Source organism: Lactuca serriola, chromosome 5, assembly GCF_051521515.1.
Source record: "Lactuca serriola cultivar US96UC23 chromosome 5, Lser_US96UC23_V15, whole genome shotgun sequence".
Classification (NCBI taxonomy): Eukaryota; Viridiplantae; Streptophyta; class Magnoliopsida; order Asterales; family Asteraceae; genus Lactuca; species Lactuca serriola.
Window position 1 is genome coordinate 250,650,557 of NC_136412.1, and position 72,089 is coordinate 250,722,645.

Below are 72,089 nucleotides of genomic sequence, written 5' to 3' on the forward strand. Positions count from 1 at the left end.
TAAACTCAGAATCATTACATTTTTCTTTGACTTTAGACATTGAAGCGACATCAGTGATAGACAACTTAGAACAATCAATAACTTTCTCCTCTTCAATTTCACTAATATTGTCAGAATCATCGTCAATATCAACGTAATTGTTTTGAAGATCAGTTTTTGAATTCTCAGTTCTTTTCATATTCCTAATTGGTGCATCTTTGGTCAAGGTTGTTAGGTTTTGTATACTACAACATCCTATGGTGCACATACAACCCTAAATACCATGGATCTATGTTTTCTCTAATTATACATGTAATAGTTTTCCAAAGCATTAAGCCTATAACTAGCATGCAAATAACATATGTATAATAAAACAAGTTTTATACATACATCTTCGTGTTGTTGATGTTGCTAAAAGACTTTGGCCTTTAAGAACTTAGTGCCCCAACTGTTGCACCTCAAATAGAATCACAACTCACCTAGGACAAAGGATGACATTTTGAGAGAGAATTCCATGTACCAAAATCATCCATCTTTCTCTAAGAATAGAAGCACACAATTTTTAGGTTATGGAGCATATATTTATATGTAGGATTCCAAGGGTCATGGGCATAACCCAAATACATACACATGGGTTTTATGATCCATGGTTCATGTGGCCCAAATCTATATGTATCCATACATAAACTTAGTCCAATATGGATCATAAGCCCAACACATATAAATATAACCAATTACCATAATTAGTCCCCACAGATTTAATTAGTCTGTTTTGATCACTAAATTAATTCCAAACTAATTCTTGATCAATACTAATTAAATCATATGATTTCATATTAATATATTAGAACTTATAATATATTAATAAATCATATATAATCTCTTCTCAAAAGTCCATCCTAACAAATTGTCCTGATGTTATGCAACCCAAATGGATCATGCTACTCTCGGGTCGAGTACAAACCAATAGTTATGAGCTTAGACATCTAATCCAACAGCCTCCCACTTAGATAAGTCTAAAACTATTATTGCAAATACGACTCCAAAATCTCGACTAGCAATCGTAGCTCTTAAAAGTCGTTGTCGAACTCTGACCTAGTCAATGATGTGTCCATTAGATAAGGGATCATATATTCATCCATTCTATATATCATATGGAATGAGACATGGATTATAACCATTCTCTTTGTCCATCTGTTGTTTCCTGATTTCTAATTTATGACGACCGACTAATTGAACAAATCAAATCAGTCTAGGCCCGACCGAGCACTTAAGGTTGTCATCACTAAATCATCGAGGGGCCCACATATATCGCTTTTATCCCTCCAAGGCTAAAAGGAATGGATAAAATTTTACCTAAATGTTCACTTGTACTCACTCATCAAATTACACACAACGATATGTTTTATAACATCCAAGTTACTGGTGCGTTTACATATGTCAATGTCCAACCGACTCGCAACTACAACTCACACGTCTCCGTTTGAAGAATATAATATATTATAGTCTCATGATCACTCGTGATAAAATCCATGAAGTGAGTCAAATGAGCGTGGGTTTAATCCAATACTCGAATCTTATTCCAGGAGCACTCATGCATAATGCAACTGTGTCTAAAACATCTAGACATACTCCAGACCCATTCATGACAGTCTTGGCTCAATACCTACGTCCAAAGTATGATCGACAGTAGACGATTTGAATAACCTAGTTATTCGGGAAGTCAAAACATGCAAAGTGAAACACAAGAATAATACTAATCCTATATGGCCCCAAAACTTTTGAGTCATATTGATTACTCATTATTCATTGTATAATGTTTTAAATAATCAACTTAATACTTGAACCAAAACAATAGTTGTCCATGCTACAAGCATGCACACTATGTTTACCTATGGTCCTTTCTTTGTGGAATAGATCAATTGAAAACATTTCAATGATGCTCATTTCACAATTCCAAATCCTTATGATAAATGTAAGAATACAAGATTCTTTGCCATGTATTGAAATATGTTAGATTCTAAACTTATATGCTATAATCCTCTTGTAATGACAATGCACAAAAGTCATAAAGACTCAGCAATAGACATTACAAAGTATTCCAATAGAGAGCAATTCCATGGAAATGAAGTCTCACATTCAAAGTACATTCCTTTGAACATCCTTCTTGCATTAAGTTTTGTAATCTTACACAGATATAATGAATAACTTCCACCTATGGAAACATTTCCATATTCTTATTTTGATTATCACTTATGAACAAGAGTTGCCTCTTTTCAGAATATGTCAATATGGTCCTTCCAAAATTTACACCATACTTCCAACTGTCCATGAGCAACCAATCTTTGGTAATCCTCAGATTGTCCTCGACAATTGCTTAATCATTTTAGTCATATACAGTTCTAGTCCTTTTCCCTCTTAATGACCTAGGTATTTGGAAAATTCAGAACACATAGAAATATTATAGCATATGTAATTGATCCTATACCCGAAGCATATGGGATACGATTCATAATGTCTCACATAAACACATGATCCTAGACCAGTCTTTTGCTATAATTTTTCCTATCAACCATGTTCTCAAAATTCAGACTATGAAGAGGGATGCCATAATCATAATCGAATATTGAGAACGTAATTAATATTTCCATATATAGAATTTCCTTATGTTGAACCATTCCAACATAACATTCATATATATACTTGACTAAATTTGATTAAAATCTCAATTTAAGCTCTTAGAATTGGAATGAATTATAATTTCATCTCACTTAATTGTAGAAAAACAAATTTTCAATCTCTGCAACTTTGCAAATTGAAACTTTTGTTTTCTATAATTAACATTGCTAACTTGAAACACTTAACATAATAATCATGCTCCTACTAACATGATAATTATATTGTCATCAACATAACACTTATGCTCCCACTAGCTTTGACATGTATCCAGAAATCAGCTGGACTTCTAGAAATCAATACTTTATTGACTTTCATTACCAAAGTTCATGATTCTAATACGAGATGCTTTGATAAGACTTTATCTAAGCTTCCTAAAATCATACAGTTTTCCTTAGATAGCTCACATGTGTGTCTAAACAATTCTTAGAACTATGAAAAAGGATGCCGTAATCATAGTATCAAGTTTTTAGACCTTTTCCATTGCTCACAATTCGAATTATGAAAAAGGGATGTTGTAATCATAATTGAATTTGAGAATGAAAATTTCACAATTTCTATTTCCTTAAAATCTACTTAGTGAAAGCGTTTCCTCACCATTACTATCATGAATCAAAGAGAAACCTTATGACACTTAGATTTTATGGTGTATGTGTTCCTATCCATGTGAATTTGTCAAAAACATAACCACAAGAGGAGGTTAGTGACAAATCCAAACTCATATGGACTGAACTTGTTCAATCTTAACTTCTTGCCACCTGGCAGCACAAGGGCCTACCATTGCTTCCAAGTAGTTATGCAAACAACTGAGAACTCATAGAACTCACATGCATAGTGAACTTTAACTGGAATAGGCACATAAGCAAGAATATGTCAACACAATAGGTTACAAACCTCAAGTCGTGTGCTTGTGACAAACAATAGGTTTTATTCTTGATTAGTTCTTGAAACTTTTCAAGATCTTTAAGACTCCCACTGACCTCTTGACATATAAAATTCACTTTGTCTAGTAACATTAGTTGACAAAAAAATATTCAAGAGTTAGTATGGATTCGTATCAATATAAACACTTCACACAATTGGCCTTAGTTGGTCTTTGTTTTATCCAAAACATCACAACTTACCAATTTCAAATGTACAAGAGTAAAAACATTTAACTCTACATATGATAATTGTTTTAAACCTTCTTAACATTATGTCACTCAAGGCTTGATCTATGGGTTTTTACCATTCTAACACTCCTATAGTGTACATGCAACCCTAGAAACCTTGGATCTATGTTTTCTCTATTATACATGCAAATTTGATTTTTCAAGATTCTCAACCTAACTAGCATGTTATGGGGTACTTGTAATATAAAACCCTTAGTAGAATAACATACCTTTTCTTGTGGTTGATTGCTTGGAGTTTTGAGATCCTATCACCAACAATGTGGATGCCTCAAGTGGAATCACAAATCACCACACAATTTGGAAAACCTTGAGAGAATAGTATGCACTTGTAAAAATCGGCCCACCTTTGTTCTCACACACACTAGTGCCATTTCATGTGCCAAAGACCTCTTTATATAGTATGGTGGATTAGGGTTACATCCATGTAAACCCTAATACCCATGACCTTTCATTTCCATAGGATCCATGGGTTAAAAACTCCATGGACTATCCATGCAAGCTTAGCCCATCCTAACTGAACATTGTCCCATTCTATATATATATATATATATATATATATATATATATATATATATATATATATATATATATATATATATATATATATATATATAAGAGTCCATATCTAATTAGTCTCTTTTGATTACTTAATTCCGAATTAATTCTTGATCAACACTAATCAAATAATATGATTGCATATTAATATATTATAACTTATAATATATTAATAAATCATAAATATACTATTCTCAAAAGATTATCCATACAAATTGTTTCGGTGAAGTGCAACCCAAATGGACCATGCCGGGTTATGTCAAGTACATACCAAATATAGTTATGTACTTATACACCTTATCCAACAGTCTCCCACTTGGATAAGTCTGATAACTGTAGTTGCCAGTATTACTTTAGGAACCGACCAACAATCGTAGCTCTTAAAACTCTGTTGAACTATGGAGTGCAATTTTAGATAAGTGATCACATAATCCTTTGTTCTAGATATCAGTCGGAAAAATACATGGAACAATGTCATACTTATTGTCTAGCAGTTTGTTTCCGGATTTCCGATTTGTTTGACATAGAACTAAACTGAACACATCAATTAGGTTCTGACCGGGCTCGACACATAGGTCAAAACAAAACCATCGAGGGGCCCAAATATCGCTTCTAATCCTCCAAGGATTAAAAGGAACATATAAACTTCGACTCATATGCTTGTACTAAGTACTTGTTGAATCATACACAAAGGCACGTTTTATAACATCAAGTTACTGATGCGTTTTCGTACAATCAATGCACAAACAACTCATAGTCAACAACTCATATCTCTAGGTTTGAAGACTTATATGATATTACCGTCTCATGATCACTCGATATAAATTCCATGAAGTGATAGAAGTGAGCGTGGGTTTAATCCAATACTCCAAACTTATGAGCACCCATGAATGTTGTAGCAACTTTTGCTATGTCTAACCTCCTTAGACATCTACAAGCCCAATTCATGACATTCTTGATTCATACCTACTTCCAAAGTACGACTGACTGTGGAGAGTTTGAATAAAGTAATTATTATGGAAGTCAAAAAACGAAAATTTGAAACAATAGTAAACGATTGACACAAGATAGCAACACCTTACTTATAAATAAACAACTTTTATTTAATCATAAAATGTCAATTACATTTTACAAGTTTCAGAAATACCTATCTAATCTGTAAAACTAATATTGTCCTTCAGCCCGATGCGCCTCGCATGTTGCAAATGCCTAACCCTAATCAGTCCCTTCGTAAGGGGATCTGTTGGGTTCTCTTCTGATGATACCCTTTATACCACGAGGAGTCCTTCTTCTATCTTGTGTCTTATGAAGTGATATTTTATGTCAATGTGTTTGGATCTGCCATGATCTCTCGGTTCCTTACCTAAGGCAACCGCACTATTTCTGTAACAAAAAATCTCCATAGGCTCCTTTATAGCTGGTACAACTCGAAGGTCTCCGATTAAGTTCCTCAGCCATATCGCCTCCTTCGCCGCTTCACTCGCTGCTATGTACTCTGATTCACACGTCAAATCAGCTACCGTCTTCAGGTTGGAACTTTTCCAAGTAATTGCTCCTCCATTCATGGTAAACACCCAACCCGACTGAGAGTGGAAATTATCCGTATCAGTCTAAAAACTAGAGTCACTATACCCCACTACTCTCAAGTCATCACTCCCACCAAGGGTAAGGACCCAGTCTTTAGTCCTCTGCAGGTACTTGAGAATGTTCTTCACCGTAGTCCAGTGAGCCTTGCCAGGATTCTCCTGATATCTGCTGACCATGCTCAAAGCAAAGGCCACATCAGGATGGGTACAAGTCATAGCATACATGATCGAGTCAACATCGTAAGCATATGGTAATTGACTCATCTTAGCTATCTTAGCCTGTGTACTCGGACTCTGAGCCTTGCTCAGTTTGACATTGCTTTGGATCGGTAAATCACCTTTCTTGGAATTCGGCATGTTGAAACCTCTTTAACACTTTGTCCAAGTAGGTACTCTGACTAAGTCCAATTAGTCTTCTACTCCTTTCACTCAATGTCCTTATCCCTACGATATAGGCACCTTCCTGAAGATCCTTCTGTTGGGTTTTGAGCATTCTAACACTCCTATGGTGTACATGCAACCCTATAAACCTTGGATCTATATTTTCTCTATTATACATGCAAATAAGAACATTCCAAAGGCTTAAATCCTAACTAGCATATTATGAAGTTCTTATACTACAAAGTACTAGTTAGATGACATACCTTTTGATGTAGCTTGATGTCTTCAAGCTTTAAGAGCTTAGCCCCAATAGTGTGGAAGCCTCAAGTGGAATCACAAATCACCAAAACACCTTGGAAGACTTTAGAGAATATGGATACTTGGTTCTCTCTAGTGAAATCGGCTAGCCCTTCTTAGTGTACCCACACTAGTGCCAATTTCACCAACCAATGACCTCTTTATATAGTATGGAGACTAGGGTTAAACCCATGACCTTTCATTTCATATGATCCATGGGTTAAACACTCCATGGACTATCCATGAAAGCTTAGCCCATCCTAAATGAACTTGGCCTATTCCATATATATAAGAGTCCATATTTACTTAGTTCATTTTGATCACTTAATTAATTCTAAATTAATTCTTGATCAATACTAATTAAATAATATGATTCCATATTAATATATTAGAACTTATAATATATTAATATTAATCATAAATATACTATTCTCAAAAGATTATCCATATAAATTGTGTCGGTGAAGTGCAACCCAAATGGACCATGTCGGGTCGGGTCAAGTACATACCAAATATAGTTATGGACTTAGACATTAATCCAACACCTTCATAGCGAAACACTTCCCAATCCAGGACTTAACCTTCTGCAAGGTTGGGATGTCATTTCCTATGAGTAGTATGGCATCCACATACAGTACCAAAAAGCTAACTATATTCCCACTAGCTCTGACATATACACAGGACTCATCTTTGCTTCTCGAAAAACCAAACTCTTTGACTTTCTCATCAAAACAATGATTCCAGCTGCAAGATGCTTGTTTCAATCCATAAATGGATTTCCCAAGCTTACACACTTTATTAGGGTACTCTACATTGACAAAACCCTCTGGCCGACTTATGTAAACATCCTCAACCAAATTTCCATTAAGGAAAGCGGTTTTGGCATCCATTTGCCATATTTCATAATCATGAAATGAAACAATGGGTAGCATAACCCTAATCGACTTAATCTTCGCTACTGGTGAGTAGGTTTCATCATAGTCAACTCTCTGAGTTTGGGTGAAGCCCTTCGCAACCAGTTGCGCCTTATAAGTGTGTATTTTCCCATCCATGTCGGTCTTCTTCTTAGATATCCATTTGCACCCGACTGTCTTACGACCTGGTACATTGTCAACCAAGTTCCAAACTTGATTGTCATACATGGACTGAATCTCGCTGTCGATAGCCTCTTTCCATTTAGCAGACTCACGTCTTGCCATGGCTTCCCTATAGCTATTAGGTTCATCAGAATTTACCAGTGTACTATTACTGATAAATGTATCACCTTCCGCAGTAATATGGAAACCATAGTAATGCTTACGTGCATTCTTAACTGTAGTGGAACGCCTCAGAGGTACAAATTTGTCAGTTGGTTTAATTGGAGTTTCATCCTCAGGTTGAATGCTAGGGTTTGAGGTTCCTTCACCACTTCACTCTTGAAGCTCTTCAAGGTCAATTTTCGTCCCACTGTTTTCTTGGCTTATGAATTCTCTCTCGCGAAAGACTCCTCTCCTTGCCACAAAGGCCAAATTATCATTGGATGTATAGAAGAGGTAACCAAATGATTTATGTGGGTAGCCGATGAAAATACATCGCTCACTTCTGGGTTCGAGCTTGTCGTGAGTCTTGCGCCTCACGAAAGCCTCGCAACCCCAAATCTTGATGTGGTCTAAATTGGGAACTTTCCCAGTCCACATCTCGTGAGGTGTTTTGGAAACCTTCTTGGTAGGGACTAGACTAAGGATATGGACGACAGTCTCTAAGGCATACCCCCAAAATGAGATTGGTAACGAAGTTCAACTCATCATGGAACAAACCATGTCCAACAAGGTTCGATTGCACCTCTCAGCCACACCATTAAGCTGTGTTGTCCTGGGAAGTGTCAATTGTGAAAAAAATCCAAATTCCTTAAGATAGTCAAGGAACTCTGTGCTAAGATACTCTCCACCCCGATTGGATCGAAGCATCTTAATGTTCCTGCCCAGCTGATTCTCGACTTCCTGTTTAAACTCCTTGAACTTTTCTAAGGTTTCTGACTTATGGTTGATTAAGTAGCAATAACCATATCTATTGTAATCATCAATAAAAGTCACATAGAAGCAGTTAGCCTTCCTTGTGGCGGTTCTGAAGGGCCCACACACATCGGTGTGTATGAGATCTAACAAACCTTCACCCCTAGCACAAGTACCAGTGAAGGGTGACTTAGTCATTTTTCCAAGTAAAAAATATTCGCAACTATCATCTGACCTTAATTCAAACGACTCCATGACTGCAGCCTTTTGGAGTTGGCCTATGCGCTTCTTGTTGACATGTCCAAGAAGACAAGGCCACAAGGATGCCTTATCCAAACTAGTGGAAGAATCAATATACAACACATTATTTCGTAAGTTGTCTACAACCGACACAATTTCATATACACCGTCACAAGGTAATGCTTTAAAATAAAGAACATTGTTATAAAAAGCATTAATACCACCACATTCATTATCAAATGAAAAAGTAAACCCTTGTTTGTACAAACCGTGAAAAGAAATAATATTTCTCGCCATTTCAGACGAGTAACAACACTTATTCAAATCTAACATTAACCCACTACTTAGCAACAAATAATAAACTCCAATCTTGGAGATAGGTGAAGCTTTCCTATTCCCCATGATCAAGTTTATCTTTCCGTGCTCCACATCCTCACTTTTTCTTAGGCCGTTCAAATCAGAACATATATGAATACCACAACCTGTATCAAGGACCCAAGAATTAGTATGCTGTTAGTTATTAGACAATATAGTATAAATACCTACATGGGTAGGTTTGACCTTCCCATCCTTAACATCTTGCAGGTACCTGGGGCAGTTTCAATTCCAGTGCCCCTTATCATGACAATAGAAGCATTCAGCTTCCTTTGGGTTGGAAGAAGGAGTGACAGAACCACCTTTGGTTCCACTCGAAGAGGAGCCATCAAGATACTTTCCCTTGGTACCCTTCAAAGAGGTCTTCCTCTTTTTCCCTCTATATTGCCCGATTCCCAGAATAGGGGCGGTGTTAGGAGTAGAAGTAGTAACAACCGATTTACCTTTTAGACCGCTTTCGGGGGTCTTCAAAAGTCCTTGAAGCTTGCTGAGTGTGACCTCCTCCTTGTTCATATGATAGGTTGTTTGGAATTGATCATAACATGGAGGTAAGGAGTGCATTACAATATCAATATCCAACTCCTCGGGGAAGTTTACATCCAACTTCAGCAAACGGTCCACAAACCTTTGCATTTTCTGCATGTGGCCCATGATGGGTTCACCATCCTTCATTCAGGTTATTATCATGGAGGAGATGATTTCATACCTCTCTTGACGAGCACTCTGATGGTATCTGTCCATCAGGTCCATGTGCATCTCAAAAGGGTAAAAGTCCTCATAGGACTTCTGGAGTTCAGTTGTCATTGTGGCTGTTGGGATTTGAGCATTCTAACACTCCTAAGTGTACATGCAACCCTAAATACCTTGGATCTATGTTTTCTCTATTATACATGCAAATATGAACTTTCCAAGGTATTCATCCTAACTAGGATAATAACATTGATTCAAATGAATATATCAAGTTAGAATTACATACCTCTTTGATGTAGATTATCTTCATGAGGCTTGAGTGCCTAGTGCCCCAAGTGTGACACCTCAAATGGTTCACACAACACCAAATACACTTGGAATAGATTGAGAGAACATACACACTCCATGAAATCGGCTAGCCCTTCATTCTCACATATAGTGCCCGATTTCTTGAGCCATGGGATTCTTTTATATGGTGGCTATTAGGGTTACACCATGTAACTCATAACTTTACCCATTCCTTATGCTCCATGGATTTTAACCTCCATGGAGTATCCATGGGTCACCCCATGGACTTAGTCCAACATAAGGAATCTTGGATCACAAGCCCACATATATAAGAACGAATGATTTACACAATCAACCCATATATTTAATTAGTCTTCTTTTGATCACTTAATTAAACCTAGATTAATTCTTAATCAATACTAATTAAATAATGTTATTAATATATTAGAACTTATAATATATTAACCAACCATAAGTTTTATTTCTCTCATTATAGTCTATCCAAATGCATGATGCCATGCAACCCAAATGGACCATGCCAGGTCGGGTCAAGTCTTACCAATTATAGTTATGGACTTAGACATTAATCCAACAGTCTCCTACTTGGATAAGTCTAAAACTATTATTGCGTATGACTTCAAGAACCGATTGGCAATCGTAGCTCTCAAAAGCTTCTGTCGAACTCTGACCTTGTAGATGAACTCTGACCTTTGTCAATGACTTGTCCATTAGATAAGGGATCATATATTCCTCCATTATATATATCATATGGACTGAGACATGGATTATAATCATTCTCTATATCCATTTGTTGTTTCCCGATTTCAGATTTATGACGAGTGACTAATTGAACAAATCAAATCAGTCCTGGCCCGGCCGAGCACTTACACTTGTCATCACCAAATCATCGAGGGGCCCATAGATATCCCTTTTATCTTGAAGGTAAAAGGAATGGATAAACTTCGATTCATATGGCTTGTTCTACTACTTGTTGAATCATACACAAAGGCACGTTTTATAACATCGAGTTACCGAATGCGTTTTCGTGCAATCAATGTACAACCAACTCATAGTAACAACTCATATCTCTAGTTTTGAAGAATATAAGATATTATCGTCTCATGATCACTCGTGATAAAATCCATGAAGTGATTCCAATGAGCAAGGGTTGAATCCAATACTCAGAACTTATGAGCACTCATGAGTGCTGTAGCCCTTGGTCCAACATCTTAGACCTCTACAAGCCAACCCATGACAGTCTTAATTCATATCTACTTCCAACATATGACCGACTATGGATGGTTTGAATAACTTAGTCATCCAGAACAATGACCTAGTTATTCTGGAAGTTAAAACATGCAAAGTGAAACACAATAATAATTGAATCCTATATGGTATCAAAACCTATGAACATAAATAAAACACCTTTTATTTATCACCATATGATTACACATTATTCATTGTATACTGTTTCAGCTATCAACTTTATTCTTGAATTTAAAACAGTAGTTGTCCCATGCTCCGAGCATGTACACTATGTTTTCTAAACACTAGTCATGCCATACACCAAGTATGCATACTATGTTTTTCTATGATCTTTACTTTGCGAAATAGATCAATTGAACATAACTCCAATGATCCTCTTTTCATAGTCCCAAATCCTTACTTCAAATGCAAGAATTCAAAATTCATGCCATTTACTGAAATCTGTTAGATTCTAAACTTATATGCATTGATCCTCTTGTAATGATTATGCACAAAGTCAGAAAGACTTGACAACAAACATTACAGAGCATTCAAAAGGAGATCAGCTCCTTGGAAACATCGTTCTTGCATTAAGTTTCCTAATCTTACAGAGATTAAATAATTTCTAACTTTGAAACATTTCCAGATTCCATTTTGACTATCACTTCTGAACAAGAGCTGCCTCCTTACAGATTATGTTAATATGGTCCTTCCAGAATTATCACTATACTTCCAACTATCCTTGAGCAACCAATCTTTGGTAAACCTTAGATTGTCCTCGTAAATTGTTTAATCCTTTTAGTCATATCCAATTCTAGACCTTTTCCCTTCTTAATGCCCCAGGCATTTGGAAAATTTTAGAAAGGATGAATATAGCACATGTAATCGATCCTATATCCGAAGCATATGGGACACGATTCATGATGTCTCACATAAAGACTAAACCAGTCTTTTGCTATAACATTTCCATTTCTATTTGCCAAGCTCTTATAATTCAGATTATGAAAAGGGATGCCATAATCATAATCGAATTTTAGAACGCAAATAATGGACCCATATACAGAATTTCCTTATGTTAAGCCATTCCAACATGAAATTCATATATATATATATATATATATATATATATATATATATATATATATCCTTGACTAAATACGATTAAAACCTCAATCTAAGCTTTTAGATTTGAAATGAGGTATAATTTCTTCTCCCTTAATTATAGCAAAACAACTCTTTCCCAATTGAAACTTTTTGTTTTCTATAATTAACATTGCTAACTTGCAATACTTATCATAATTATCAAGCTCCCACTAACATGATGATTATTAGCATAACACTTATGCTCCCACTAGCTTTGACATATACTTATAAATCAGTTGGACTTCTAGAAATCAATACTTTATTGAATTTCTTACCAAAGTTCAGATTTCTGATACTAGATTGCTTTGATAAAACTTTATCATAATCATACACCTTATCTTAGATAGCTCACAGGTGTGTATAAACAATTTTAAGAACTATGAAAAGGGATGCCGTAATCATAGTCTTGATTGTTTAGACCTTTGCCACTTCTCACAAGTCCATGTTAGTGTGCCGGTAAACCACACACGCTCCACTAACGACTTTGAGAATGCAAATATCACAATTGCTATCTAGCTAAAATCTACTTAGTGAAAGTGTTTCCTCACCATTATTTTCATGAATCGGAGAGAAACCTTATGACACTTAGATTTAATGGTGTATGTGTTCTTATCCATGTGAATTGTCAAAACCATAGTCACAAGACAATGATAATGACAAATCCAAACTCATATGGACTGAACTCAATCTTAATTTCTTACCACCTGGCAGATCAAGGGCCTGTCATTGCTTCCAAGTTGTTGTGCAAACAATTGAAAACTATAAGAACTCATATGCAAAGCAACTCTAATTGGAATGGGCACAGAATATGTCAACACGATAGGTTATAAACCTCAAGTCGTGTGCTAGTGAAGAACTTCAGGTTTTATTCTTGATTAGTTCTTGAGACTTTCAAGACCTTTAAGACTCTCACTGTCCTCTTGACATATAAGACTTTCTTGTCAGATATTCAAGAGATAGTGTGGATTCTAATCAGGACAAACACTTCACACAATTGGCCTTAGTTGGTCTTTGTTTTATCCAAAACATCACAACTTACCAATTTCAAATGTACAAGAGTAGAAAACTTTTACTCTTACATTTGACATGTGTTTTAAACCTTCTCTAAGACATATCACTTAAGTTACAATCTTGGAGTATGACTCTAAGACTTGTATTGGAACGAAGTATGACTCATCTTCTTGATTTAACCATTTCAACAATTCAAGATTCCTTTTTTTAGTCATAAGAATGCACTAAGATTTCCTTAGAGAACTAATTGTGATATGGTTTCTTAATCATTAAGATGATCACAATAACTGATACTAAAATACTCTCCCATCTTTCCAGATTTGAGAAACTTTTATACTTCTGCCTAATTTGATTCTTCTTATTCGCTTTGTCATACATTGGAACCTTTTCCAATGTCTCAGAATTACACTTAAGCTTGTAAGTATAACCATATTTACTAAGTTTAGTAAATTATGACGAATAATCTTATCGAGCTTTTGTGGTGGACTTGACCAGTGCACAAGAATGTGTACTTGATCCCTTATTCCTTCACTTGACTCACATATACATGTGAACAAGGAACTAGTCTTAATTTTCCAAAGATGAAAAATTCTCATCCATCATGTTGTACAGCTTGCATGATTCCAAGTTCCGGTCCAATTGAAACTTGGGTGATGAGGATCTTTCCTTATTTGATAAATTTAGACATTACCATAAATGAAAGAATCAATTTCATATTTCCACTCTTGTTATTAATGGAATTGTATAAGCAACAATTTTTTTCCTCAAATGCCATTGTAAGGATATTTTAAAATAAATAAAATCATCATTTTTCCTTTTATTTTAAAAACTTTGCGGAAAAACTATCCTTACAATGCAAAAGAGCATGAAAACTTTGTTGTTATCTATTCCTAAGCAATATATCATAACTCCTAAGAAGTAGCTCAAGAATCCGGTATTCAAAGTATGCGATAGAAATCCATCTACGCGATCAGATTTAGCATATTCTTTCTTTAAGTTTCTTCACTTTTCTTTGATTCTTAAAACATCACCATCTGACCCAGTCACATCATGTATCAAGAATCTCAGAATAGAAACTTAGCAGAGTTAGATAGTGGACTTTACTTGAAGTAGAGTCAAACTTATTGACTTTAACACCCTTAGGTAAATTTGCAGCTTCACAACCAATGCCCCTTTCTTTGGCAATTTAACATATGGATGCTTTGGTAATGAAACATGGGACTATCATAGACTTAGCCTTTCTCTTTACCATTTGGTCAACCGAGTTGACTATGGCCGATCCCTTTCCATTAGGAAGAGAGAGCTTTACTGGATATCCAATGTCATTATTGTCAATGTCCACAAGTTCTAGAAAGTTGATCTTAGTAAATAGATAAGATCATTAAGGGTCTTGTCATAGTCTGTTTCATAGGAGTCCCAAAGGAACTCACTATGTGACTTAGAGAGTGATTAAACCACCAACTTTCTCAAGACTTTGACACCCAACTCTCCCGGCTTGTCAATATGTGACTACATCTCCAAGATGTGACCACACATAGACCTTTACTTGCCAATAAGGCTTGAGTGACCTTAAACTTTTCAAGAACTTGCGGGTTAGGGAGAATAATTGGAGGAGGTGAAAGAAGTATGATTTCCATGGGACATCATCTTCATTTAGGAAAGCTTGTTTCAAGAGATTTGGGAAGATCATAAATGTCTAAACTGGACATCTTTTTGGGAGATATTCAGGATAGTTGATTTAAAGTCCTTAATATAACACCCAATATGAAATATTAAGGCTAGGACCCAACACAATACTTTTATAACTTGGAAGAGGGATGACGTAATCCAAGCTATAAAATATTTGAAGGTAGGTGAATGACGATTCACCAATTTCCACCAAGATAAACAAAATGTATTATTAGGTTTTAACTGGTTTTGAAACTCCTAGATCTTTGAGATTCATTGAACTTTTCAATGACATGTTTCAATCTCGAGTGTGCCCTTCAGGTTTTGTGACAGGGATGCCGAGGATCACAAAACAAGGTGTGAAGTAACCATGCAAATATACTGGGTACCCTTAATATTTACCCCTTAATCGATATGTCGGTTAACCACACATGCTCCACCAATACTATGGTAAATATTATGTTACCCTTTTCCTACCTTGTTAAGTCCAGGTTAGTGTGCCGGTTAACCACACACGCTCCACTAACGACACAAGCAAAGTGCAAAGTGTAATTTCATGGGTTAGCACCTTATTCACTTTTTCCTAAGTAACTAAGATTGGGTATTTATAAAAGGTTTAGTTACTTAGTATTTATCATTAATACTTTTAATGAAGGGAGAATTATAGTCCTTGTCCTACCCGCTCGGCTAACGACCCTCACCAGTCAAGGAAGCGGTGGGTGAGAGTGGACACCCATTAAACTGTCATTTTATAGGCAGTAACCTTATACCCCCTTATAGACCGGCTTCATGAATGAGGCCTACTAACGGTAAGAGTGACTTTACTCTTATACATATATATATATATATATATATATATATATATATATATATATATATATATTATTAACATATAATATTATAAAGTATAAGGGTTGAATTTTAACTACTAAAATTCTAAGGGCTAACTTGGAATTAAAGTATTCATAAGTGAAAACTTTTCAAATTCCAAAAGTCGAGGGCAAGTTTTGAAACTATTCAAAACTAATTAATTCCATAACTTATGTGTTTAAAGTAGTTTTAAATAAAAGACTCTTCAAGTTCCATAACTTGAGGACAAGTTATGGAAGACTTTAAACTAATAAAAGAATGTACCTTTCTTTATTTTGTAACTTATGGAATTAATTAAGGTTACACATTTTATTACTTAATGAGGTGACTCTTGAACCTCCACAACTTGAGGACAAGACTCTTCATTTTTTTGTAACCATTGCCAACTTTTACGAGTTTTATGAAACTTAAATGTGACTTTTCATATAACATGAGGATAAGTTACAAAAACACATTTTAGAATCAACTCTTTGATTAAAATGGATTGAAAACACATAATCAATTAACTTTTCTATTAATCTAAGCAACTCGTAAGAACAAGATAATTCAAATCAAACTTTTTCATGTAATTAGCCTAATCACTAAACTAATACAACACATGAATCTATTGAAAATTATCTTTGAAATTGGATTAGCATGAACATTACCACATCAAAAACAAGTTTATAAGTCCAAAAACAGCTTAGGGTAATGTTCCTAGTTCATTTCTAGATAAAAAAAACTCGAAAATATGATGTCTGGGGCTCCTACTGGTCGAGTGTATCAACCTACTCGACGAATAGGATGAGTTTTGCCTTGGACTCGGCGAGTTCATCAGTGGACTCGGCGAGTCTAGTGCACAAAAAGCCAGAAAATCGATTTTTTTCAGCATTTTTCAGCAATTTGCATCAAGTATAAATGAAAACAAGCCTAGGCTCTGATACCATTGTTGGGTTTTGAGCATTCTAACACTCCTAAGTGTACATTCAACCCTAAATACCTTGGATCTATGTTTTCTCTATTATACATGCAAATATGAACTTTCCAAGGTATTCATCCTAACTAGCATAATAACATTGATTCAAATAAGTATATGAAGTTAGAATTACATACCTCTTTGATGTAGATTATCTTCATCAAGCTTGAGTGCCTAGTTCCCCTAGTGTGACACCTCAAATGGTTCACACAACACAAAATACACTTGGAATAGATTGAGAGAACATACACACTTCATGAAATCGGCTAGCCCTTCATTCTCACACATAGTGACCGATTTCTTGAGCCATGGGATTCTTTTATATGGTGGCTATTAGGGTTACACCATGTAACTCATAACTTTACCCATTCCTTATGCTCCATGGATTTTAACCTCCATGGAGTATCCATGGGTCACCCCATGGACTTAGTCCAACATAAGGAATCTTGGATCACAAGCCCACATATATAAGAATGAATGATTTACACAATCAACCCATATATTTAATTAGTCTTCTTTTGATCACTTAATTAATCCTAGATTAATTCTTGATCAATACTAATTAAATAATCTTATTAATATATTAGAACTTATAATATATTAACCAACCTTAAGTGTTATTTCTCTCATTATAGTCTATCCAAATGCATGATGTCATGCAACCCAAATGGACCATGTCGGGTCGGGTCAAGTCTTACCAATTATAGTTATGGACTTAGACATTAATCCAACAGTGGCCAACATGATACATGCCACCTTGGTGACATCTCTCTCATAAGTCTTGAATTCAGTGATCTCCTGTGGAGTAGCAGAAGAATCATCAATTTATTTCAGCTCCTTGTCAAGGACATATTCCTTGTCCTCGTAATGCGTGACCATCCTGATGTTCCTGATCCAATCATTAAAGTTTGAACCATCAAATATGACTCTCCTACAAAGGTTCGTGAGAGAGAAGGAGCATGTTGGGTTTGAGCTTGAAGCAACATTGTTGGAAGACATCTGAAAAAGAAGAAAGATAAGTTTTGATTAGATATAGAATCCTTAATAAGACACCCAAATGTAATATTAAGGCTAGGACCCAACACAATACTTTTTATCTTGGAAGAGGGATGCCGTAATCCAAGGTATAAAATTTTTGAAGGTAGGTGAATGATGATTCACCAATTTCCACCATGAAAAAAGAAATATGTATTAAGTTTTGATTGGATTGAAACTCCTAGATCTTTTGAGATTCATTGAACTTTTCAATGGCATGTTTAAATCTCGATTGTGCCCTGTCAACTTTGTGACTGGGATGCCCAAGGATCACAAACAAGGTGTGAATAACCATGCAAATTAACTTGGTACCCTTTACTTTATCACCTAATCGATGTGTCGGTTAACCACACGCGCTCCACCAATCTATGAAAAACATTAAGTCACCATTTGCCACACTTACAAGTCCATGTTAGTGTGTTGGTTAACCACACATGCTCCACTAACAACTTGGTAAGGTACAAAGTGTAATTTCATGGGTTAGCACCAAATTCACATTTTCCTAAAGTAACTAAGATAGGGAATTTATAAAAGATTTAGTTACTTTATCATAATCATTATACTTCTAATGAGAATTATAGTCCTTGTCCTACCCGTTCGGCTAACGACCCTCTACTAGTCAAGGAAGCGCTGGGTGAGAGTGGACACCCATTAAGCTGCCATTTTATAGGCAACAACCATATACCCCCCTTATAGATCAGCTTCGTGAATGAGGCCTACTAACGGTAAGACTGACTTGATCTTATACATACATATATATATATATACATATATATATATATATATATATATATATATATATATATATTGTTAACTTACAATACTATAAAGTATAAGGGTTGAATTTTAACTTTTAAAACTCTAGGGTTTGGAATTAAAGTGTGTGTGTGACTTTACAAATTCCAAGACTTGAGGGCAAGTTTTGAAACTATTCAAAACTTTTCATTTATATAACTTATGAGTTTTAATGGTTTTAAAGAAAAGACTTTTGGAATTCCATAATTTGAGGACAAGTTATGGAGTCCATTAATTGGCATTTAGATCAAGACACTACTAGAAAAACAGCCTTTTATGACGTGCAATGTGTGTCGTAAAACGCTCAGACGACGCGCAATTGCGTGTCAAGGAAGGCCCTGTCATAACGAGAGACGACACGCTTTTGCGCGTCGTCCATAAACGACGCACATTTATGACACACAATGCGTATCATTAAAACCCCTGTCAAGAAAGGCCATGTCAAAAATGAAGATGACACACATTTTTACGTATCGTAAATTTAAATGTTTAAAAAATATATATTTATATATTTATTAATTTTTAAATTAAATTTGCATTTAATGTCTCATAATAGAAATAAAATACCATATACAAAAAATAAAATCCATTGCATAAAATTTAATGTCATACAATTCTATTTCTTACAATATATAAATTTGCATTCATCTAATCTACTCTATGTTTCATACTAACAATTGAAATGAAGAATGCAACACTTGCATTTGCAGCATCTTATCTCTTTTAGGTTGAGCTTTCTTTTCCTCTTCTAACTCTAGAGCTATTCGCTTTCATCAACCCTGTAAAAACAACACAAAATCACTTGTCATTTTCATTCTACTTTTAAAATTATTTCTTATTATATTCCATCACTTGGATAGCTGAACAAAGTGAAGACTCCAAAGTTTCAATATCCACCTGTACAAATATAAAATTAAACTTCTATTCACTGAAATTACATTTTTGTCCTATTTAGTTTTCAAGAACCAACATACCATTGCACCTCTAGTTACAGGGACTCGAAGAGTGCTTGAATCTAGATCTTCATTAGCACCACACAAAGCAAGATTGTGCTCCTTTTCAATTGAAGCCCATTCATTGAGGTAAGTCATCTGATCCATAGATATCACAATATCAGATACAATCAAAAGAATACAAACAACAAGAAATAAATATGGAAATAATTAAAGAGTGTTATGGGAGAATGAATTACTTGTTGATTTAAAACTAAATAAAGCATTAGCTTCAGTCTCAACTGATTGAGCTCGATCCTTTTTGCTGCTACAGAATCATGGAGTTCTGAGGTACTTCTCCACACATTAAATAAAGATTTCTGCATCATGAAATATAATAAATTAACTATAATAAAGACATTAAATAAAAGTGCATTGCTATTTCTTTCATTTAATCCTTTTAGAAATAAAGAAATCAAACCTTAACAGTTTATTTTTGGGACTTGAAGCCAGCTTCTGAAGTGGCATTAATAAATCTCCACTGAATTTGCCTATTGTGAAGTAGTCTCAGATAATGAGTATCTTCTATCTGATCAACAACTCATTTTCTCTTTTTAATATCAGCAATAAATGTGAGAACAAAAGCTTTATTCGAGTTGTAGGGTTGTCTCAAAGGACTACAAGACCTTCTAGAAGGACTGACATTTTTCAAAGCCAAAATAGATGGCTTGTTTGGTGTAACAACAGGTAAATATTGAGACCTTGAAGAAACAAGATTTGACATTCTTAGTAGATTGTCATATTCCAACTTTCCTTTATCGGAAAATGACGATAATACCCTCGAAGGATGGGTTGTAGATTTTCCTAAAGGCTTAGATTTAGAACTTGTTCTGCTAGGCCACCAATGTTGTTCCACTAGTTTAGAATGTAAACTCTCTAAAGGATTGGAATTTTCCGATTGATCGATGACATTTTTACCCTTGAGTGGACTTCTTTTCCTCTCAGGGGTAGACTTTCTAGAAGGTTTAAGTGATACATTTGATGATGACTTTAGGGTTCGATCAGAAAGAGCTTGAGGAGGTGGCTTCTGTTTCTTACTAGTGGGCATGGAAAACAAATCAGATTGGAAAGAAACACTTAGGCTACGCATTGGTGAAGGAATTGCCTTTCTGGTTATCACTTCCTTTAGTCGAGTCCTTCCCTTTTGGACGTTTGTCCATACATACATACATATATATATATATATATATATATATATATATATATATATATATATATATATATATATATATACACACACACGTAATAAAAAGGGCAAATAAATAAGTAAAAACACACCGTTTATTTCACATATAAGTATAACTGACCTTGGCTAACCGGATTTTTCTTGTCAGTAAAACAATATTGAGCACTTTTGCTCACCAAATCAGCAAAATAAATCCCTTTTCCAAACTACAAACATAGAAAAAGATTACTTTCTTGATCAATATATAATAGATTAATGGATTGATTAATAGAGAGAAAAAGAGAGAGAGAGAGAGAGAGAGAGAGAGAGGAGGACCATGTAGCTGGTTGCAGAAGCTTTAGGGGGAGATATTCTCAATCCTTGGCTTCAAATACCAACATAGTTTCTCAAACGAGAACCTATTAAGAACAACAGATTTCATTAACATCTATGCAAAAGACATTAATTCCCTTCTCATCTTGCATGAATGATATAACTTAATAGAAAAGGTTTGAAGCTACAATACCATGCCAAAGGAGAATCTTGTTCTTGATTTTATTTTTATATGGAACAAACTTATCAAACTCTCATTGTCTTTCAACTATGAAAACTTCTTCCAGCTCAAGTGCCCAATCCTACATTTTACAAAGTACAAACAAGGCCTCCTAGCAAGTTTTTTCCTACAACCAGAGTACAATGTCAATTTCATGTCAGATATTATAAGAAGACAAAATAAACAAATCAACAAACATATGACTTCATTAGACAAGGAATCAGAAAAAAGTTTACCTGTAAAATTCAGCAACACCCTTGTTGCAGAATATTTCAAATGCCTCTTTAAGAACCTAGAGGGGAATTATGGTTTAAATAAACAAACAAATAAATAAAAATTTGTGTTTTGACATTAGACCAAACTACAAAAAGGTTAAAAATTAACAGATTAGATGAAATTATGGCTTGAGTTTGACTTACAGAAGGTAGGGGAGATTTGGATCTTGAAGGAGATCTGCAACAAGAAAATGTTTCAAGTAAATGATGCAACAAGAAAATGTTTGACTTACAGAAGGTAGGGGACATTAGAATTTGAACTTATGTTTGTTAATTTCATTTTTCATGTGAGTTTGACACATTTCAAATAAATGATGCAACAAGAAAATGTTTCAAGTTTCAACCTTATGCTCCTGTTGTGACTCCTGCTATAGCTCCGGCTTTTGCTTCGACTGCGACTCCGGCTCCTAGAATGGCTTGAATCATATCCTTCACCTATAAGTAGATTAAACACATACTTTATAACCCATGAATATATATACTTGGCATATTAATTGAAACCATACACGAATGTATCCACGAGAGAAGGCATTTCGAAACTCAGAGTCATCCAATTTCCGTATCTGTAAACAAAAAATTATAAGCTTCAAATTTAAAACTGTGTCAAATATATAAAAAAAAAGAGGGTAAGCCACGAGAAGCGCATGTGATCCTATAGGTCTTGACATGATGCAGAAGAGGGTAAGCCAGTCACCATAACTGTGTCAAATATAAAACAAAATTATATTTGAGAAATCATGGGGTCAAAATTAGCATAAGGTAACATAAAAATAACATAAGCTTATTCATGTTTCTTCCTTTTGATTCTACACACAACACCTCTACAACAAAAATAAATAATAAGAATAATAAGAGAGAACAGAACAGAGGTCCTTTCACATAAAATTTCACCAATCAAAGTTAAAATAAAAATCCTAAATAACAAATCGGTCATTTATTTCAGCTACTTAACACAGGTCCTTTCACATACTCAGATAAACACATTCCAGATTAGAAGGTGAAAAAAAAACCGAAAGCCCTTTCCTTTGAATTGGATTTGATTTCACCCCAATATTACTCTCAATGAGCAAAAATGGAGATTTCAAATTACGAATCTTTACCTGGTTAGCGGCCAAATGATCATTTAAATTACCGCAATAACCCAATAGTGTTTTAGAGATTATTAGGGAGGAGTAGTTGAATGATATACATACAGTTGAGCTTAAGGGACTGAAACAAAATCGATTGCCCTAAAATTACGTCAACTTCCTCAAGTTGCTATGTGTTTCCTATCACAAATGTTACCAGAGGTAACTTCACCAACTGCGTCGCCAACATTTTCTTACTCTTTTACTCCTCTATTCAATGACAGAATAGATACATGTACAGGGGAGAATATGTAGCTTTAGTAGCCAAAGATGGTTACCGGAGTAGGAAATCGGCGACAACACTTCAGGGGACCGAGAAATGAAGGAGAAGAAAATGTAGAGAGAGAAAAAAGTCTGAGAACAATTTGAAGAAGTTAACGAATTCAGATGATAAATTAGGGCTCGTATGAAGCTGTATCTCTTTCGGCGACAACCCCTGTGGGTTTGATCTATTCAAAAGACAGGATTAGAGATTTGGTGATATTGCGATTTTGTTGTGGGAAAAAAGAGGATTGGTGATGTTATTAGGGTTTTTTTGGGTATTAGAGAGAGAGAGAGAGAGAGAGAGAGAGAGAGAGAGAGAGAGAGAAAGAAAGATAGAGAGAGAGAGAGAGAGAAGAACGATGGAAATAAGGTAGAGGGTAACAATGGCAGCCTTTCAAACTTTTGGGATTTTCGTTTCCCCAGCTACAAAAGAAGAGAACGCGCCTTTCATTAAAAAAATATAAAACAACATTTCTAGATGACACTCATTTTTAAATAAGTGCCCTCCGTGTTTTTATTTTTTTTTTGTTCGACATTAATTTTAGGGCACGCACAAAAGCGTGTCCACTATCCTTTAAATTTTAGAAGAGATAACATTATTTTTAGGGCACACGCTTTTGCGTATCGTAAATCACTGCGTGTCATTGTTTGCGCGTCATTAAAGGGCTGTTTTCTAGTAGTGAGAATTACACTAACAAACAATTTGCAAATAATTCCTATGATCTACTAAGACTCATAAGCATGAACATTCATACCAACAATTCCAAGAATCATATAAACATATATAAAACTTGAAATTTTGATAATAACCTTTGAAATGGATTAGCATAATCATTACCACATAAAAACAGATTATATAAGTCCAAAACAGTTTAGGGTAATAATTCTAGTCCATTTCCAGCAACAAAACTCGATAATCAGCACTCTGGGCCTCTTACTCACCGAGTGCAAGAACCTACTCGACGAGTAGGATGAGTTTTCACTTGGACTCGTCAAGTCCCCCCATGGACTCGGTGAGTCCACTGAACAGTGAGCATATTTTCGACTTTTTCAAGCAATTTGCATCAAGTATAATGAAAACAAGCCTAAGATCTGATACTACTGATGGGTTTTGAGCATTCTAACACTCCTAAGGTGTACATGCAACCCTAGAAACCTTGGATATATGTTTTCTCTATTATACATTCAAATTTGATTTTTCAAAGTTCTCAACCTAACTAGCATGTTATGGGGTACCTGTAATATAAAACCTTAGTAGAATAACATACATTTTCTTGTGGTAGATTGCTTGGAGTTTTGAGAGCCTAGTACCAATAATATAGATGCCTCAAGTGGAATCACAAATCACTACACAACTTGGAAAACCTTGAGAGAATAGTATGCACTTGTAGAAATCGGCCCACCTTTGTTCTCACACACACTAGTGCCATTTCATGTGCCAAAGACCTATTTATATAGTATGGTGGATTTGGGTTACATCCATGTAAACCCTAATACCCATGACCTTTCATTTCCATAGGATCCATGGGTTAAAAACTCCATGGACTGTCAACAAAAGAATCAAATCCATTTTCCAATATTGCTATCAATGGAATCATATAAACAATAATTTTTCACAAATGCCATTGTAAGGATACTTAAAATAAATAAAAACTTTTCTTTATAAAATTTGAGGAAAAAATTTTCCTTACAATGCAAACACATATGAAAACAATGTTGTTATCTATTCTTAAGCAATCTATCATAACTCTTAAGTAGCAGCTCAAAATTCTGATCTCCGAATCATGCGATCGAAATCCATCTCCGCGATCAGATTCAACATACTATTTTTCTAAGCTTTCTCTCCTTTTTCCGATTTTACAAAACATCAAATGTGACCTAGTCACATCATGTAATAAGAATCTCCTAATAGGAAGTTAATAGAGTTAGATAGTGAACTTCACCTAAAGCATAGTCAAATTTTTGACTTTTACCATCCTAGTGAACTTTCAGGTAAACAGAGCAGCTTCGCAACCAATGCCCCTTCTTTAGTAATGGTACAAGGGACTATCTCAGACTTAGTCTCTCTCTCTCTCTCTCTCTCTCTTTTTACCATTTGGTTAATCGGGTTGACTATAGTCGATCCCTTTCCATTGGGAAGAGAAAGCTTTTCTGGATTTCTCATGTTACCATTGTCAATGTCCATGGAAGTTTGGGAAGTAGAACTTCCAATAAAATTTAGCTTACCAACGCTCCAAATCATTGTTGATTCAGCAACAACAAGTAAATAGGTAAAATAAAAAAGGGTCAAGTCGTGATCTGTCATCAGGGAGTGACTAAAGAACCCAGTCAATAGCCAACTACCTTGAGACTTCGACACCCAACTCTTCCAGCTTGTCAATATGAGACTTCATCTCCAAGATGTGAGTACATATAGACACTGCATGCCAATAGGAATTGAGTGACCTTGAAATTTTCAAGAACTTGTGGGTTAAGGAGAATAATTGGAGGAGGTGGAGGAAGTGAAGTATGATTTCCAAGCACAACAAAGGGATTAATCTTTCACCTTGATCACCATTTGGGATATCATCTTCATTAGGAACGCTTTATCCAAAAGGATAAGGAAGACCATAGGTGTCATAACTAGACATCTATGAGGGAGAAATTCAAGTTTAGTTGATTTAGTCCTTAATATAACACCCAATATGAAATATTAAGGCTAGGACCCAACACAATATTTTATAACTTGGAAGAGGGATGCCGTAATCCAAACTACAAAATATTTGAAGGTAGGTAAATGACGATTTACCAATTTCCACCATGAAAAACGAAATTTAACATTAGGTTTTAAATGAATTGAAACTCCTAGATCTTTTAAGATTCATTGAACTATTCAATGACATGTTTAAATCTCGATTGTGCCCTTCAAGTTTGTAACTGGGATACAGAGGATCACAAACAAGGAGTGAATAACCATACAAATTAACTTGGTACACTTAACGTTACAACCACCTAATCAATGTGTCGGTTAACCACACACACTCCATTGATCTATGATTAACATGAAGCTACCCTTTTCCACACATTGTCAGTCCCAGATTAGTGTGTCGGTTAACCACACACGCTTCACAAAGGAATTAACAAGGCGCAAAGTGCAATTTCATGGGTTAGCACCAAATTCACATTTTCCTAAAGTAACCAAGATTAGGAATTTAATAAAGTTTAGTTACTTTATATTTATCATTATACTTTTAATGAAGGAATAAATAAAGTCATGTCCTACCCGTTCGGCTAACGACCCTCCACCCGTCAAGAAAGTAGTGGGTGAGAGTGGACACCCATTAAATTGTCATTTTATAGGCAGTAACCTTATACCCCCCTTATATACTGGCTTCGTGAATGAGGCCTACTAACGGTAAGACTGACTTACTCTTATATATATATATATATATATATATATATATATATATATATATATATATATATATATATATATATATATATTAAACCTATAATATTATAATAGTATAAGGGTTGAATTTTAAACTTTTAAAATTCTAGGGGTTCGAATTAAAGTATACATAGGGGGGGGTAACTTTACAAATTCCAAAACTTGAAGGCAAGTTTTGAACAATTCAAAAACTTTTGGTTTCCACAAATTACGAGTTTAATATGGTTTATATGGAAGACTTTTCAAGTTCTATAACTTGAGGACAAGTTATGGAAGACATAAAACTATTTTATGATGGCATTTAAAAACAAGACCTTTCATTTTTCATAACCTATGAACTTTAATGAATCTTTTAAAAGAAAAAAACTCTTCATTTTCCATAACTTAAGGACAAAAACATTTTGGATGAGGATAATCATTACCATAGCATCAAAATCAAATCTTGAAACTTTGACAATTATCCTTTATGTGGATGAGGATAATCATTGACATAGCATCAAAATCAAGTTTTATGAAAAAAAAAACATTTTGTGGTAATGATGTTAATCCAAAACAGGACAAAAAAGTTGAAAATCTGCACTCAGGACAGCCAACTCGTCGAGTCCCTAGATGCACTCGACGAGTCCAAGAGTATCTTCAAGCAACTCGCCGAGTCACCCAGTGGACTCGGCGAGTCCTACTGACAGAATGCATAAAATTCAATTTTTTTGCTCCGAAAACCAATAATAACATCAAATATAATAGAAAACAACCCATGGCTCTGATACCACTATTGGATTTTGTATACTACAACATCGTATTGTGCACATACAACCCTAAATGCCTTGGGTCTATGTTTTTCTCTAATTATACATGTAATAGGTTTCTGAAGCATTAAGCCTATAACTAGCATGCCAATACAATATGTATAATAAAACAAGTTGTATAAATACCTCTTGGTGTTGTTGATGTTGCTAGAAAGACTTTGGCCTTTAAGAACTTAGTGCCCCAAGGTTTGCACCTCAAATGGAATCATAACTCACCTCGAACATAGGATGACATTTTGAGAGAGAATTCCATGCACCAAATCTATCCATCTTTCTCTAAGAATAGAAGCACACATTTTTAGGTTATGGAGCATATATTTATATTTAGGATTCCAAGGGTCATGGGTATAGCCCAAATCCATACCCATGGGTTTTATGATCCATGGTTCATGTGGCCCAATTCTTTATGTATCCATATATAAACTTAGTCCAATATGGATAATAAGCCCAACACATATAAATATAATCAATTGCCATAATTAGTCCCCATAGATTTAATTAGTCTTTTTTGATCACTAAATTAATTCCAAACTAATTCTTGATCAATACTAATTAAATCATATGATTTCATATTAATATATTAGAACTTATAATATATTAATAAATCATATATAACCTCTTCTCAAAAGTCAATCCTAACAAATTGTCTTGATGTTATGCAACCCAAATGGACCATGCTACTCTCGGGTCGAGTAAATACCAATAATAGTTATGGACTTAGACATCTAATCTAACAAAGGTGTCATTTACAATATCAACTAATTCATTAGCATTCAAACATTCATCAATCTTCACTACTCGACATGCATATCTACTGTCTGGAACTTTATCAAAATTAGCAATTGTTTGTTCACAATCATAGAAAATAGAATCGATTTTCTCCCTTTCGAATGCTAAAAAGGGCAAAACTTTCCTATGTTGTTCTTTGCTAATGTCTAAAGAATGATACAAAGCTGTTAATTTTCCATACAATCTTTTTGCAGAGTTACAATAGATATTTCATTGTTTTAACAAAAGCTTAACATCTGCATTAGGACTATCATTATCGCACATTAAATTTGTGATTTGCATATCTAAGTATTCGATTTTTATTTTCTTTAAATCTAACACCTTCTGGATTTGTAAGAGTTGAGTATTTGACTTAGATAAAATTGAATCATATGCACTTGAAGGAATATTAAAAGATTGTAAGAGAGAACATACCTGAGAAGTCATTGGAGATTTATGCGAAGATGTTGTCACAAAGCACTTCTCGTTTATCTTTTCTTCCTCTCCTTCCTTATGCACATCAAACATCGCCCCGTGTGTAGGGTTCTGCATCTCTTCATCGTTAGAGCCTGATGACCAAATTTTATATGTGCCATCTTCTTCATCTACTCCCTTGGCCACCAAAGACAAACCCTTTGGTTTTGCACAAACTTCTTCTAGCCTTTCCACGTAATAAGCTTCGTCTTTTACTTTCTTCTTCTTCTTCTCATCACGCTGAAGAAGCATGCGATCAGATGCCATATGATTCGCCCCATTACAATAATGGCAGTCGAATCCAACTTCGCCTTTAAGCTTTTTCTCTTTCTTTTCCTCTTTATCACGACCTCTTTCTCTTATTCCTTCTTTTCATCAGCTCTAGTTTTCCCAACAACATTTCCTTTCACTTCACTATTTTTCGTCCTTGCATTGAATGGATTTTTAAATAATTTCTTTACTCAGTTGTTAGAGTAAAATGCAATAGCCTCATCATCGAAATTTACAATCAGCCCCTCATCAACCGAACCTTCCTTCTCATTAGCTTCTTTCTCTGCTTCCCTTCCAACTACTTTTGAAACAAAAGCTAGTGGACCTCCCAAACTAATCTTCGCTTCTTCATCAATTTCAGTAACTTCGGATTCATGAGTTTTCAACATATTGTATAGATCATTCAATGAAAAGTTATCAAAACTTTGTTGAGTCTTCACCATTAAGCTCACGTTTCGCCATTCCTTGTGAACTCCCATAACAAACGTCAGATTGAATTCCATAGTAGACCTGGTGATTCCATATCGACTGCACTTGTAAATTCTATAGATTCACCATCTTTTTGTTTGAATTCTCTTAATTCAACCAGACAATTTTTCACTGAATTGATTTTTGTCTTTTCATTCCCTTGAAACTTGTCCTTTAAAGTGTTCCAAATTTCTTTAGCAGTTTTACAACTACGAAGGTAATTGTAAACAACATGAGATAGAGCACCTTTGAGTTCTCTCATGCATTTCTTCTCATTCTTCACCAATTTTTAGCAATCTCTTGGACATTTTGATTATTAAAAGAAGTTTCAATATTATGAACTCCCATAACAAACGTCAGATTGAACTCCATAGTAGACCTGGTGATTCCATATCGACTGCACTTGTAAATTAGCTCATTCAGACGATCGTAGTACAATTCTATAGATTCACCATCTTTTTGTTTGAATTCTCTTAATTCAACTAGACAATTTTTCACTAAATTGATTTTTTTTCTTTTCATTCCCTTGAAATTTTTCCTTTAAAGTGTTCCAAATTTCTTTTGCAGTTTTACAACTACGAAGGTAAATGTAAACAACATGAGGTAGAGCACCTTTGAGTTCACTCATGCATTTCTTCTCATTCTTCACCAATTTTTAGCAATCTCTTGGACATTTTGATTATTAAAAGAAGTTTCAATATTATGAATAGCAGGAGGTGGATGAAAATCACTGGTAATACACCTCCATAACTCTTCATCGATTTCATTCAAGTAATCTTCCATCCGATCAGCCCACTGATCATAATACTCGGGTATCAGCATTAGAATTTTAGTCGATGAACCAAGGAGATGAGAATAAGACGTCATCATGTTCATGTTGAAGTTCGCCATTAACGTACGAAATATTTTTGAGAAAACCTTGAATTTGAACAAAATTAAACTGATAAAACTTTTGATAATCACCAATCGAACATTCGAATTAGCAACTAGTCCGCAGAATCGACTCACAATAGTAGATCTAGAATGAATTTCTGATGCAAAAGAGCGAAAAATTAAAATCTAGAATGAGACTCAAAACAATTGCGAAAATTCAGAAAAAACAGATCAATTATGTATAAATCTTGCTTTGATACCAAATGTTGTTACAATAAAATCGAGATTGAATGACAAGATCAGAGTAAGGTGTGATTGATGAACACAAGAAGTAAATATAATCTATTTGGATCCAATTAGCTTTCAGTTAGTACAAAGTGTTTAGACAAGGTTACACGAATTAGCAAAAAGGCGAAAAGTTCTTATCTACTCTAGTACACTTCCCTATTTATAGGAAAGATGAAAGCGAACAAAAAATACAAGGGACTAAAACACTAGACTTTGTACATTAAGATGCCCTTGTAATAAGATTACAAACTAACGAAGCTATCAATAAGCTTCGACACCTCGCAACTACATTTGACCTCTACACATAAAGTTGGCACCTTTATGCTATGGAGTCCCTTAAAGGCTCCAGATCTGAAGTCATAACTCCAAACATGCTTTCATCCATGAACGGTTCCAAAATATGCTCCTTAAAGCCCTAAACTACTCCATGAAGAGATCTAGTAAATTAATAGTCAAGGTATAGACTTTATACCTCAGTAAGGCTGCTTGGACAACGAAATCTCTGAATCCAAGGCTCCTTCCTTTAACCAAGCACTTCTAGCTTCCACTCCTTCAAGAAAATACCAAAGAGTGCTCTTTTCACTCACACACACTCAAAAGGCTCAAGATCATGAATTAGGGTTTTGTTGGACTGAGGGAGGCGATGAGGGAGGACACAATGAAGTGTTAAGGTCGTTAAATATGGTGCAAACCCTGAAAATTAGGGTTTCACTCTGGTAGCCCGACTCGTCGAGTTGAGACTTCTCAACTCGTCGAGTAGACTTCAAGTCTCGCGTCCCAAAAATTTGTTTCTACTCAACGAGTTTGGGACCTCCAACTCGTCGAGTCCCTTTGCAAAAGTGAATAATTCTTATTAAAATACATACCATGAACCGAGTGTTACAAATTAATATGTTTTAGTTTTATATTTCTTTTTTATGTTTGCTTTTTATCACAATTTTAGTGGGACCAAGTTGGGTATTCGACGAGTGGTCACTATGCAATGAAATGAATGTTTGATTTTTTGTTGTCTCCTGCAATCTTAGTTCGAAGAAAATACGTAAAAATTTTATTATCTGTACGGACTAGGAATTTTACCGGTGTTAAATATACAGAGAATTTTGTAATAACTCTTTTTACAACGAGTAATTCTTTTTCATTTCTATGATAGTTTTTCTCGGCTGCTTTGAAACTGCCAGAGGTGTACCTGCAAATTTGTTCTTCGTTTTTGGAATTTTTGGCTTTTAAAACTCCTCCCCAAAATTCATCAGAAGCATCAGTTTCAATAATTAAACTGTCTTCAATGTTCGGAAGATAAAGCTTTGGAAAATGGATTAAAAATTTCTTTATCTTTTTGATGTAATCTATATCAGTATTTGACCAATTCCAAATGACATCTTTTTTTAATTTTGCCTGTAAGGGCTTTCTCATGGCTACAAGTTTTTCAATATATGTTTCAGCATAAGTTAAAACACCAAGAAATCTTTGCAGTTGTTTTTTGTCTTCTAAAACATTTGGAAAATCATGTAAATGTTCAAGAATATGTTTTTGAGGACAGTGAGTGCCTACATTTATTTCTAGATAGTGATAAGGGGTAAGTGTTGCTCCTTGAATCCATTCTGGAAGAGAGGGGATGACTCTGATTGGGAAGTTCTTAATGGTTTCTATCATACTGGTTGGGAAGAACCTTAGTTCTTGCAAATTGCAGCTTGGATAGATGTTGTCTATTAATCCTGCCGAAAAGGCTTGTTGGATTAATCTTGGATCTGCTCCTTCTAGGAAGTTGTACAGACTTTTGGTTTTCTTATCAGTTGTGAAAAATCTTTCATGGATAAGATCCTCTGGGCATGCCGCTCTAGCTTTACTCTAGATTATTCTAAAATCTTCAAAGGAGATTGCAGGGTTGTTGACTTCATATTCGACGTCATTTGGGATGTCAAATCTTTGGTCTCTGTGTTCTTCTTTAATCTTCCGAACTTTCGGTTTTAGAAGAGGTTTTTTGGTCTGATTGGCTTCGTCATTGAAGGTGGCAAAACTAAGTCGTGCACTTGTTTCATTTATGAACTTCTTGCATGTTACTTTATCGACCTTGCAGAAGGTCTCTGTAATTCCCCAGTCTGTATGTATTCCGGCATGTAGCCCTTTGTAGATTACGTAGAATCTTTCAGCTTCTTTGTTAAGAGCCTTCTTGTAATCTGGTTTAAGCTCCTACACAGAATTGTTAGTAGGTGACGAAATTGTCATTTTACTGATTCTGTATCAAGAAATTATCTAAAATGTTATTAGTTAGTTATAATTTTATATTTCATATAGTTTGATACCCTTTGGAATGAAAAAACTCCCTTAGAGGAAAAGGCATTGGTTATGACGGTTGCTACGTGGGCTAGAGAATTTCTGAATAATTATGTGAACGATGTTGTCTAAAAGTGCATATAAGGTTGGTTGTTAATCGATATAACATTATACTTTTAGTTTAATAATTATTTGTTTAATATATATGTTTTGAAATGTTAGACAAAAAACTAATTATTTGTTGTGTTTGTTATTCAGTGAGGATGGAAGATAGTTGTTACACTTGATTATGGGACAATACTTCTGCATTGCGATAACAAGGTAAGTTATATACAGCAAGAAATTATCAAATCAAAAACTTTTTGTGATACCTTATATCAATGACTATAATGGTTGGTTATTTATCATGTCTACATTAACATAATTTGTTCATCATAGCATACTTTGTGTATTGAATGTGTTGGATGCAATTTATATACTTGTGTAGGTTAATTGTAACATAGTGTATTTTTTATGTAAGCCTCAATAGTTATTTTAACAAAAAAAAAAGGATCAACATTCTCTATATGACCCGGTTATTTGAATGGAACCGATGCATATTTAATCGTTATATGACCCTGTTTGGGAATTAAAACCGGGCTACTATCTTGTTATATGACCCTATTTTATGCGATAGAACCACAACCTAATCTCCTTGTATGGTCTGATTTTGTCTTCTATAATCCTCTTATATACCCTGGCTTTATAAACAACTGTGTCGATAGGAGCTGGTTTTAAAACTGGGTTTTATTTCATTTAACACATAGGACTTGCCGGCTATAAGACCCGGTTGAAAACCGGGTTATTATGTTGATTTACCCGGGTCCTATAAGCCTATTTATAGTAGTAGTCACCACGACTGTTGCACAACGAAAGTGGTGTGATGGTGTGCATAATCATGGTGGCCTTGCCACCTGGCCAATGGCAGATGTAGTGTAGAAACAATGGGGTAATAAGGTTCATGGCCCCCACTTGAAAATAAGACCCATCTTATATTTTTAGGAAAAAAAAAGATTATTTAAATTATGTAGATGGTCCACCCTCTTGACCATCTTTTCTTATTTAAAGCTTATGCTCTAATGAATATATTTTTACCCAATTTCAGTTTTCACCATTAGATTTTTTTTCATTTCTTTTACAAACACCATCAAAAACTCCATCTACTTTTATAACTATTAGGAAACCATGCCAGAGGAATGTTTCCCGCGGCCATTGCCGGAGGAATGCTAGTTGCCTGAGGGATCTTCGACCATCGTCGCCGGAAGGGACTATTGTTGGTTATATGGTGGACCTATGTTGATATTTATTCTGGATCCGCCACTGCACCTCACTACCAACATGGCTTGTACAATGTATATCGCTTTTGGCCTTAGTTGAGATACCCAAAGCTTTGCGGTGTATGTAAACGAGACATTATTCATGAATCTTATAAATTAATGGGATCAAAAAATGTTAAGAGACATATAAAGATGTTAAAATTAAGTATATCAAACAATCTTAACTAGAGGTGCAAACGAGTCACGCTACTCGCGAGCTACTCGAGATTGGATCGTTAAAAGCTCGAATCGAAATCGATTTTAAACGAGCCCGAGCTGAGCTCGAGCTTAATATTAAGCTCGTTTATTAAACGAGCTCGAGCTCGAGCCTATGTCACTAAGCTTGATTAGGCTCGCGAGCCTAAACGAGTCTTTATATAAAATAATTTATTATTATTATTATATATTAAAATAAAAAGATATTTGGGGATTAGGGATTTAAGGTATTAGTAAACGAGCTTCTTAACGAGCTCGAGCCGAGCTTAAGCTTATTTAGGCACGTTAGACAAAAAACGAGCCGAGCCCGAGTCGATCTTGTATAATTATTTACGAGCTCGAGCCGAGCTTAATACAAGAAGCTCGAATCGAGCCGAGCTCGAGCTCGAGCCTTGTATAACTTAAACGAGCTTGAGCCGAACCTGACCAGACTCGGGCTCGGCTCGGCTCGTTTGCACCCCTAATCTTAACTAGTAAATCAGATCAAATTAAAACTAGTTGTACACATCCCAATATATTTCCACGTGGCCATTGTTATTTGTAATATTACAATAGCTTATTAACTCACAAGATACAAACGGGGAGTAACTCCCCTATTAAATTACTAGAGGTACTGTTGTGGACCAACTATGCCTATTAATATATGTTCTCATGTCAATTATTATTGCCTTCTTCTTCTTCTTCTTCTTCTTCTTCTTCTTCTTTTGCTTGTCCTTGTTCTTGTTCTTCTTCCTCACACTCTCACTATTCCCCTCCCATTCAACAACATTGAGAGTGAGAGGGATGGAAAAGGAAGAAAGTTTTTCATTAGAAAAAGGAGACGCCAATCTAGAGTTTGATGATGATGGAAAACCTAGAAGAACAGGTATACATATGAAAGTCTTTCGTTAATTTTTTATGCATTGTCTTTAATATATATATATATATATATATATATATATATATATATATATATATATATATATATATATATATATATAATTTCTTTTTTGTACTTGTAGTTAGAGGTAACAGATTGTCATGCCATAATTTCTAATTAAAATATCGTATTGTATTATTGGTTGTGAAGGGACATGGATAACTGCAAGTGCACATATAATAACAGCAGTCGTAGGATCAGGAGTGTTGTCACTGACATGGTGTTTAGCTCAACTGGGTTGGATTGTAGGGACTACTTTTCTTGTAGTGTTCGCAGCCATCTCTTGGTTCACTTGCACCTTGCTTGCCGACTGCTATCGATCTTCTGTTAATGGTGCTCGAAACTACAACTACATGCAAGCCGTCAAGACTAACCTTGGTAAATTTCATTTTCATTTGGGCAAATTATGCCATATTGTCTTGATTTTACGATTTTTACCGAAGTAGGTATACAATAGGCTTCCTTGATTTTTTTACCCATGATAAATTTTGTCTTTATTTATTTATTTTTTATAGACCATTTCTCTAACTTCGAGTCTTCGAGTGATATGGTGGAATCAATATATGGATGATTTTATAAAGTATAAATTACAGTTTTGGTAAGTCAGATTCATATTTTTAGTCCAACTTTTTAAAATTTAAAAAGGTGCATTCTTATGGTTTAAAAGATCATATTACCCGTAATTTGATATTTTGTTTTTCTTTTATATATATATATATATATATATATATATATATATATATATATATATATATATATTAGTTTGGTTCCTATTAAGTAAAAAAGAAACAAGATAATAATGTTAAAACTTAAAATCCTTAACAAAATTTTAATTAACTTTGTTATTTTGATGCATAAATTTATATTGTGGATTTACAAAAAACTCCTTTGGATTTGTAATATACCTTGAAGAATCTTTCACCATGTTTCGTAGGAGGACTTAAGTACAGGTTCTGTGGGATAGCTCAATACCAAACTCTTGTTGGTGTAAGTATTGGATACACCATCACGTCGTCAATCAGCATGGCGTAAGAATTACAAACCAGATTAAATGTCCTCATCCAATTTAGTAATTATGTACTTGAAATTGCTAACTTAATTAATTTGTTTAAACAGGGCGATTAAACGATCAAACTGTTTTCATAAATACGGCCACGACAAGGAGTGTCACACATTGAATACTCAATATTTGATAATCTTTGCATGTATCGAGATCATTCTAAGCCAAATACCAGACTTCCACAAGCTGTCCTTCATTTCCATAGTCGCCACCATCATGTCTTTTGCTTATTCTAGCATTGGCATTGGTCTCTCCATTGCCAAAATTGCAGGTCATGCGTCATTCAAACCTATCTTAATTAATATCAAATAAAATATTGGAATGTTTGCCTGAATGGTAATTTGTGTATTATAAAGGAGGTGCACATCCAAACACAAGCCTTTGGATACCAACTAGGACAAATATATCAAATATGGACAAAATGTGGAACACCTTTTGTGCCGTTGGTGACATTGCTTTTGCTTATTCTTTCTGTGCAGTTCTCATTGAGATACAGGTCTCTCTCTCTCTCTCTCTCTCTCTCTCTCTCTCTATATATATATATATATATATATATATATATATATATATATATATATATATATATATATATATACACACACACAGAGAAACTGATAGATTTCTTTCCGAATGTAGGACACACTGAAATCAAGTCCTCCAGAAAACAAAGTCATGAAAACGGCTACAACCATTGGAATATCAGCTTCTACATCCTTCTACATGCTATGTGGGCTACTTGGATACGCTGCATTTGGCAACGACGCGCCTGGAAATTACTTGACAGGATTCGGTTTCTATGAACCATTTTGGCTCATTGACATTGGAAACATGTGCATTGTTATTCACCTTGTTGGTGCTTATCAGGTACCTAATCTAATTCTCTTGATTAGCATATTATGTCTAGAGAAAATTGACATTTTTCAAAATATTCATTCTTTTTGACATTTTGTAGGTGATAGTCCAACCTTTTTTTGCATTTGTGGAGAATTGGAATCGTAGAAAATGGCCAGAAAGTGAGTTCGTGAACAAGGTATACATCATTGGTTGCTTCAGGATTAATCCTTTCAGGTTAGTCTGGAGGACTACCTACGTGATACTAGCAACGCTGGTTGCCATGATTTTCCCATTCTTTAATGATTTTCTAGCGCTTATTGGCTCAACGACATTCTGGCCATTGTCGGTGTATTTCCCAATAGAAATGTACATTTCTCAGGCGAAGGTTCGGCGGAATTCTTTCACCTGGATTTGGTTGAAGGTACTCAGTTTCGTGTGCTTGCTTGTATCACTTCTTGCTGCTATTGGATCTATTCGAGGCCTTGTAGTCTCAGTTAAGACCTTCAAGCTCTTTCGATCAGCATCTTAATTAGGTCTTAGTTCTTTTTTTTTGCCTTGGTAGTTTAAGAATAATGATATAACATGGTTTAACCAAAGGTTTAGAATCATGTATTATATTTCTATAACTTCAACGAGCAACTGGAATCATATCATTATATGGAAAAACATAGATAAGTAAAAGAGCAAACTAGCCATTTATTGGGATTTTGGTTCTTATGGTTCCAAAATTTATATTTTCGTCCTTATTAGCAGTTTTCATTTTCATTTGTGACTCCTTCCGTTTACTCGCCTCCACCTGCCCGACTTGAGGAAATTTCAATCATTTTATTTAGTTATTTTAATTACTATGTTACAGCCTCCGGAACATAAGCTTAAAATATTTTTAAATTTTCATTAAATTAACAAGATTAAGTTTTTTTTTTAACTTTTGTATTAATTGTTTAAACTTAATATATCTTCGTATTTGAAAATCCGATATACGTCATGTATATGAAGACATTTAATATAATTATTAAATGTAAGACTCATGTACTGCACAAGTTGATTAAAAAGTTTTAATATAAAAGTGTAAACATTAATCGCCTTTTAAAGTAATATTTTAAAATAATAGAAACAGAATGATGAATATATAAGTAATTCCTTTTATACTAATAGAAAAACTATTGACATTTTTTAAATCATTGTGTTGTATATCAAGGTATAACATTAAGCATTTTTTGAAGTAAAATTTCAAAATAAATACAAACGAAATAATGAATAAGTAGGTAATTAAATCTATACTAATAAAAAACTATTAAATACACAAGATATTGTTGGTCAATAATATTGTTACATAACCAATCAATACAGTGTTACAGCCTCAAGAAAAATATGTCTTAGTTTTCTTTGCACAAGATATTGTTGGTGAGTCATACTGTTAGATAATTGATATTTAATGAAAATATTTTCCATTCGCACTTCTGATCATGTGTCAATAACAGTGACCAAACATAAAAGAGTCGGGGGTTGCCATAGACCCACTGCTTTTTAATCTAGTTAATACCAACCAACCATTATAGAATCAGTAACATACAAATTATATAAAAAAAACTACCTGTATATCCATACTTTTATCTGCTAAATACATGTAATTATATAATATGACGTGTTAGATTGAAAACTAATTCAACTTGAGATGTTATCAAATCAAAAACTAACTTTACTTGAAAAAGTCAATAAATAACTTTAGAAATTAGCAAAAAACCAATTATTAACCTCAAATTTTAAAAGAACAGAAAACCCTAAATGTTATCAACGACAATAACACCATTCAATTCACCAGAATCCGGCTGAAACCAAAAGATTTCGGCTAGATCTTACTGGATTTGATAACATAACTCTTCCACAGCCATGTAACTCACCAAACTTCTTTTTCTTTGTCCTCTTCATTGTTATGTTCAGTCGGATCTCTCTCTCTCTCTCTCTCTCTCTCTCTCTCTCTCATCGTTTGAGCGAATTGCCGACAATAATAATGTGTTTGTTGTGCATTCTCTCATCTCCGCCAAAGTTAAGATACAACTCACCATATTCTCTATTTTTGTGATGTAACTATAACTCACCACACTCTCCTACTCTCGTCGGTAACTTTGTATGTATAAACATTATTGGTGATAAGCTTTAGTAAGTAGTTAAAATAAAACTTTGGAACAAATAATGTAGTTGTGTATGTGTGTATGTATAGGACTCTACGTATTAAAGTTTCAGAAATAAATAAAAAGTAAAATAACATATCTAAATGTTATTTTTAGATATCAATAATCAGTATAATACAAATTACAAACTAAAACATAATTGATTCTTAATTTATTTTTAATAGACCATATTTAATATATTAACATTAGATCAATTATTTAATTTTAAGCATCTATATTTAGTTATTTACAAATGGCCAACTAAAATATATTCAGAATAGGAAAGAGGTATTTATTGTTTTTTATTTTGTTATTTATCAATGTTTGCTATATTTTCATGTTTTTCTAAATAGTTGTATGTTAATTTTGTTTATGTCATTTTATAAAAATAAAATGGCATGAATAAGTAATGGTTTATTTTCTTTTATCAAATTGGTGTACAGTGTACACAAAGATTTGTTTCTTTTACACTCAATAAACGACAGAATATGAATAAATTATCATTTTAGTTAAATTTAAAAAAAAAATAATATTTAAATTACAATCATTCATTCATAAATAAACAATGTTAAATAAATTGGATATGATATAAGAAAAAATTAGTTCATAATCCATTAATATATGTTTAGGTAAAATATATCACAGTTGATCAAACACGTTATCGGGTAGTAAATGCAGTAGACAAAAGGAAAAAAAAACCTAAAGATAAAAGTTGAGCACGAAAGATTCAACATGGGACAACCAAAACCTCATTAACAAAATCCAAAGTAAAAAAAAAACAATTATGATCAAGAAATATGTTTAATCAATCACTACTGATACCTAAATAAAACCATATATAGTTATGTTGGTTCTGTTTTCACAAAATGGTATGTGTCTTTCCTAAGTTACCTCGGTCAACTCATTTCTAACTCCTAGTTTTAACAACTTCCAATAAATATCTAGGCATACATGAAACATTGATGAGTGAAATGATAGAAGGACATTACCTTGAGACAAGAGAGAATTTCGTATATGCCGTTACTAAACATCTAAATATCGTATTTGTCCGGCCTAAACTCTAAATATCGTATTTGTCATTTTTAATCTATTAAAATATCATATTTGCCTAAATCTTTTTTTTTTTTTTTCATATTTTTTATTGATTTATAATTCTTTTTTATAACCTTAAATGGACAATAATACCATTATTACATGTAAATGCCCATACATCACATAATCACACATTAATTGCAGTCTCCATATTTATTTAGATCACATCGTAATTCTTCCCTTGTTATCACTCCTTAGTCCTTTCTTCTTGCAATCACACACATCATGCATTAGGTAACCAACTAATCCAATTTATAAGCAATTTACAAGAATAAAGCTAGCTCCACCTGTAATTTGGATTAATTTTTGTGAAATTGATCTCCAATGGGATAAACAAATCATGAGATTCTGGACTAGATCTTTCAATCCCGGAATGTGTTTGTATTACCCTTTAATGGATGTGGCCTTATATGCATACATTCAAGGTGCCACTGAAAAAAAATTATATTTGCATCAAATGGAAGATCTAACAAGATTATCAATTCAAAAATATGTAACGATTCCACCTGTATAACACCAAGTGAAGTTCATAAAATTATAAAAATCATGTACTGATTCCAACTGTATACATGAACATCAAACAGATCTATATATCACACAAATACAATAATGTGTGCATAATGCTAACAAACCTTTGACATGATTGTAGAATCAGATTCTCCCTTTAAGATCATCGGAATATATGTCCTGCGAACACAACCACAACCACAACAATCTCCAGGTAATGTTTCTCCGTGAGGCGGAGGGGTCTCCGATGATTTCCACTTTTCCATTGTATATTAAAACATTAAAACCATCACCTGATCGATTTCTCCGGGAGGCAGAGAGAGGTTGTGATTCAATGAAGACGGGGAAAATGCCCGATCGACAGCAACGTATAAGTTATTGGGTATTTGGGGGTGGGGGTTATACGACCTGATGTATCAGGTGGGCAAAAGGGATTTAAGATTAAAGGGCATTAAGGTCCATCTACTTTTTATTTTAATTTTAATATATTTAAGAATACAAAAAATAACTATTAAATGTTAAAAATTATAAAAAAAAAAATAGATTTGGAAAAATTCGATATTTTAATTGATTAAGAAGGACAAATATGATACTAAGATTTTAGGCCGGACAAATACAACATTTAAATGTTTATTAAAGGCATATATGAAATTTACCCTCAATAAACAAAAGGGCCGGTCTCCTTTTTCTTCCTGTTTTAGTTTCTACTCATTAAACTTCGTTCCACCCCTTGTTCATCCTTAAGAAGAAAACGACTTATGTAAGAAAGAACCATGTTGTCATCAAGGACAACATAATAAATGAATAGAAGCAACATGAAATCAAAGGCACAAAATAAAAAATTAAAAAGGATAAGGCAACGATTTTAAATTTTGGAATAAAGAGCCCACACAAAATACCTTATCTTGGTTAATTTTCTTCATGTCAACAGGGTCTCCATTAGCTTTAAGGGTAACGACATCTACATAACCATAAATGACCATGAGCGAAAAAACTTTGAATCCAATACATCTAATCAAAATACATAAACAAATGGACATGATAAACCCCCAGTGGCATGGTTACAATAGCAACAACAAATGGAGGCGCAAATGATGAAAATACGAAGAAGAGCGGAAAAAAATAGAACTTGAGTCATAATCCTATAAGTAAAGATATCGAGGAATAAATTTAGTTCCTAAATTATGGGACATCCACATCAATTCAGCAACATACCTAATTTATTGGATAAACTTTTAAAATTTTTCTTCTTCCTCTATTTTAATCCAAGTAGGGTGATGTCTAGGGTTTAGAGATATGCCAATCACCAAGAGAATGATTTATGGAAGAATAAAAGGTGGTTTTCTGATATTTAGGTGATTAGTTACTAATATGATCGACTTTATTTTCTTATTTATTGCAAATTAGTTCAAAGTTTGAAAAATAAATGATTTATTGCATGCCCATTAACTTTAGCATATCAAAATAATTCAAAAGAAATTGGCCATCATAAATTAGAAATCTATGTTTAGGTATGTAATGGATGTTTTATATCATCAATTGTGTATAATAAAGAAAATAAAAACTCAACTCAAACAAAAACTTCATACCTCATATATGTCATAGCTGCATCCACTACCGTAAGACACTATGTTAGTCGATTCAATAGCAAAAACTAAAGAAACTATTCCTAATTTTAGTAAAGAACATGATGACACCCGATGAGTGTTTTTATATTTTTGGGTAGAGTACTAACGACAACTAAGCACCAAAAATAGTGAATAGAGAGTAGGCGATTGTCAGAGACATTGGTATATGAGGGAGAGAATGAACGATGATTATCTTCTTTTTTGGAGATTAAATTTGTAATCCATTGTGTTTCTAAGTATATGAAGTTGAAGTCGGTTATGAATTCGATTCAAATTTGAAGATAATTTATTCTCGATTTCTTGTTGATTTGATATTAATTATTGTCAGTTTATGGATGTTTCATATATATATATATATATATATATATATATATATATATATATATATATATATATATATATATATATATATATATATATATATATATTAAAATAAATACTTCTATGTAATTTTAAGTTGTAAAAATAAGTTTTCACAAATTTGATTTTTTTTAACAGCTAATATTATGCTACATTTTATATCTTTTTTTCTTCAGTTTTGTATTAGAATTTATAAATCAACTTTCATTATTATGTTATTAAAATATAAAAATAATGAATTGTGTTAAAAATACATATGTGACAAAACAACCATTTTGTGCTCGTAACATAATAATATATGTCACTGAGACGTGAAAAAAAAAAACCCTAGGTTCTCTGGCGATCTCGGAATCCTTTTTCCAGTGTTGCATAAGATTGGAAGCAATTTTCAAGATTTGGTGTTGCATGTTTCTTATTTTGTCTTTGTTACTAATTTTCTAGAAAGTATTTCATCTTAGGACTTTCGAAGTTCTTGCTCTCAATGTGGGACTGTGGTGGATGTGTTTATCCCGTCCAGAAAATCAAAATTTGGAAGGTGTTATGCCTTTGTGTGTTTCATTAAAGTACAAAACCTAGATACTCTTTGATGCAAACAGTACTTAAATGGTCAAGAATCACATATGCAAACACAAAAGGTCTCGTTCTTTTCTATTCATCCAAAAAAAAAAAAATATCCCCCCAACACAAATAGTAAATAAGATACTTATGACGATCTCCAAAGCCCGGCCTAGTCAAACGACATCAAAAGAAGATAAAGCCTAATCCCTAATTAATGGGTCTTTTAAAATTAAGATAAACCAATCTAGCTAACAATAATAATCAAATTATTAAAATGTGAGATATTACCCAAAGTAAGCAACGTTAGTTGCCTCTGCATCGGCATCTTCCTCCCGGGCTTGAAAAGCACTCGACTCCGAGTCCACCTCCTCGTCGATGGTCGATTCATATGGCGAGAGATCAGCAACATTAAAAGTAACAAAACCATTATACTGACCCGGAAGCTTTATCTTATAGGCATTATCGTTAATACGTTGGAGTGCGCGAAAAGGACCATCTGCACGCGGTTGCAACTTGTTGAAACGACCTCTCGGGAAACGCTTTGGACGGAAGTGAATCCACACAAGATCGCCTTCCTTGTACACGACCTGTTTACGATGTTTGTTGGCTTGAACTTGATAACGCTCATTGTGTTTAATGATATTGTCACGTACTCGCTGATGCAACTCTTTAATATACTGGGAGCAATCTATCCCATTACTACTAACAACCTTATCACGAAGTATCGGAGAAAGATCGAGGGGAGTTATGGGATCGCGACCATAAACAATGCGAAACGGAGACATTCCTGTGTTGTACGGTTTACTGAACAGTTATAAGCAAATTCAGCATGCGGCAAAATAAGGTACCATTTCTTAGGTTGTTCCCCCACGAGTGTACGAAGTAAATTCCCTAAACTACGATTTGCCACTTCCGTTTGCCCATCAGTTTGGGGATGGTGGGAGCTACTGAATTGTAGTTTCGATCCTAACGATTTCCACAAAGTGCGCCAAAAATGACTGACGAACTTGACATCACGATCTGACATGATCGTCTTCGGGATTCCACGAAGTCTCATAATCTCTACAAAATATAATCGTGCCACTTGGCTTGCATCATAAGTTGTGACACACGGTAGGAAATGTGCCGTCTTTGAGAAACGATCAGCAACAACCATAATCTAGTCTTTTTTCCGTTGCGTACGAGGTAACCCCAGTACGAATTCCATACTAACATCCTCCCACGGAGCTACAGGGACAGGTAATGGCGTGTAAAGCCCGACATTTGAGCCCCGAGTCTTAGATATATGGCAAATCCGACAACGGTTGACAATACGCGATACATCTCGTGCTAGTTTAGGCCAGTAAAATCTTTCCTGAAGTAACGCGACCGTCTTGTCCCGACCAAAATGACCCGCAAGGCCTCCTCCATGGCTCTCCAAAATATTAGCATCCCGCAAGGAACAAATAGGAACACACAACCGTGATCCTTTAAATAAATAAGCATCGTGCATCGAGAAATCATTAACGGGCTGAATTTGGCATTGTCGCCACACTTCCTTAAAATTTGGATCATCTAGATACAAGGAGCAAAATGAGTCAAACCCTTGCACCTGCACCTGCATGGCTAAGAGGAGAGCATGTCGGCGGCTAAGTGCGTCGGCAACGATATTAGATGCCCCAATCTTGCGTCAGATAACAAAAGAATAAGCTTGTAATGTCTCAACCCACTTTGCATGACGGGGTTTGAGTGCATGCTGGCCATTAATAAACCTAAGAGCCTCATGATCAGAATAGAGGATACACTCGTTAGGTAATAAATAGTGTCTCCAATATTCAACTATGCGTACAATTGCGTAAAACTCTTTATCATAAGTAGAATATTTGCGACGAACATCATTAAACTTCTCACTAAAAAATGCGATTGGACGTTTATTCTGACTCAATACTCCTCCAATACCCAGCCCTGAAGCATCACATTCCACCTGGAACACATCACTAAAGTTAGGAAAAGCTAAACATGGTGCTTGTGTCACTCGATTTTTTAATGTGACAAAAGCATCATCAACCGCTTTTGACCACTTAAATACACTTGCTTTCATACACTCTGTCATAGGAGCTATAATACTGCTGAAGTTGTTAATAAAGCGTCGATAAAATGAAGCCAAACCATGGAACTTTCTAATATCATTAATTGAAGTGGGTGTGGGTCAACTCCAAATTGCATTAACTTTATTGGCATCCATGTGTATACCTTCTTAAGATACTAAATACCCAAGGAATGTAACCTCTGTGGTAAAAAATGGCACTTACTTGCATTTGCATACAATTTTTGCTCCCGTAGAACCGTTAAAACTTGTCGAAGGTGCAATAGGTGGTGATCGACATTCTTGCTAAAGACCAATATATCATCAAAATAAACCACAACGAAATGGCCTATAAAAGATTTAAACACATGGTTCATGAGACGCATAAACGTGCTCGGAGCGTTTGATAACCCGAACGGCATGACCATCCATTCATAAAGTCCGTCTCGAGTTTTAAAGGCAGTTTTCCACTCATCTCCGGGTCACAACCGGATTTGGTGATATCCGCTCCTTAGGTCAATTTTAGAAAACACAGATGATCCATGAAGTTGATCTATTAAGTCGTCAAAACGAGGAATAGGAAAACGATATTTTATAGTAATTTTGTTGACGGCCCGACTATCAATACACATACGAAAAGCACCCCCTTGTTTAGGTACTAATAAGGCGGGAACAGCGCACGGACTCATACTTTCTTGAATAAGGCCTTTTCAAGTAGCTCCGACACTTGTCGATGTAATTCTGCATATTCCGTTGGGTTCATTCGATAAGCGGGTTTGTTTGGGATGACCGGTCCAGGTATAAATTAAATCAATACAATATTGAATCTCATGCATCATGGGCAACCTCGGGGGTATGTCTTCGGGAAATACCTCCTGAAATTCAGTGATGAGAGGCTGGACCGCAACTGGAATTGTAAGCTCAACTTTATTGGCTTCTTGTATGACTAATGCAAATTGAAGATCAGGTGGGTTGAGCCTGGTAAGACCAGCAACTTCAGATCTTGTGATAAGTAAATCATCTTTCGTCACATGGCGCGTATCAAGAGGTGCTAGGGTGATATGGATGCCGTCCTTTATAAACGAATATGTATTTTTTAACCCATCATGTTTAGTCTTTTGATCATATTGCCAAGGTCTTCCCAACAATAGATGGCATGCGTCCATTGGAATCACTTCACACCAAACGTCATCAGAATGCTTTTGACCAATTGAAAAATGTACCAGACACCTCTTAGTTACTTTAACAGTGTTTCCTTTTTTTAACCGTGTAAGTTGATAAGGCGCAGGATGATCTGTAGTGGTAAGGCCTAATTTCTCAACCATGCTGGTAGCCACCATATTCTCACAACTACCCCCATCTACTATGATATCGCACACCTTTCCCTTAGTTGTGCACTTAGTGTGGAAAATGTTATTCCGAAGCCATAAATGTCCATCGGTTGGCTCTGATACGGCAACATTAAGAACTCGTTGGGCTATCAATGCTTCCCTTTGATCCGCATAAAGAACTTCACCCTCATCATATGTTGCCTCCTGTTCGTTTACTGTATCATAAATGGGCATTTGGTCGTCTATCAAGGTTGCTAATTGCTAGTTAGGGCAATCTCTTGCAAGATGTCCTATGCCTTGACATTGAAAACAACGAATCACACGTTGCATAGATAGAGCAGAAGTAATGTCGGGTGTAGTCTTACCTGAGTTAGTGTCAGCAACCCTTGGTGCAACGAGTTTTGAGTTTTGTATTGTAGCAGGTCGAGACAAGGAAAAATGTTTACTGGTCGTCGCTCGTCCCCATCCCTTTAACTGTTTTTCTACCCGTAAAGCCAATTTACAAACATCTGTATAAGTCCAATATTGTTGCAGTTGGACCACTTCTGATATCTCAGTTCTTAGACCACCAAGAAAACGAGCAATGGTGTGTTCTTCTTCCTCGTCCATCGCACACCTCATTCGCATCTGATCAAATTTAGTTATAAACTCTTGGACCGACAATTCAAGTTGTGCTACACTATGGAATTCAAGAAACGCCTCTTGGTGATGATTAATGGGAAGAAACTATGTTTGCAACAATTTTTTCATTTTTACCCACGTCTGCACTTTAGACTTCCCTTCTTGCATGCATTGTTTTTTCACGTGATCCCACCATAATGATGCATTTTACGAAGCTTAATAGCAACAAGTTTTACCTTGAGATGATCGGGTATCTCCCGCAAGTCGAAGACTCGTTCCACCGTGCTCAACCAATCAATGAAATCATCAGGGTGGGCGGTACCATCAAAGTCGGGAATCTCAACTTTGATACCCAAAGTGCGTACATGATCTTCATGTGGATGCCTCTGAAAATTCTGTTGGTTAGCAAAAGGGTTCATCTCCTCATATTCGCCCCTTCCTCCCACATTGGAATCTGTCTCAGTCTCCTCTTCTCACACCTCTCTTAATAGTTTGAGCTCTCGAATCCTTTGTTGAAGGCACTCTATCTCAACATCCCGTGGGTCTCTCAGTTCTCCGGCGTTGCCTCCGTCAGCGTCTCTACGAGGTTGATTGCGAGGGCATCCACGTCCGACCATCGGCAATACCTGTGCTCTGATACCAAATGATGCAAACAGTACTCAAATGGTCAAGAATCACATATGAAAACAGAAAAGGTCTCGTTCTTTTCTATTCATCCAAAAAAATAAAAGATCCCCCCAACACAAATAGTAAATAAGATACTTATGACGAGCTCCAAAGCCCGGCCTAATCAAACGACATCAAAAGAAGATAAAGCCTAATCCCTAATTAATGGGTCTTTTAAAATTAAGATAAACCAATCTAAAAATAATAATCAAATTATTAAAATGTGAGATATTGCCCAAAATAAGCAACGTTAGTTGCCTCTGCATCGACATCACTCTTGTTGCTAATCGATGTAATATTTGGATTGGTCATTTTGGTTTAAATGCAAATCTTGACAAATTCCAACGAGGGGGATCAAATTCCAATTCTATTCCTACCATGTTGTCCTTCTTCCAGGCCTAAGCAAGTTTTGCCTCCTAATTTCGTGAGAGGCTCTTATGCTAAAGTGGTAGTTGGCTTCTCTAATGATCGAGATTCTCTTTCAAACCATAATGATTCTCCTGATTTGGTTTTAGATGATTCATGTTTGGTTGACAAGAGCTTTGAACTTACTCTTATTGGCAAGGTCAAGGAATTTGAATCTCTTCTGAATCTTAGAGTGATTTGCAACAATGAAGGCTTCCGGTATGTGACTATGTGTTATGTGGGAGATTTCTGGGTCTCTTTGGAATTTGATTCTACTGATGTAAGAAACAAGTTCCAGAAGCATGATGGGATTTTATCTTGGTTCTCTTCTATAGTTCTATGGTCTAAGTCCTTTGAGGTTGACAAACGGGTTGTTTGGATTGATATGGAAGTTGTTCCTTCTTATGCTTGGACTCCAAACACATTCTCTAAAATTGCTTTGAGGTAGGTTGTTCTTATTTTCTTAGAAGACCCACATGATAATAACCTATAGCCTAAACGAATATGTGTCAAGACGAAGTTGATGTTAGTTATCCTTGAGTCTTTTAAAGTTATTGTTTAAGGGTAGGTTTTTATTGTGAGGGCTAGATAAATTTCGGCTTGGAATCTTAATTTTATTCAAGAAGTAGAAAAGTCGGCCCAAGATATGTAAGAAGATAATTTCGCTAGCAAGAAAGACAATCTTTATGATCATGTAGATGCAGAATTCTTTCAAGATGATATTGAAGTTGATAGAGTCCATGAATCTGTTTTGGGTGGGGATGATATCTACTCCTAAAAGGGTAAACAAGGAAGCAGTTGATAATAAAAATTCTAAAGATCCTTTTAGTCTTTATGAAGTTTTATAGAAGGAATCGTTGGGTGAGGAGGGTAGTTTAGGAATTTTGCAGTTTCACCCCCGGCTTCACCCTTCTTTATATGATGCTCATGGTAATTAAAGACATAACAATTCATTACTAAGGGATGTTTCTGGTTGCTTTCGGCAACCTTCTCCTACAACAAGGTCTGTTAATATGGGGTCTTATAAGGTGGGTCTAGATTTGAGTGCTCATTTAAAGATTCCAATGAATGGGAAGGGTGTTGGTTCACATATTTCTGATGAGGTTTCTCCTGTTCCAAAACCGAGGAAGGGGGTATCTCTGTTAGAAACTCTGGAAGAGTTTGTTCTGGTAGGACAAATGATGGGGTATTCTATGGATGGATGTTTACACATCATTGCAGAAATTATTAATAAGAATGGAGCCTCTCTGGTTGATAATGGAATTGTCTCTTTCTTAATGTGCAAGGCCTGGGTCAAGCTGATACCACATCACTTTTTCTTTTTTGTTTTTCTTTATCTTTTCGAACTCACAGCACACGGAAACCCTACCCTATCTTTTTGAACTCACTCAACCCACTCAATTAAAAAAAAATACAAAACAATCAAATGTAAAATCTTAATTAGTAATATAGTTATCGGTGGTACCACTCCCGCTTCGACAAGTGGGTTGATTGGTTTCACTAACTCACTTCATCATCTCTCTCTACTTTTTCTTTCTTAGTTTCTCTTGTACAACGTGTTTTAAAACTTGTATCTTAGTTGTTTTGTATTTTTTAACTGAGGGAATGACTCCCTCCTCCCTTATAGGAATCGAAATTGGAGTCCGTTAGCATTTCCTTTATTCGATCTCTTTCGGGTAGCTTTTCATTTGATTATGCTTTTACTTCTTTAGTTGGATCTTCGTGTGGTATATATTATTTGCGTTTGGGATCCTGCATTTTTTTTCTTCAGATTATTTTTTTTAATTGAAGGAAAGGTGTTGGCTACTAATACTAGATTACTAGTTATTTTGATTGAGAAATTGAAACTTAGATGATGAACATAAGTCGAATTCAATGGAGAAGCTGTATATGTAAACTATAGCAGAGAATCCAATTGAAAAACTTACAATCATGAAACCACTTCAAGTATTTTTTTTTTAGTTTTAGCCAACGAGATACCTATGAAACGTGCAAACCCGTGAAGATGAAGAAAAAAGTGTGCAACCATAGTTTATAAGAATTGATTTGAAGATTATTTCATTTTAGAACCCTAACTTCCTCCAAAACCGTTGATTTTGAATTGCTTGTGAGATTTGCGTATTTCAAATTTCAATTAATTAATATATGGTTTCAAACATCAAGAGGCCGAATTAGAGGAAACAATACATGATTTTGTAGAATTTGTTGAATAAGCACATGGGAGTTGAATGGGAAAAATAGATATTTCACTTTGTAAAAGAGATGAGCTTAGAAGTGACCATATGGTATAAAAGGATTCTTTTATTCAGTATGGATATATTTAAAAAAAATTTACCCTACCCTTTTTCTCTCTCTCTCTCTCTCTCTCTCTTTCTCTCTCTCTCTCTCTCTATATATATATATATATATATATATATATATATATATATATATATATATAATCTTGAAATCCAATTTTTGGTAAAAGATGGTGTTGGTGGCAGATTGGAGAGATGGTGGTGGTGGCATGATGATAGCAGTGGATGTGATGAAGGTGGGTTAAGGTGAAGGTTGGTCCCGATCAATCTCCCTTGCCAATATTGACCTCGTTAACTCTTCCTCCGCTTCTACAACACCAACTCCCAAGTAATCCTCTCCTTTGAAATCAAACTCGTCATTTTTCGCTAGAATTGCTTGCATCGAAGAGGAGGGAGAGTCCCTAGATCTCTGCCTCTCTCATGTTTGTACTGAGCACTCATGACAGTTCTTGACCATCGATAACTATAGAATCTTGGAGATAATGAACAGATGAATTCGACCATCGATAACTCTAGAATCTTGGAGATAATGAACAGATGAATTCAATATTGATCTAATGAAACTCGTGTATCTTGGAGTGTTTAGAAGTGTGAGGACGGTTCATAAGTGGAATGGTTTGACAATGGAATTGGATGAAACTCAATTTAATTTTGGGGTTAATTATGAAATTAAGTGTGTGAGTGATCATAATCCCAACGAACCTAATTACTTAATTAAAATGGAGTGTATGTGTGTGTTCATTAATGTATGCTATTTACTATATGTTTTAACTTGTACCCAAAGTTCAAATTAGTGGTGTGTTAGAAACTTGGGATGTAATAGCATTTGGAATTTTGAGAATTAATCGTGATAACACTTTCAAATTGAAGTATTTGAGTGGTACTCTCAAATATTCAATTAGGTAAGAGTCAAAAGTTTAAGAGAACAAAAACATAGAATAGGAGGTTATGATTTTGTGTATGTACCAAGAAGATATGACAAAAAATAAAAACAAATTATGTATATATTTGTATGAAAATTGTCACAAACAGTTTCATGTGTGAAAATCTGCCAAACTGTCACAAAAATAGTTTAAGCAGTCATGAGCCGTCACAAAAATCAAGGTTTCTATAAGTGCCTAGACAAAGTCAAAAAAACCGGATCAATTATTAGCTCGACCCGAGTCAGAGGCTCTATCCCTTGGACCCCGCCAGAGGCTACCATCCCTTGGACCCCCGTTCATTCATGGGCTTGACCCCTAAATGACAGTCTACTTTCAGTCTTGAACAAACTTAAACAAGTGTGCACTCCATACTTCCCTTAATTGTTTAATATGTGTCAAAATTATATTTGGTCAACAAATTAATTCATTACACTTAGATACACATTGGTGATACAAATCACCAACATGGTAACAATAAGGGGGAAGAGAGATAAAGAGAGACTAGCCCTCACATACTAAGCCTATAAAGTGAGTTAATATATGGGAGATAACGAAGGTGTATCTTTAAGGAGTAAAACCACATGAACCAAAACCCCTCCAAAAAATACAAACTATATGAACCAAATTTATAGTTTTCTCATAAATAATCATGAAAACAGAAAACCGTAGATTGATTTTTTTAGCGTCAATGTCATAACTACCCCCACAACCATTTTGTATTTTGTTACAAAACTCACTTAAGTTATTTATTTATTTATTTATTTTTTGGGTATTCTAAGTGCAACGAACTTTTATTACTTTAAATTTGAGGCAGTTAGCGAGCTTTTTAAGAAAAAATAAAAAAAGAAATTTTAAAATTTTATTATTATTAAATTTATAATGCGAAAATATTAATTATAATGTTTTGACAGATAAAACTTTGAATAAGAAGACTCATGTAATTATTTGGTGATTTAAGTGGATAAAAATATGATATTATTTAAATTATGAAAATTAATTATTGTTTAATCATTTGACTTACTCATTTAGGGAGAAAAAAGATAAATATTACTCCATCCATCCCAAAATTATAGTTCATCTTTCATTTTTGGTTTGTCCCAAAATAATAGTCCACTTCTAAAAATAAATAACATTTTTACCAAAATACCCTCTCATTATTACTTAACCAACTAAGCATTTAATGAAACATTAAATGCAAAGTAACGACAAAACTGTCTTTTTATTATATAAAGTTAGTGGTAATTAATGTTTTTCTTAATCTGTGTGTTTTTTTGTCTATGGACAATAATATTGGGACGAAGGGAGTAAACTAATGGCAACCAAGGGTTTTAAAGGAATTTAGACGGTGGTAGGTGAGATTTCTAGTTCATATGGTTTAAATTACACGAATGGTCTCTACAGTTTAGAGTAATTTCCGCATTTGGTCCCTAATTTATTTTTTTAACTCAGAAGGTTCCTACTGTTTGTTTTTGTTACGTTCTTGGTCCTTGTCTTACTTAAAAAAAACTATTTTGCCCTTGATTTTCTAATATATTTAAATAAACATACCACTAACCCCACCCCCTCACCTTACCTTACCTACCCCACAATTTTCCCATATTTAAATAATAGTATTTTTAGGTAAGACAGAGACCAAGTGTGTAACAAAACAAATAGTAGGAACCAAGCACGTAACAAAAACAAACATTAGGGACCTTCCGAGTTAAGAAAATAAGTTAGGGACCAAACGCACAAATTACCCCAAACCATAGGAACCATTTGTGTAATTTACTCGTTCATATGAGACCAAATAAGTAAAGGTTTAATAAAGAGGGACTATATTTTTCAAGTTGTCATGTTGTGAGATATTTGAATTCACTCTCTCCTTCCTCCCTCATTTACATGGTCAACAAATCATCCTCTCTCTATACATATTTTTCTCTTCTAAAACCCTTGAAGTATGTAGGTTAAATCTATTTGTTTAAGCGTTGCTTGATTCCATCAATAATCTAGCTTTGGAAGCTATCTTCTTTCTTTCTTAACAAATTTCGCTATAGGGTTTATGTGATTGTTGTAATTTGAGTTTCCTTTTCATCTGTGGTGTTCATATGAGTTTTAGATGCTAAATCCATTCCTAGATCTATTTCAAACTACAACTAACAAATAGTTTGGTATTGTTCTTAACCATAGATCATAGAATTCGAATTTAGTGATTTGATTTGAGAATCCATGGTGTTTTATGTGTATATAATGAATCTAGTTTAGGGATGTAAACGAACCGAATAATCGGCGAACCATTCATGAACTATTGGGAGAGAATTTCATTGATGTTTGTTTATTTAATAAATGAACGGACATGAACACAAATTCTCCTTTGTTTAGTTAAACTAACGAACATGAACAGTGGTCTCATTCTTTCGTTTATGTTCGTGAACATTTGTTTATGTTGTCTGTTTATGTTCGGTTGTTTAAGTTTATCCATGTTCATATATGTTCAATTGTTTTTTATTACATCACTGTATTATATGCTCATATATGTTTAATTGTGTTTGTTTATCTTTATTCGTTTATGTTCGTTTGTTTATGTTCGTTTGGCATATTTATGAAAATAAACGAACGAACATGAACAAATTAATTTGTTAAACAAACAAACATGAACAACTCGTTCGTTTATCCATTCGTGTTTGTTCGTTTGTTAAACTAACCTAAACGAACGAACATAAACAAGTCCTTGTTGGTGTTCGGTCGATTCGTTTACGACCCTAATCTAATGCATTATCCATGGTTGGATTTGCAAATCTTGTAAGAATTTTTAATATTACATATTAAATATTATAAAGTAATAACCATTACTCGGACATTACTTTGATAGGTTATAAACTATTCACATTATTAAATTAAATTTCATAACTATGACATTATTAGATTTTTAATGGACACTCTAATATTTTGGCTGTAAATGGGTGATGAAGTTTTAAATGATTGTGTAATCATTTTTATTAAGAATGATGTTTTTCTATAAGTTTTTGTTGAAGATACCATTGATCGATTTCAAGACATAACGAAAAGCCATATTTAATTATAACTTCTTAAATTGTGCTTTTTTTTTCAATTTACAACTTTGAATATTAAGAAACTCTTTGCATTTACTATTTTGAATCTTTTACAATTTTTGTATCCTCATATCAAAATTCTGAAATTCATAACTCCTCCACTGCAGTAGGGGTGAGTGGATGGATGGCTATGGTAGAAAGTGAAAAACAAATTTATTGGGTTTTCAAAAAATTTCAAGTTTTTAGGTAATTTTTGAAAGTGAAACTTTTTCATTTTCTTAAAAATATTTGGAAAAAAATTGTTAACTAAACAACTTTTAAAATTTCTTTTTTTTTTAGATATGTTTTCATAAAACACCACATTCTTGTATAACTAAATGGAGACAAAATGATCATAAACTTCATTTTAATTTGTGTTTTTTTAAACGACAAACTAACCTAATCCTGAATATAACTTATCTAAAAAGACTCATATCCATTACCTCTTATTTAAAAGTGTCACTCCTTACCGCTAGACCAAAGTCTCATTGTTTCTTTGATGTTTCATTAATGTTGAAGAATACTAAAACATAGTTAATATTTAATCAGTTTTCGAATAAGCTTGTACATAACACATAAACAAACTAAGTTATATATTCAATATATAGCAAGTTAAAACGTTTATTGTCATCAAAGCCCTAAAACTTCAGTTTTTTTATTTTAAATGATCCCTGAATTTTTTTTTTTCATTCTAAACTATTGAACTATAAAATGGCATGTTAAGTAAGGGAATGGAACTTGTCACACTTTACTTTCACATCAGGTCATTCAAAACTTCTTTGCAATGCTACTTAGGCCAACTCCAATGATAAAACACAAAAATGATGAGTTTTAAACACTAAAATGATGTAACCAATCCAACCACATGCTAAAATGGTGTATGTTAGAGGTCAAACATTTTGACATTCTTATTTGGTGTTTGAGTGTATCCTACACACTAAAATGGTGTATTTTAGAGGTTGGAATGATAAAGAAAAAAAACTAACACTAAAATAGTATTTTTTTTAGGGTCCCATTGGAGTTGATCTTAACAAAAATTAATTGTCATTTGGACTTCATCCAAATTATGAAAGGCTTTCCAAGTAATATATTAATATTTTAATCAAATAATTATATTTAAATATTAAAAACCACTTGATATACTACATTTTTAATAAAATAATAATATCTAATGATGTGTCTTGCATTTAGAAGCGATATATATATATATATATATATATATATATATATATATATATATATATATATATATATATATATATATATATATATATGACCAAGCTTTACAAGCATCTCACCGCTTAAAAGAAAAAGGTCGAGGTGACTTTCAATTGAACTTGTTAGTGGATCATTATTATTTGTATTCATGTATAGATAGCCCAGTTTATATTAGCCCATTATATCCGGGCCCATTTCATATGTATTTTGTATATATTTATCCATCTTGAATGGAATGAGATCACGGGAAAATATTAAGATTTCATGGTATCAAAGCTCAAACCGTGTTCTTTCTAAACCTTACTTCTAAGTTGACGGCTCTTTTATCGTCGACCCACATCTCATCACTCATTCTCTTCTTGACTTTTATCTGTCGATTATCATGACAGGATCTCCAAAGTCTCAATCTACTTCTATTGTTTCTGACAAGCCTTCTACGACGATAAAATCAAACATGCATTGGTTCTCGATCCGAACAAGATAAATTATGACATATGGCGGGAGTTATTTGAGACTCACTGTATAGGCTATGTAGTTGTCAATCACTTAGAGCCTCCAAGAAAAAAACATGTTACTTCTTCTGATAATAGTGAGTGAATGGGATAGATTGGATTCCATTGTCAAGTCATGGTTGCATTCTACTCTCTCCACGTCTCTTCTTCAAATGATCTTTAAGAAAAAGGTTATTACATATGAAGTTTGGCGAAACATCGAGAAGGTTTTTCAAGATAACAAAGTCAACAAAATTATCCAGATAGATAATGAACTCCGTAACATAAGTATGGGTAATTTTACTATTACCGAATACTGCAATCGTATCAAAAATCTTGCAGACTTTCTTGATAACATGGATGATAAAGTACCAGGGGAAAATCTTGTAGCATACACTCTAAATGGGTTACCTCCAAAATTTCGATATATTGCTACATCCATCAGCCTTCGACATCCTCTTTCTACGTTTTGGGATACTCAATCAATCCTTACAAAAGAAAAACTCTAGATAAAACAAAATTAAGCCCAATTGTCGACTCAAAATCACTCCGACAACCTGTCATCGCTGACTGTTATTGCCACTAACGAGACTCACAATAGCAACTACAAAAACAACTATAACTTTCGAGGAGGTTGTCGTGGTGGTAAAGGGGGCCGCAATCAGCATGGAGGTTGTGTAGGAGGTCGAATTGGAGGAAGGAACAATTCCACAGGTCATGGCGATAGTGGTGGTAATTTTCAAGGTGGCGGAAGACAAATCCACACTATCAACAATTTTCAACGAGGTGGGGGTGCTTGGGTTTTTGGCTGGTATTAGGTACCATATGATATTGGTCCATCGCAACAACAAAGCCTTTTACCAACACCTCATAATGGGCCACAACAGCAGCATGTCCAACAACAGGTGGGTCATCAATTTTTCAGCACTCTAACAGCATCCCAACTCCACCACAACAAGTTTTTCAAGTTTCTCAACCCAATGGCCTACTAACGTCCCTGCCGAGGCTACCACAATCTCGCAAATGTTGAACTCTATGACATTAAACAACCCAGGACAAAGCGGATGATACATGAACACATGCACTATGTCCCATCTTCATTCCGATGCAAGGTATACTCAAGTTTTTTTAGATAATAATAGTAATTATTTATCGTCGGTTTTAGTTGGTGATGGGTCAACCATACCTGTTACACCCCTTAATGCATCCGTAATCTTTAAAATGTTTTGATTACCCATCATATAATTAAAAATCTCATTTTAGTTCGTCAATTTACTCGTCAAAATATGGGCTCTATTGAATTTGACCCGTTTTGTTTTCATGTGTCAGACTATCAGACAAAACAAACTCCAATGCGATGTGACAACACCAATGACCTTTATCCCGTCACCACTCCTACTCATCAAGTTTTTTGCTTCTGTTGCTCAGTCCATTTGGCATCAGCGTCTTGATTACCCTGGTCTTCACACAAGCAACTAGTTGATAACCATTCTAATTCTTTTTTTTCTATAAAGACTCTATCTTACGTCATGCTTTTCAACTTGGGAAACACGTTAAGTTGCCATTTAGTTTGTAAAATTATGTTCCTCATTTTCCTTTTAAAATCGTGCACTATGATGTTTGGACCTCTCCGATTGAGAGTATTAGTGGTATTAAATATTATGCCATTTTTTGGATGGGTTTCCTCATTTTTGTAGGTATATACCTTACGTGCCAAATATGAAGTGTTTTCTAAATTAATGCACTTTCGTTCATTTGTCAAAAATCAATTTTAAACTGACGTTAAAATCTTTCAATGCGACAATGGGGGTGAATATGACAACCATCATGTTCATCAGTTGTGCTATTAAAATGGAATTCAAATGTGTTTTTCGTGTCCTTACACGTCTCAACAAAATGGTAAATACAAACGCATGTTTCTCACCATTAATAATGTCATTCATACTCTTTTGTTTCAGGCTCATCTGCCTCCAACTTATTGGGTTGAAGCTCTTCAGATGGCCACCCACTTACTCAATATCCTTCCTACAACTACTATCCAAAATGACTCTCCATACCATAAACTCTTTCAAAAACAACCATCATACTCTCACCTTTGCGTTTTTAGATGTCTTTGCGTTTTTAGATGTCTTTGCATTCCTTATATTGTTACCCCTCATAAACATTCACCAAGATCTACACCATATGTTTTTCTTGGGTATCCTTCCAATCAAAAATGTTATAAATGTCTCAATTTGGATATTCAAGAAATTATCATACCTCGTCATCTAGTCTTTGACAAAACCGTTTTCCCATTTGGATTAATGACCCCAAATGTTGCACCATCATACTCTTTTCTTGACTCTAGCGATTCCATACAATCTTCACCTTTCAATCAAAGTCATTTGAGGGAGGTGTTCCTCACAAAACCTCCCCACTTACTCATCACTCTATTTTCGATGAGACTCCATCCATCACCATTCTTCACTCATCGGAACCCAACCCTACCACTCTGACATCCTCAACCTCTCTTGCACCTTCATTGTCGATAACTCCTATCTCTGAGTCAACTCCTTCAACAACCTCCACTCCATGTCAACAACTCAATCCACGTGTTATCATGCTACCTTATTTAACCTACACATATCCCCAAGGGAAAACACATAACCAACCCTAGATCTACTACACTCCTTCTTCCTCACAACCCTTACCCACTGGGTGTAGTATCATCAGATGTAACCGAAATGACGAACCTCAACCGCTAACAAAAACATCCTCAGAATGGTTGAAGACTATGATCTCACACCTTGATTGAAACCAAATAGATCCCACCAATATGAAAATACCTCGATAAAACTTCCAAATCCATTAGAAATGCTGTCAAAATCTGGTCGGATCAATCCATATACAAACCCTACCGACAAGACATGCCAAAATTGGATTTTGCACAGATCCCAAGCCAAACCTGAAGAACTTCACAATGTTGCCTCGATATTGAAACTTCCAATAACCAAGAACATCTACCAAACTCGATCCTACTAAAAATAATAATTTCACAACCAACCATTGAGGGTACCCATACCCAGAAACCAAAATATATAATGTACAAATTTTGACAATAGGTTGACGCACCATTAAACTCTAACTGATACAACTCTAAATTTCCAAAGAACCTCTACTATTGAAAAAGAATGAAAAGACCAAAGATCGAGAGTACATTGACAACTAATTCATTGATCCAATACACTACTGGACAAATCCCATGAGGGACTAAACATACCAAACTGATATAGCCACTAAAGCTCAAAAAATCACCAAACTCATCCTCAGCCTAAACAACCATAACCAAAATATCGATAGATAGAAAAACACCATCATAAATCATGGTACCAACAATGTCGTCTACCTTCAACCAGCTCCTAAGAATCCTCGTGACTTTCCTTGATTTGAGTATGGATCATATGCTTCTAGTAGTATGGGCCCAATACTACCTTCCACACTTATCCATGCTTTCCTCAAGAATCATCCTGAATCCTCTAAGTTACCTCCTCATAATGATACTACCAAAATACGCTGATTGATTGATCCACAACTGCCCAACCTAGACTATAGATATCAATCTACACAACAAGCATGCAAATCCCTCAATAATCGATACTCAACCTGAGCGACCCAACCGCCTCTTGACGTATTCCTCGACATTCCCAAAGGAGCCCCTGGCTACAACGATCTCCTTGTCCAATAGTTTCTTTCTGTGAAGACGACTCTTGCATTCCTTAGCACATACATCTGATGGCAACTTGCTCTGCACCCCATCTTGACCAAAACCTGAACCAAAGTCTCGCATAACCAAAACGAAAATCCCTATGTCCCAATCTTTTGAAACCATAATTCGAACTGATCGCTGATCCTCAAAACAGAATATCCAGCTCTCCCCCACTTAGGGTTCGAACCACCACTAACTGACGTTGCAAACAGACCAAAAATCAAACTGGCTTACCTAGATGCATAACATTCCTGATTCTCGGGATATATAACACAATGCAAGATGATCATCTAGATAAATACCAAGAAAACTCAAAGAGATTCCAAATCTCAGATGGAAACCTCGGGAACTCCCCAATCATGGATACCTCTAACATCAAGAATTCCATGCAGATGCACAAGTGAAAACACCAACTTCCTATTTAGAAAAAAAATGGATCACTACACTCCTCGCCTGCAAACCCCAACCATCAATTCATCGCAAGAATCATTCATAAATATAAAAAGGCATCATTCTCCTAGTCGGGATATGTCAGATACAACAAAAGTTTTCGCTCTCGATTCACTTCCCTGATCGCCTGAAACCATCAGGTAGCACCTGACCTGCCTATATCCCAAGAAGCATACCCTTTTCCTCACCTCAAAGCAACCATACCATAAGGATCCTCTTATGTATTCCCACACCGCCATACTGCCGCCAAAAACTATAGCCATATACCCCCATGTTGGGTCTACATACCAACTATAAAATCACATGTATACTCTCTCTCTCTCTCTCTCTCTCTCTCTCTCTCTCTCTCCTCTGAACACGGAAGTTGGAAGAAAATAGCCTCTGTCGAAGATAGTTACATTCCAATATGTTAGCCAATCACTCAACCTCCGGCTAGAATCCTCAAGCCGATCATAACAATCACTTCATTCTTCAGTCCCGTGACTCAACTGGCACTATTGTCGAGTAAGGCCCTCGAGACCTCAAAATCAACTAACTCACCTAGGTATGCATCATTCAAACCCAAACTGATATAGCCACTAAAGCTCAAACAATCACCAAACTCATCCTCAGCCTAAACAACCACAACCAAAAGATCGATAGATAGAAAAACACCATCATAAATCATGGTACCAACAATGTCGTCTACCTTCAACCAGCTCCTAAGAATCCTCGTGACTTTCCTTGATTCGAGTATGGATCATATGCTTCTAGTAGTATGGGCCCAATACTACCTTCCACACTTATCCATGCTTTCCTCAAGAATCATCCTGAATCCTCTAAGTTACCTCCTCATAATGATACTACCAAAATACGCTAATATGCAACTTGACCTGCCTATATCCCAAGAAGCATACCCTTTTCCTCACCTCAAAGCAACCATACCATAAGGATCCTCTTATGTATTCCCACACCGCCATACTGCCGCCAAAAACTATAGCCATATACCCCCATGTTGGGTCTACATACCAACTATAAAATCACATGTATACTCTCTCTCTCTCTCTCTCTCTCTCTCTCTCTCCTCTGAACACGGAAGTTGGAAGAAAATAGCCTCTGTCGAAGATAGTTACATTCCAATATGTTAGCCAATCACTCAACCTCCGGCTAGAATCCTCAAGCCGATCATAACAATCGCTTCATTCTTCAGTCCCGTGACTCAACTGGCACTATTGTCGAGTAAGGCCCTCGAGACCTCAAAATCAACTAACTCACCTAGGTATGCATCATTCAAACCCAAACTGATATAGCCACTAAAGCTCAAACAATCACCAAACTCATCCTCAGCCTAAACAACCATAACCAAAAGATCGATAGATAGAAAAACACCATCATAAATCATGGTACCAACAATGTCGTCTACCTTCAACCAGCTCCTAAGAATCCTCGTGACTTTCCTTGATTCGAGTATGGATCATATGCTTCTAGTAGTATGGGCCCAATACTACCTTCCACACTTATCCATGCTTTCCTCAAGAATCATCCTGAATCCTCTAAGTTACCTCCTCATAATGATACTACCAAAATACGCTAAACAACTCACCATGAGTACTATACACTCTCTAGGCTATCCTAGGATCCTCACCTCACCCTGCCATCAACTACCGAAAGACAATACTACCTTCCACACTTATCCATGCTTTCCTCAAGAATCATCCTGAATCCTCTAAGTTACCTCCTCATAATGATACTACCAAAATACGCTAAACAACTCACCATGAGTACTATACACTCTCTAGGCTATCCTAGGATCCTCACCTCACCCTGCCATCAACTACCGAAAGACACTCATTAGTTTCAGTTAACTACTTCGTGAATACAATCACATACAACATAACTTAAATAATCTTATATTAATAGACTCAACCCTACAACGTATGGACTCAAACAAGAGTTGCGCAATAGAGTCAAATCCTCCACTCTAAGATTATTTAACCTATATAGCAAGTGATTTAACGTATTCATTTAGTAGTTAATTCACACTTGAAAGGGTCCTAGTAAACATCAAACAAAAAACATTTGAGCATAAAATCTCTATAGGAAATAAGGCATCATAATTCAGGAAATTCGATCATGCAATTCTTGAAGATTCCTACCCTATAACTAGCATACAATTCTATAATAATCATCATAAGCAATAACAGTGTAGGTATCTTGAGGTACACTTTCTTTCTTTGGCTAATCGTACACATCTCATCCTTCTTTGGTTACCTTTGAAAACAATTTTGAAAAATTTTACAGATCCTTAAGTTGAGTCTGGATTCACACGAATGCTCATCTAATTCTATCAAACCAAGGCTCTGATACCAACTTGTAACATCTCGAAAATCAAGGTAAAATTTTCACTTTTCAAAACCAAACTATAAAGCATAAATGTTTACAAAACTTAGTTTCCAAAAGTCAAAATCACAAATCAGAGTATCCTAAGCCTTCACCTTGCCCCAATCATCTGACGTACCTGAAACATAAAACTTAAACTGTAAGCCAAAGCTTAGTGAGTATCCCCAAATACCACACACTAGAACATATACAAATAATACATACTAGGTCCACAACCTCCCGGTTCGATTACCCCTGGGCCACAACCTTCCTATTGGACTGCCCCTGGCTCATAACCTTCTGATTGGATTGCCGTACATATTGCATACTAGGTCCACACCCTCCCAGTTGGATTACCCCTGGCCCACAACCTTTTAGTTAGATTGCTATACATATTGCATATTGGGTCCACAACCTCCCGGTTAGATTAACCCTAACCCATAACCTTCTGGTTGGATTGCCCGAGTTTGTTGACTGGTACCATAAAGTAGTACAGTCTCAACCCAACCACACTACATCGACATGTATAATGGATAAAACACATACCAACAAAAAGATAAACATGCAAATCTTAACAGATCACTACAACATAGCAACATTCTAAACCAGAATACATAATATACTGGGCCAACATTGATGCCTTTGATCCACAAGTACAGTGAGGAAAACTCACCTTGCAATCTGAAAAAATAGAAGAAAAGAACACTGCTCCAAATGCTAACTCTACAAGTCACATGTACAACAAATAGTGACCTAAACTCAAACTACAACTCAAAATACCCAAAATACCCCTAAGTCAAGCTGGTCAAACCCTTGGTCACAGGTCAAAGTCTGCCAAAAAGTCAAAGAAGGTCAAACTGACCGAGTATGCCCCACGTACTTAGTCTCTATGTAGAGCGTAGTAGCGACTTAGCCAAAAACATGGGACTCTGACCTCATATGTGAAGTGTACCATTTGGTACCCCAATGTACTCCGCTTAGGTCCAAATCTTCTTATTAATTGCTTATTCCTTAAAGATCTTTCATCAAAATTCAGATCTAGACCCAAAACATCGTTCTAACTCATAACGTTTCCACCTTTAGGACTTTCCATGGCTAGAAAAGGTCCAAAAGCTAAAACCTTAATTTAATAATCCATTAAGACATCATAACTCTTGTATGGATGGGATAGGAGAACCAAGATTACATTTTTATGGTTCCTAATAGCTTCATAATGGATAAAGTTTCCAACTTTATCCATTAGGATGGTCCAAACAACCAAGATCTAGTTTAAGTCTCAAAGTGACCAAAACTGTGTCTTTCTCAACTTAATACATTGATTCCAAGTCTCCAACCTTCGAATCTGAATCAATATGATGTTTAGATGGATAAGGTTTCCAACTTTACCAATAACAAGGTCACAAACTTTCAAGATATAAACTTTATGCACTAAAGTGACAACTATGAAAATTAAAAAGATCTATGAAAATAATGAGAAAGTTTGAATCTTTTTACATGTAAAGGTCCAAAAATGATGTAATTTTGGTAGATCTATGCATGAATCCTTCTTCTATACACTTTGTGACCAGCTTGTTCTTCAAGATCTCACCTTCTAATGGAGAATTAAGCTCATAAATGATGTCAAGGATCAAAATAAGTTAGAGGAGGCTAGGGTTTCGAGTTAGAGGCTCAGGAGAGTGGAGGTTCATGATAGGAAGCACCCCTAAGGGGTTAGAGGCATTAAATAGGGCTCAAAACTATGGAATTAGGGTTTTAACATTGTGGCGGTACGCCTAATATACCAAAAGTTACACCCGACATAATACCCTAAAAACGTGTCCCATCAGCCTAGTACGCACATCATACTACCCAGTGTACGACCAATGTACTTCCATACTTTCTTTTCTAGCTTAACTTCAAACAACTATAACTTCTTCGTTTCAACTTTGTTTTCGACGTTCTTTATATGCACGAAAATGTATTGAAGAGCCCCATAATCCTATCTAATTACTTTTGACCCAACACATATCGAACTAAAACTCTTAATTCATGAAAGAAGTCTGAAACATTGTTTTTCCCATTTTACCCTATGACTCTAAAACATAAACTAAGAGTTTGGGTCACATAACCAATATTATCCACATCCAATGGGGTCTAAACCCAATTCCTTGAAACCCAAGGCCTTCACTTGATCCATTTATTGTCCAAAATACTGAAATAAGGACTTTTCGAAAAAGGATGTTACACTTATTGGGATACAACTTGTTGATTTTATCATCAAAAACGTCAAAATACTGTCTCTCGGTCTAGTGCAGAAGCAGAGTATCGAGGTGTTGCCAATTCCGTTGCAGAAACTTGTTGGGTTCACAATTTTCTTCTTGAACTACACTACTCTCCACATCGGGCTAGCATTGTTTATTTTGACAATGTGAGTGTAGTGTACATGTCTGCTAACCTGGTTCAACATCAACAAACAAAGCATATTGAGATCGATTTTCATTTTGTTTGAGACAAGGTTGCCACTAATCACATACGAGTCTTACATGTGTCATCTTTTTCTTAGTATGTTGAAATATTTACCAAGAGTCTTCCACGGACCACAAAACGAAATCTTTTGAGGTAAATTCTATTTTTTATTTTTTAGTGCTTATTTCTTAGTTCTTCAAATTTTTTGATATTTGATATTTTTGATAACCAAACCCAAGTCCTGAAGGTTAGTAGGAGAAACTTACCAAAAGGTCATGGGTTGGATCCATCTCCCAATTTGATCATAAGCTCTTGGATATAGCCTCTATAAAGGAACTATTGAGGTTTTACTGAATAAAGTTAAGTTGTTATAATTATTCATTGAATTTAAGTAAAACCATCTTTAGATTATGATACTAACATGTGACACCAAACATGATTTCATAATGTTATGATTTTGGGTTTTTTTTATTCATCTGTGGAATCATTATCGACACCTAACTTCCTTCTCCCACTTGTTCCTTTTTACCGCAAAGTCCAAGTAAGTATCATGATTTAAACTTTCTTTTTTCTTCTACTTTGTCTTTAAACACTGGCAAAATCAAGATGGTTAAATAGGGATTTCTCAAAAAGGTTTTCATTATTTTTATCCTATTGAAGGTTAAAAGATGTGGAGAAATGACATGAAAGTTGTGGCTCTTCAACAATCAAATGTCAAAGGCCGATATTACATAATAATCAAAATCGTTAAATAGATTTTATAAAACCAGAAAATTCTTTCGTGAGGGGCTTCAACAATCAAATGTCCATTTTTTTCTTATATATGCGATAATTTATGCATTTTGACATTAATTATACTTTTAATTCAATGAAACCCCCGACTTTATTGCGTGAGGGGCTTAAAGTTGTTGAAGCATTTGACCTTTACATAAAAACCATTTCATAGAGGCGTCACATTGATCATGAACTAATTGGACATAAACAAGGAATAAATAGCCATGACAGCACTGATGATGTTTCCAGGTCATCAAATCAAGTGAAGGTAATCAACTAATTACCAGATCTAGTTTTCGTTTCATTAGATCATGCATAATATCGTTAGATCTGGTTTTCGTTTCGTTATATCATGCATAATATTGTTTTGATGACTTTTTTCTTTGATAACAAGACTCCAATTAATAAAACATTTGGTTCTCACTTTTAAAATGTGAAACAATTATTAGCATATGAGAAGCATGAAAGAGAATATTATTACCCTTTAAACATTTAACCCTCGGACTTTTGATTTCAGATAATTGTGTTGGTGTTTGATGCAGGGGGAAAATATGTCATTTGCTGGAGAAAATGGTAAGCTTTTCAAAATTCATTTTAATTTTGTATACTTGGGTTTCATTAGTATTTCTATGTATGTTTTGGTAGGAAGAAACATAAACAAAACATGACAAAGGTAGACTTGAAGAGGATGATGGTGAAGAAAGTTTTTTGGAAAATGACAATAGTGAAAAAACATTAAGGCTAGATGGCCCCAAGGAAAGACATATTCTTTCTAATTTATGTTTTGAAGAAAAAGAGTCAAATCGAATGTTTTAAGTAGACCCTTTAGGTATGTTCTAATTTTCCTTTTTGTTTTAAAGCTTTAATCTCAATCGAAATTACCCGATGGTTGTGTATTTTATCTTTATGTAACAATCATATTTTGATAAAGTTCTTCCATATTTAGATGAAGATTTTGACAGGAGACCATCCATGTGTATTATTAGATACAGATGTAGACCATCCATATGTATTTTTAATTTCTCTTACATGTTTTACACAATTCTAGTGTTTTATTTCATATTGTTGCATCTGTAGACCATCCATACTTTAGACAATCTACAGATGGATTCATGGTAGTCTAGCTTCAATACATACTTCCAAAGTATTTATCGACTTTGGATGGTTTGAATAACCTAGTTATTCTGGAAGTCAAAACATGCAAAGTGAAAAACAATAATAATCGAATCCAATATGGCCCCAAACTTTTGAGTATAAATAAAACTCATTTTATTTAGTCACCATATTTATTACACGTTATTCATTGTATAATATTTCGGATAATCAACTTATTACTTGAATTATAACAATAGTTGTCCCATGCTCCAAGCATGCACAGTCTGTTTTCCTATGGTCCATACTTTGTGAAATAGTTCAATTGAAAAACATTTCCAATGATACTCATTTCACAACTACTAATCCTTATCGTTAGTGTATGAACACAAAATTATCGCCACTACTAGAATATGTTAGATTCTAACATTCTATGCAATTTTCCTTTTGTAATCTTATTACACAAAAGTCACCAAGACTTTGCGAATGAAATTACAAAGTGCTCTATGTAGGATTGTTACAAGACAATTCCATAGATGTGAAGTCTCACATTCAAAGTATATTCCTTTGAACATCCTTCTTGCATAAAAGTTTCTAATCTAGACATAAACTCTTAACGTCCAACTCCCAATATGGAAACATTTCCATATTTTCCATATGACAACTTATTATGAATAGAGTCTTATCCATTCATAATAATGTCGATATGGTCCATTCATTATTATACTTCCAACTGCTCACAAACGACCAATCCTTAGCGAACCTTAGATTGTCATTGACAGTTGTTCAATTATTTTAGTCAAACCGGTTCTAGTCCCTTTTCCCTCTTAATGCCCTAGGCATTTGTAAAATTTTAGAACGGTCGAATATTACAGCATATGCAATCGATCTTATACCCGAAGCGTATGGGACGAAAAACGTGATAATTTACCAGTTCCTTGCTATAATATTGCCATATATAGAATCCTTTTAAGTTGAATCTTTTCAACATAACATTCATATATGTCCTTTGACTAAATTTGATTAAAATTTCTCGATCCAAGCTTTTAGATTTTGAAACGAAGTATAATATTCTCTCCCTTATATAACAAAACAACTTTTCAACCCCTACAACTTTGCAAAGTGAAACTTGTGTTTTCTAAAATTAATATTGCTAGCATGCAACACTTAAAATAATAATCATGCTCCCACTAACGTGATAATTATATCCATACCAGCATAACATTTATGCTCCGACTAGCTTTGATGCGTATTCAGAAAACATTTGGACTTCTAGAAAGCAATACTTATTGACTTCCAAAGTTCATATTTCTAATATGATATGCTTCGATAAGCCTTTATCTAAGCTTTTCAAGATCATACACCTTTCCTTAGATAGCTTATATGTGAGTCTAAATAATTTCAGCACTTATAGCAATAAGTCCTAAATGATTAAACTAATTGCCAAATCTCAAAATTCAAACTATGAAGAGGGATACCGTAATCATAATCGAATTTGAGAATGCAATTTACACAACATCTAACTCCTTAAAATCTTCCTAGTGAAAGCGTTTCCTCACAATCATTTTCATGAAGGAGAGAAACCTTATGACACTTACATTTTTTGGTGTATGTGCTCTTATCCATGTGAATTTGTCATAACCATAATCATAAGATAATGTTTGTGAAAAATCCAAACTCTTATGGACAGAACTTGTTCACTCTTAATTTCTTGCCATCGAGGGTCCCACCACTGCTTCCAAGTTATTTAGGAGCTCACTTATACTAGTCAGTGTACTTTCATTGAACAAGGTGCTTGCCTTTATGTAGTTTATTGAGAACTCGTAGAACTCATGCACATAAGTAACTTTACTGTAACAACACAGAAACAAGAACGTGTCAGCACGATAGGTTACAAACCTCAAGTCGTGTGCTAGTGTCTAATAGTTTTACTCTTGATTAGTTCTTGAAACTTTTCAAGATCATTTAGACTCCCACTGACCTCTTGACATATAAGATTCTCTTGTCAAGAAACATTTCTTGACAAACAAATATTCAAGAGTTAGTGCAGATTCTTATCAAGATACACACTACACGCAATTGGTATTAGTTGGTCTTTGTCTTATCCAAGACATCACAATTTACCAATTTCAAACGGGCAAGAGTAAAAAAAAATACTTCACATTTGATGATTATTTTAGAACTTCTTAAGATGTGTCACTTAAGTCACAATCTAGAGTATCACTCTAAGAATTGATTTTGGAACGAAGTATGACTCATCCTTTTGATTTAACCATTTCAAAAATTTCTGATTCCTCTTCTTAGCCATACTAGTGCACTAAGGTGCCCTTAGAGGATCAATTGTGACATGGTTTCACAATCAATGAGACGATCATAAAACATGATACTCAAGTACTCTCCCCTCTTTTCAGATTGGAGAAACTTTTATCTTTCTGCCTAATTGATTATTCGTTTTGCCATTCATTGAAACTTTTCAATGATTCAGAATTATACTTAATCTTGTAAGCATAACCACATTTACTAGACTTTAGTAAATCATGACGAATAATCTTATTGTTATTTGTGGTGGACTTGACCAATGCACAACATTGCGTACTAGATCCTTTAGTCCTTCACTTAACTCACATACTTGTGTGAGTAAGGAATTAGTCTTAATTTTTCAAGTATCGAGATTTCCATACATCACATGATTCAAATCATGTGATTCCAAGCTTCTGTCCAATTGAAACTAGGGCGATGGGAATCTTTCCTTACTTAGAAAAATCATGACACTACCATAAATAACATAACCAAGAATCACATCCACTTAATATTGCTTATAATAGAAACACACAAGCATCAATTTCCACAAATGACATTGCAAGGAGATATAAATAAGACAAAAATCAAAATTTATTTTATTTATACAAGGTGTGGAAAAGTTATCCTTATAATGCAAATTCAAATGAAAACTATGCTATCTCATATTCCTAAGCAATCTATCATAACTCTAAGCAGCGGCTCAAAGATCCAATCATCGAATCATGTGATCGAAATCCATTTCTTCGCGATCAGACTTAACTCACTTCTTCCTTTAAGCTTCCTTTCTTTTCTTCTGTCACACCCCAAAACGTATTCCGCTGTTATCGGTTTTGGGGTGTGACAGATTGGTATCAGCGCATTGTTTATAGTGAATCAAGTATATCAACCTATAAAAGATATACGAACTATAAACACTTCGGGACTAAAACACTATGACTAAAAATATATATTGTTAAGTATCTAAAAGATCTAACTAAGTATATATATACACACATCACTATGAAACACAGGAATCAGTATCGTCCTAGAACAAAACGAAAGTATTAAGATTGTTGGGCAGCACAATTGGGTTTAGAGACATATAGTCACATTCAGGATGATGTAGCCTGATCAACTACGTTTTCCTGAGGGTGACTAGCATGTGCCTAAGTTCAGTTGTGATGTTGCAACAAGTCTAAAACTTACCAACAATACCACAATAACGCTAACATAAGAATACTATAAGAGTATTCTGTATCTCTAGATTATACGTATGTGTTAACAAAAAGGGTCGTTACTAGTAGGACAATAGTTGCTAAGTGGATACACCACGATTACATGTGATTAGGGCGCTATAGACTCAGAATCTGCAGCCTTTGCTTCATTCCCTGTTCTTGTTTGATTGGGGGTCTGAAGTTAGGGTGGCTTATTCGAAGGACTATCTTGCTTCGGTTACATGTAATCGGTATGCACTATGCAAGTATTGGGTCAACTAGTAATGATTCCTCCTATAAGTATCTGAGAATGGTACGTCTGTTAATCCTCTTTTCCCCCTTTCTCGCGTAGATAGCATGGCTGGCTTCCACCTACCCGGTGATCCGTACTTTCCAAACCAGGGCAATGGAGGATGGCTCGAAGAGGAGTCAGACGACGATCACCCTATTCCTTTGGATGACTATCATGCTGAAGGCTTCTCGGATAGCTCGAGCTCCGAGCCAGAAGTCAACAACCAACCTCCTGAAGCCCCGAACCCTAACCCCCGACCGGCATTTCAGGGCCCCACTCCTATGTGGGCAATATCCTTGCATCGATGGAGCGAGGAGCAGGGTCAGCCCTTGCCTTACAATGGAGACCGAAGCTTCTACCACATAAGCGAAGGAGGATCGGCGGATCGGGTTCTGCCCATCATGATCCGAAGGATTGCCAGGAATGTTGAGCAAGGTCAAGCTGCTATTGGTCGAGTTGTAGAAGTGGATGCCAACTCAAACCTCAACACTGTTCGCATCCGCCAACTCGAAGAAGCCGTGGACAGGACAAGGAGGACCAACGAGGCTCTGCAGCATCAGCTGGCTGCATCCCGAGCTGAAGTTAGGGAACTCCAAGCACGCCAAAGGACTCATGATCGACACCTTCAAGAAGTTATGCGTCAACTAGCGGATCTGAGGATTCGCCCAACAAGTA

General features: G+C 35.0%; 2 protein-coding genes and 1 pseudogene across 2 annotated transcripts; 1 reads left to right on the top strand and 2 right to left on the bottom strand.

The window, feature by feature from the left end:
* Positions 1 to 19,780: 19,780 nt before the first annotated feature.
* On the bottom strand, positions 19,781 to 21,034 carry LOC145050367 (AUGMIN subunit 8-like; annotated as a pseudogene).
* Positions 21,035 to 35,226: 14,192 nt separating this feature from the next.
* LOC145051556 (amino acid permease 6-like) lies at positions 35,227 to 38,056 on the top strand. The gene is made up of 7 exons (XM_078999473.1): positions 35,227 to 35,412; positions 35,617 to 35,844; positions 36,401 to 36,494; positions 36,583 to 36,797; positions 36,883 to 37,022; positions 37,163 to 37,390; positions 37,479 to 38,056. Exons 1-7 carry the CDS (start codon positions 35,331 to 35,333, stop codon positions 37,887 to 37,889), a joined length of 1,398 nt encoding a protein of 465 aa, XP_078855599.1. The 5' UTR covers positions 35,227 to 35,330; the 3' UTR covers positions 37,890 to 38,056.
* Positions 38,057 to 45,345: 7,289 nt separating this feature from the next.
* On the bottom strand, positions 45,346 to 47,681 carry LOC145050368 (uncharacterized). Its single transcript, XM_078998628.1, has 3 exons — positions 47,438 to 47,681; positions 46,614 to 47,287; positions 45,346 to 45,639 (listed from the first exon to the last, which is right to left on the bottom strand). Exons 1-3 carry the CDS (start codon positions 47,679 to 47,681, stop codon positions 45,346 to 45,348), a joined length of 1,212 nt encoding a protein of 403 aa, XP_078854754.1.
* Between the last annotated feature and the right edge of the window lie 24,408 nt (positions 47,682 to 72,089).

Bases quoted from the DNA above. Each gene is read 5' to 3' on its own strand.
- LOC145050368 (XM_078998628.1), bottom strand. From the start codon at position 47,681: ATGGACGAGGAAGAAGAACACACCATTGCTCGTTTTCTTGGTGGTCTA. The intron at 47,288-47,437 runs GTAAGACTACAC...TTTATGATACAG, and splicing joins GGTTGCTGACACTAACTCAG to TAAACGAACAGGAGGCAACA. The intron at 45,640-46,613 runs GTATTTCCCGAA...GATGTGTTCCAG, and splicing joins TCATCACTGAATTTCAGGAG to GTGGAATGTGATGCTTCAGG.
- LOC145051556 (XM_078999473.1), top strand. From the start codon at position 35,331: ATGGAAAAGGAAGAAAGTTTTTCATTAGAAAAAGGAGACGCCAATCTA. The intron at 35,413-35,616 runs GTATACATATGA...TTGGTTGTGAAG, and splicing joins TGGAAAACCTAGAAGAACAG to GGACATGGATAACTGCAAGT. The intron at 37,391-37,478 runs GTACCTAATCTA...GACATTTTGTAG, and splicing joins ACCTTGTTGGTGCTTATCAG to GTGATAGTCCAACCTTTTTT.